This window comes from Protopterus annectens, chromosome 9.part0 (genome assembly GCF_019279795.1).
Source record: "Protopterus annectens isolate FY-2018-M chromosome 9.part0, PAN1.0, whole genome shotgun sequence".
NCBI lineage: Eukaryota > Metazoa > Chordata > Ceratodontiformes > Protopteridae > Protopterus > Protopterus annectens.
Window position 1 is genome coordinate 221,078,644 of NC_056743.1, and position 72,089 is coordinate 221,150,732.

The window sequence follows — 72,089 nt, forward strand, 5'->3', positions numbered from 1 at the left end:
TTACAGCCTCTATGTAAGTGAAATTAAGCCCAAAGTTATTAATAAGTAATAAAACTCAATATTTTTGTCTCAACTCAATTTTTATGCAAATCTTATTATTTACTGTGTCTATATGATCAAAATCATTTCTATATATTAATATGAAAAAAAAATAAAGAGAAAGAATAAAGAAAAGAAAAAGAGAGTAGAAAATAAAGAGTGTAAAGCAGAAATAAAAAATGTAAGAGAAAGCTATAAGAAGTATATACAATGGAATATTACTTACTGTTTATATTAATAGAGTTAAAAATAAAACATATTATTTACTATTATTTAGTTCTAATTATTATTAGTTAAAGCATGACAGATTATTTACAAACAAGCATAAGCAGTATAATCAACAAAGTATAATTAGGAATAGCATTTGAAGAACATATAAACTTTTTACAAGGAATAAATGTGTTATTATTCCATTTATCATATTTTCATTACTCTTCTCTCCTGCCCTCCCCACCCTTTACCCACTACATAATCTAAATAGAATGTCATTGTTTAAACAAAGAAAAGAAAAGGAGAAGAAAAGGAGAAAAAATGTATCAAATTACTGACCTTACTTCTCTTTTTCAGAAAGAGAAACAAATTGAATAATAGCTTGTTATTAGTTCCTCAGATATTTTGACTGGTTATGAAACAAAACATTTCTTTGCACACAGAGAATAACTTTGATTAAATCTTTTTCAGAATATTTGTGGTTTTCTGGAAATGCAGGAACTATATTTAAAAAGATTAATAATGAAGTAAAATGATGAGAGAAAAAAAAAGAAAAAAAAACATAGAACAAATCATTTGTTTTTTAGTCTCTTCTTCTTCTCTGAAGTCTTCCACGAAGTTTCAGTTGCCAGTCTCTTTAATGAAGGACTAGCCCATTCCATTTCCTCTATTTTATCCAAAATCTTATTTTTTTTGATAAACAGTAAAGCAGAGTCTAAGTCATCAAAAATTTTAGGACCATCAGGAAGGAAGATTTTTAGCTTGGCAGGAAACAGAAGGTATGTTTTAAACTGTGCTTTTTAAGCTCCCTTATTAGTGGCAGAAAAACTTTCTTTTAGCTATTACCAAGGAAGAATAGTCATTGTCAAAGCACAGTTGTCTCATTAATCTTAACAGGAGCTTTAGCCCAAACAGATTTAAGAACCATCTCTTTATCAAAAGATGATAGAAATCTAACTATAACCGATCTAGGATAGTTTTTGTTAGAGTTAGTATTAGCTATAGATCTATGTGCTCTTTCGATACCAAAAGAGAATGCTTCTGGTAAGTCTAAAGTTTTAGGGAGCCATGCTGTTAAAAAAGAAGTAATATTTTTACCTTCAATATTTTCTGGCAGTCCAAAAATCCTAATGTTATTGCGCCTAGATCTATTTTCCAGGTCATCCAGCTTTGTTTGTAAATGTTTTTTGTTTCAGCAGAAACTCAGTGTTGATTTCCTCTTCTTGGATTCTATTTTCCATGTCATTCACAGCTTCTTCTATGCCTGTCATCTGGATCTTCTGTTGTTGCAGGTCTATATGTAACAAGTCTATTTGTTTTGTAGTTTTTTCTATGAAGGTATCTATTTTAGTATCCATTTTATCCATCTTAGCAGTAAGTTGCTGGATTATAGTTATCAGAGACTGAAGTTCTTTCTTGATGCTGGAGTCTTGAGAATTTGTCTTACTGGAACTCATTTCAGACTGATAAACTGACAGGAAAATTTCCAAAGTGATTTCTGACAGGAATATAGTTAAAATTTCCTTTCTTTTTTAGATATAGTTCAAGAACTATATAAAACAAACATATTTAGAAAGAAAATTACTTCAAAAATTAATTTTTTAAGTAATTAATTCCTGTCAGTGTAATGAAATTGGTGGAGCTGAAGAAATCTGCTGCTATCCTGTGTTCATCCTTGGCCACGCCCCCTCTGCAAAATGTTCTGACTTCATAGCTTTCAGCCGTTAATTTGTAGGAGTACATTGAACAGAAACTATGAGCTATAGCAACCCTGGCAATCCAGATGTTATGATTACTTTTATAGTCATTAGCTTCAATTCATCTTTTTTTTTTGTGTTTGTTTTATTATTATATCTGTGTTCACTGTTTTGTGTTTAAACTTGTTTTTACATTTTTTCTAATCTGTTTTGCAGGTCCAATCATCCAGGGTTGAATCGGTCGGGGGCAAATCAGTGGGGTCAAAATGTCCTGTACCCACCAGGACTTCTACATGCAAGCTAGAGCCTTTACTGACCCCATAGCTCCTTTTTTATGGGCAGAGTCTCCCTACTGGACATTCCAAAACAGCAAAGTCAAATTCAAATTCAGATGACATCAAGGTCACCCTACTCAATGCTAGTAGTCTAAACTGAAATTTGACCGAATATCAGACCCTCCTCCAACTCAAACACATTCATATTGTTCAGTTAGTGATACACTGTTTAAATGAAATGACAGCATTCACTCTCTACCAGAGTTTGGAAGCAAGTGCTTGAATAACTTCTGTTGAGTATCTGTATTAGTCAGAAAAAATCATTAGCTCACAGCAAATGTCTCAACTGGTTTACTATCAATATTGTGAAAGGCAAAATGATTTCTGTTCGCAATATCGAAGTAAACCAGTTAATCCGGAATCCCAACCGTTTCACAATGTCGACCCAAATGATTGAGACATTTCAATCGACATTTTCACCGAAAACATCACATGACAGCCATATAGGAGATGATGTAAATGAAACTCCTATATGACATATCACATTTTTGCAGGGGTGCAAGCCCCTCTGCACCCCCCACACCCCCTGCTACTAATATATTCTAACTCCAAGATCGCACTACAGTGGGATATGGATGAATTTCCAATCCCCACTGTACCGCAATCTCCGTACATATAGTTGATTATGCGAATGCACTACTGCATTTGCATAAGTGTGTTCGACTATCCTATACACTTTTCCTTTTGTGCAGGACATTCTGATTTTAAGCAACATACGTGCTGACAGAATGTAGTTCACAGAAATTATACTAAACCATTTCAAGTACCTAACCTGGAAATCCAGGAGATCCAAATCACCCTTAACTTCATTGCTAGCTGGACATCCTCATCAATGACCGCAAATATCATGGAAATTACCTTACCACAACTGAGATATTAAATATCTAATCAAATGCCTTCTATCTAGGTGACTTCAAGTGCCCAAACATTAACCATCAGACTCACACCTCTGATAAGGGTATGCTCAGTCTTTCCTATAATGTGTTAATTCCAGTGCTACAGGGCAGATTTTGAGACTGGCAGCTAGAGACCCTAATATCCTTGATGTGGTCCTTAGCAACCTAGTATTTACCTTTATCCTGCCCATCATCACTTAATTTCTGGTTAAATCTTAAATAAGTCATCCCCTTTTTTCACACCTATTGTTTCTACTTGTACACAAAATGAGACATTTGTATAGACTTTTCCAAGGGCAAACCAACTTCTGCTTGTAGAATACCTATGCAAAATGTCCAATATTCCCCTGCAAATGCACCCAAATGAGAGGGCTTCAACATTTACCACTGACTTGCTACCTATATATAATGGCAAATTCAGGAATAGATCATTTTGGTGGAAGACTTGTATTAATAAACTGTACAAAAAAAGTAAAATAATGAATTTTTTTAAAAACATCTCCATTATCCACTTAGGACCACACTAAAACTTGCCAGCAAAGGACTCATTTGCATTATTAGGAAATGTAATGCAGAGTTCTGGCTGAAGCATGTTACAGATTCCAAAGTAAAATACAAATCTTTGTATAAGTTATGTCAAGAATTTAATGAATATTATACAATAAATGTTTAAATGCATTAAAAATGTGCATGCTGATTGGACAGCCCACTAAGTGTGTCTGCTGTAAACTGCACATAAACCACATAAGGTTTAGCAGCCAGTACTTATTACTGAAATATATTCCATTATGGAATCTGTACCATTTTTTTTTAAAAAACACAACAAAATACAAGAAAAATTGGAGAGGATCTGCAAAACTGGGGATGATATCTTGACTAGCAGTATGACTGATTAAACTTCCAGTTGCCATTCCTGTCAACATTTTTGCAGGAAGTCCCTATCTCTCCTCATATTTAGTGGTGATTTCTGTTACTCAATAATGCCAACACAATGCACACTCCTCAAAAGAAGAAGCGCAGACTTCACTTTCTTGATCAAACCTTTCCAATCATGAGTATATTCTGTGATTACTACACCCAGTAATGGATTATGTCTGAACTATTCAACAATGCACTGAGTTCATCCATAACACCAGCATAAAGTCTGATCCTAAGGATATAACCAATATATTAGAAGAGAAATTGAATGTTAACTTTACCCCATCTACTGATAATGATGCAGCCACTATCCCCAAAATTTGGTTTGCACATAAATCACCTTGTAACATGTTTTGGAGTCCCTGTCCAGTGCAAAAAATATTTCCTCTGGATGGGACAACATACTAGACTGCATTCTTATCAGAGCCAAGTATGCACTATCTGGGCCTCAACTGTTCAACCTCAGCCTACATAAAGGGTCTGTGCTTAATGCCAGGAAAAGAGCCACTGTGACTTTCCTAGATAGGGGTGACCCGTCTACTGACCACAGACTTTTTGGCCATCACCATCACCAGATTTGTATGCAAAATAATGGGAAGTATCATAGCAGAACTCATTTATGCAAATGTCTGTAACTTAACTGGTCATGAACCAAATCAGTTTTGTTTTGTGAAGTACAGCTCCTGCAAATATAATATCTTTCTTTTTTTTTTTTTTAAGGATAGAGAGTCTTTAGATAGTGGTGACTCCATGTACACTGCTTATCTTGAGCTCGTCACGATGATGATGCTATCTCCTATACTGGTTTTATTTAAAGAAATAGTGTAATCTCCTAAATTGTTGACTGGGTTGTAAATTTGATATCTAGCAAAGCCCATGCTCAAGCATTTGGCATTTATTATGCAGATATCCAAGCCAATATCCCAAAATTGCGGTTAACCTGTTCTGTTAATGACAGCAAGATGGGCACTCTAATCCACTCATTCACTGATACGCCAACAAATGATGGAACAATGCACATATTTAATATACAGAAAATGTTCTCAAGTTAAATGTAAAAATATGTAGACTATTAATATTTGTCACAAAAAATCTGCTCCCACCTTATACGCTATAAATGGTATCTCTTTTCAGACAGACATGGCTATAACAGACCTGGTGACTTATGGAGATAATTATGTCTCATTCAATTATCATGTTGTGACCAGAGTCACTAAACCTTCTATCTAGCCTGGTTAATTTCCAAGGTAATATTTTCCACCTCCAAATAGGTCACTCAGCCACGCCTTTCTTCTCTCGACAGAACCATCAGTAAATACAATACACCCTTTAGTAAGTATAAATCCAAGCACATCACCCAGCAAGAATGACCTCAGTGATTTCTAACCAAGCAAGTTAAACCCTTTAAATCATTCAACTATCCTGACAGACTAGCAAAACTCTCTTTATACTCAAAAGCTTACCGACTGCTCAGAGATGACCCACGTCTCACTTTTCAAGCCATAAAATATTCAGTCTTATTTGACCTGTTATTTCTTTTGAAAGCCAGTGATTGCACAAAAACACATACCAAGGACATAAATCTACACTACAAAATTAATCAGAGTCACTGGAAGCAGCATTATATATTTCCTTCCTACTTGAGGCAAGAAGAATTAGTTTCCTTTAAATAACAGGACCTAGTTTCTGATCAGAGATCATTTGTTCATAAGTAAAAAAAAGTTTCTGGCTAGTGACAAGGCCTCAGCTTCTTCTGTCAATCAGCTAGAGGTGCAACCAATACAAAGACATCTCTTTTTATCTACCATTGACTGTTTGTCATATTATACACCAGACTGTTGATTTAGGTCCTAAATAGATAAATGCTACCACCCATTTTTAAACTTTCAAACAATTACATTTTTATGCTACTTGTTTACTAGTCAGCCAGCGTGTTTTATTCCTTGTTTAATATTTTGTAGCTAGTTGATTTAATGAGGAATGTCTTTTGAATGTGTCCCTGACTGCTTTTTTCAATAATTGCTCCTTTTTACCACTAATTAGTTGTCTGTTACTGATTTTTTTCCCTTCTTTGGAACTAGCAAAACAATAGGGCAGTTGTTTACTCTTTCCACAGCAGTACCTTCTCGACTTCCTTCAATCTGATTAAAATATCTCATTTAGGATGAGAGCACAAAGACTGTATCCAGTTTCTGCACCATATTCCCCAGTAGGCTGCCTACACAGATGCTGATAAAGGTAAATGGATGCATAATATTGATTTATTGTACAACTAACTCCTCTTTGGTATCACAGATGGATTAGCCAACAGAATATAATATGCAATTCCCACAGATAGTACCTCATTCTTTATTAGCAATTATTTGTTTCATCGGACTGAAGCATCCATGTTATGATTGGTCCTTAGAATGTCAGGTGTGCACTAACGTGGTGCATTAACCAGTTACTGCTTATAGATCACAAACTCACATCTTTTTCTTAAAAACATTTAGTACAGCACTCTTTTGAAATCATTCTATGGTGATCTCTATTATTTTTCAAAACTGTCTGATGAAGTTATGCTCACAGATTTTTAGAATGCATCTAAACTTTGGGTTTGTTTCCCCTCCTAAAAGCATATTACTTTTTTTTTTTTTATAGTCTGTTACTTTAACCAAGGGCATATCAGTAGGAAGTTTGGGTTCTTTTTTCCACTTTGGTACTTATCAAAAAAAAAAAGGTTACTGCCCCTTAATGTATGACTCTCAGCTCATCAAAACTCAATAATAGCCTTAGACATGGATGTTCTGCTGTGCAGCTATGTCGAGTTTTCCATTTTTACATATTACAGTGAAACAGAATTCAGTATGTACATATCAGTGAAATGATATTGAGAAATGTGAAAGTCAACATCCATGAAGTGGTCTGTGTGTGTGTTTGTATATATTCTTGGTCTTTCCATTTATTTGCTGAAGACATATTACATTAATGACAATATTCCATGTTACAAAAGAAATGTGTGCATTAATCCTAAATGGAAAAACACACCATCCCACAAATCATATAGTATCTGCTAGCAGCAGTAAACCTACATTTGCATATTCTGGAACATTGTTACACTTTGTAATTTAGTGGGTGGGGTTTGTGGGCGACTGCTGCCCCCAGTTGCAACACTTGCGCATACATGCTGTGTAATGCAGTTTCCTTACACATTTTGCAGATACATCACATTCTGCTTTTCTGGCATATTTTCACCTAAAACAAGGGCTGTCTTACACCATCACAAATACCTTGCTACTACAGGGCCATTGTAATGTCCTTGGGACTGTAACATGCTACTCACAAACATATTACAAAAGGTTTTGGCGTTTAGTACAGACTGTTACTGCTAGGAACTGTTAATATGTTCCATACTGTGTTCAACAGCTTTATTCCCTCAGCCTGCCTTTGCATTCAGTTTGTCCCTTTGAAAGGCACTTAACTAGATAGTGCTTCTGGGTGACCCCCAAAAAGAAGTGTTTGTCTACATGGTTTACCATTTAGCAAATAAATGAATTAATACAAATATATTGATACTAAAGAGGATTGGCTGGTACCCTGCAGAGTGGAGAAGTAAAGAATACTAGGGACATAGAACATGGTACTAGGAGAGGTAAAGGTTTGCACATTAAGTACTCCAGAATCTATGAGGAACAGGGGTTATATTGTTAAATCTCATATTTATTGCTGGCATATTCAAAGGCAAACATTCAGACACCAAACACACATCACAAACTAAGGGGAAAAGTGTTGCCACTCAAGAAAGTAAAGCACTTTTATTCTTAAGAAGTTCTTGTGACTAAAAACAATGAAATCACCTCACTTTAAAAGTTTATAGAGTGTTTAGCATGTTTCCTTTGATACTTAACTCTTACATTTTTTTAATTAACAAAGGTATGAGAAACTTGTACAGTGTAGGCACTAGCACATACATGCTGAATGCATGAGCTATGCATACTTTACAATCTCCTACAAAGAAGAGATCACGGAAGAACATTAAAGTCCATTTATAAAATGGCAATAGCATTATTTTAAATAATATCATTGCTTAACAATAATTCAGTCTTCTATGTGTGGGTATCACATGATTTATGCATGGCTGGCTTTGTTTATTTACTCAGACTTCACCCATGGGATAAACCATGCCAGACATGGATAAATCCTATGATACCCATCATGTATTTGTGGTTGCTAAAGTATATACTGCAAATGTGTAATGGGAGCATGCTCTCTCATGTTAGAACATGGAGTATGTATGACATATACATGCAAGGTGAAGTGGAAACACAACTCATTATCTGATATTGCAGAAAATATATTTAAATATTTACACAACTTCTTCATAGGGCACAAAGTATTGTTTATGGTTACTTCACAAGTTGAAATAATACTTTTTCTCATTCTGAATACTATAAGGTTAAGTGCTAAGAAAGTACAATTTTTCAGCTCAAGTAGCAGCACAGTTTTCACAAATCTCTTCCTAGATTCACTGCCAAAAAGGCATATCAACATTACAAAATGTAATAGAAGCACACATTAAATACGTTTATGCCAAACCCGACAGTTATTTTTTTTCAATCGCAGATGAAAGATTAATGATAGAAATTCAATCACAAAGACAGAATCATATATACATTCTTTCTGAAACTGGCATCACTTCCTTGTGCTGTCAGAAACTACTTTATATTATTTTTTTTTTTAACATCTCACATCTATTTCAACTACTTAAATATCTGGGGATGACCCATATCAGTAAAATATTTTTGGAGACTCTAGAGAATCTTAAATAATGTGAGGACATTGGAATGGTGACAAGATATGTAGGGACAGGAGATCTATTAAATATCCATCATGTCACTCCACATCAGGCAGAATGCAATCAGAAACACACGGCTGCACCATGTTCTCTCTCATAATCCAAAGTGATTAAGTAAGTCTTTAATTCAGAAGACAAATGAAAAATGCACAATCACTTTATTATGAATGTAAATGACCTGTCTTTATAACTGACATTTCTAAAACAAAACTAACAACGCAGGACCTTTTTTATACTTCAAAGAACAGCTGTTTTAACAAGATTTCAATTTTAATGAAATATAATGTTTTTCTATGCATGTCATCATTTCTTTTCACACTGTTCATGTTGTCAAGCAAAATTCATGTGTCAGCTTGATGATATTTCATTATACCATTGTTATCATTATGACTTAGGCAATTAGTAATTTATAAGAATAAATTTACAGCAGTCTGTAATTGAAGCACATTTTACTAGTCTTGATATAAAAAAGCCCAATCAATTTCTTTCATTTAATATGTAGGCTGTGACCCTATGTTTGATGAGAACTTTGAGCTATTTCATCTTGAAATAAAGAAAGAATGTCTGCAAATAATTATAAGGGGGTACTAATTGGATATTCACTTTTATATTTTAAATCAATACATCCTTTAAAAAATAGGCTTCAGTGGAACTTGATATATAGAGAATATGATGTTTAAAGCTTCTGTTCACTGTTTATTTTATGCATTTCAAATAAATGTCATTCTAGAAGTTGTAGAGTTCTCTAAAGTATTATACTTACAACTACAGAATTTCTTTTTACACATTTGAAGACATATTCAGCCCAGATAGTCCTATCCTTTTCTGCTTTTAAGTACCCTTATTAATATTCAGTAATTAGGTTGCTTACATATTCATGTTTGACCTCCAGTGTTTCTAACCCTCTGTGCCCCATCACATCTACATGCAATCATTCTGTCCATTTCTAAATCAGAGATTAATTAGTATGATTTCTGAAGGGGAACACACCACTGCTTTATATTCTATTTTTGTATGCCTGATAACACCATCCAGTGAAAAATGCTTCCTTGTAAGTTCTTACATAGCCTTCCATTCCATTTAAAATATATTTATTTATTTACATTTGTTAATCGGGTAGTGTCCGACTGGGTTGGAAGTCCGTTTTCAGCAGAGACCCGGGGAGAAAAGCTCCAGTGCAGTAACAATTAATTAAAAGTACAAGTAGTGCTGAACAATTTTAACAAAAGATGCATTTAACAATATTTATATAATGATGCTAGTGGGCATGAGATACAATGTATTAGCCAGCATGTACAATGTGTGCAGGTAAACAAGGTTACCTACTAAAAATCATAAAGAGGTACACAATATTCAACAAGTAAAACCTCACAGAGAAATCAGCAGTTCATTTGGAGGAAACAAGAAGGTTATAAGCATCTGCAGCAATATATTTATAAAGGGAGCTGTGCAGTAATGGTAAAGGAAACTAGCCAGGAGCAATGCAGGGGCACTGCCAGTTATTATTGAGATCATCTTTCAGGGTCGTTTTAAATGAGGAGAGGCTAGGATTTTTTTTGGATGTGCTGAGGAAGATTATTTTAGGCCTTGGCTATTATACAGGAGTAGAGGAAGTTGACATAATAGTTGTGAATCTGGGTCACTTTTAGTATTAGTTTGTTGGATGACCTAAGGGGCCTACTATTAATGTTAGGTTGGACTAGGTTTGATAGTGCAGGATAGTCAGTGGGTTGGCTCAGAGGTATTACTAGTGAGAGGAGCAAGGGTGGAGGTTTTTCCTGGGTTAAGAAACTGGTTGATATTTTGCCAGAACTTTTGTGGGTCGTGCTGGTATTTTTGTTGGCAGGTTAGGAAGTAGTATTTTTTTTCATCACCCCTTTTGTCTTTGGACGTATGGTAGAGTGATCAGGCTCTATCCCATTATTTCATGAGAAGCGTAGTCTCATTAGATAGCCATGGTAATTGTTTGAATTTGTGGCATATTTTCCTGGAGGGGGCGAGGTTATTTAATATGGCCAGGAACTGGTTATTGAAGTATTCTACTGCAAGGTCTAGCTGTAGGTTTTTTAATGGGAACTAGTCAAAGTGCTGTAGTAGTATATTGAACATATCAAGTGAAAAATTAGTTTTGCTGTGGCTATATTTGAAAGGGATACTGGTTTGGATTTTAATTCCTTTTCTGATTAGAAATGTAGGGGTGTAGTCACTGGTAGGCAGCTTGCTTGGTACCCAATGTTTGGCTTATTGGTCAATATCCAGTATAGTAATGATTTTTCAACTGGAATGTTTGTCAGTGTGGGTGGATAGCTTATAGTTTGGGTGAAGTTGTATAAGTTAATAAAGTTGGCAGGGGAGTTGGAGGAGCAGGAGAGCCAGTCAAGGTTGAAATCACCTAGGATGGTTTCTTTGTTTACCGAAAAAGATGACCAGGACAGGATGGATTCTATACTAGGAAGGTTGTTACAAGGCGGGAGGTAGATGGCAGTAATATTAATGGCTGTGTGAGGATTAATATGTAGGCATGTAATTAGAATTTCAGCAGTTGGAATATCAGGTGGAGAACAATTTAGTATTTCAAGTTTAAGAGTCTTTAAACATAACAGCTATACCCCACCATGTTTGTTTAGCCTACTTTCCCTTATAACATTGTATCCATCTGTTGTAATTTCAGAGTCGCTGATGTGGGGCTTTAACCAGGTTTCAGTTATGACTGGTGAGTAGGTGGCTAAGGTATCATGGAATTTTGTTATTTTATTTACAAAACTTCTGAGACTAAACTTGGTTATTAGAAGATCCGAGTTACTGGTGGCAGGTAATGAGCTATATGTAGTAGTATCAGTGAGGTTTGGGACTGATGTAGAAGAACAGCAGTCTGGAGGGGATTGTTCATTAGAACAATCTCATCATATCTCACATTATTTGTTTAATGCCAATAAATTAACTATTTATACCAGTTTGCATATATGTATATATAACTGCATTTGTTTCTGTTGCTGGGTTGTCTAATGGGGTAAAAGCATATTTTTAAGTGGGACAAGGAAGAAATGTTCCATACTGTTACAGCAGTACAATCACACTAGAAAAATTCTTTCTGTCCTTCTATAAAATCCTAAATCAGATGAACAGAAACACAACAGTCAAAACTACATTCAGTAGTCACATGTAACATAAAGGTCAAAGGCTTGGACAACATTCAAGGAAAACTGGTCTAGAAATGTAAGTTCTTTCCAAACAAAGTACAACTGAAGTTTGTTTTTGGATTCTTAGTTGATACTAGTGCCTCAGAGATCCATTGATAAAACTTACTAGATTCCACCTCCATTACTGCAAAACAAAACATCAGCAAAAAGATTTCAGCTTCCAGCTTGTTCTAGCCAATAATCATCAATCTAAGGCTTCTAGAAGGTGTATACGGGTCCAAAAATAAACACTGCAGTACTGTTTATTAAAAACAGATGTAGTTAAAAAACAGAAAAAAGTCAACTTTACATTTAAATGATATCCGGTTCAGACTCTTAATCATGAACCAGTGTTGGATCCTTTCTGGAAGAGTATTATAGAATCTAGAAGATTTATATTAAACATACTCACGTTCACTAATATTTCTTGTTGAGAGGTTAACACAGAGTACACAGGCAATGACGTTTAATAAGAAGTAATGTTGTTATAGACATACACCTGTAAATGGTGTTTTTTGACAATATACAGGAGGTCAACATTTAGGTGCCCTTCATTACATGTGAGGTAATAAGACTGTTTAGTGTTGAAAAGTTATCACACATTGAGCATGTGTTGTAACAAGTAATTATCATGTATGGTGAACAGGCAGGAAATACTGGAATCTACAAAACAACATGGTTTTATTCATGTTACCACTGACAAGCAGATTGAATTTACTGAATGAGGTTTTAAGCTTCTTACAATTTTCCATACAGAATGGTTTGTGACATACTCATGCATAACAATGTAATATCTTATTTATAATGAAGTACTAGGTCACTGCAATGCATAAACAGACAGAACATTAAAATAACTTGTCCAAATATTTATGTGGAAAATCTCATAGATGCTTAAAAATCAATTTCTGTCTTTTAAATAGCTGGTAAATGAATAGAGGGTGTTATACCACAGACCAAGGTCAGCTAACCTGATGATAATATCTTTATGACTGATAAGGAATGACTTGTATGAATCAAGCAATAATACAGCTATAATTTCCACATTCTTAATTCCTTTGCAAATGCAAGCAGATAAAAACACAAATAAATAGGGTGTGATGTGGATATCCTACCATTGCCAACCAATATGTGATGTGGATATTCCACTACTGCCAAACAATATGTGATGACCCACCACTAGTCCAGTAATCAAGGAGCCTCAATCCTCACTGCTGGCACCTGTGAGGGACGTTCACAGGGAAGATAAAAGGAACACACACAGTATTTCTAGATGCAGCTCTCTGCATCAGGTGCAATTTCCTTTAAGGGCACACAGAGACCACAGTCAGTCCAGGACTGGTTTCTCCCTTTTTCTCCAGATTCCCAATAAGACTCCTTACTGCCACAGCTATAGAGTTCAGATCTCAGCTGAGTGTTCCAGCCAAGGCCACCAGCACCCTCTCTGTCAAACCAGTGCTCCATGTCCTTGCCGAAGTAGCTGTCACACACCCACTTTGATTTATACACACAAACACACACACATACACACACACACACACACACATACACACACACACACACACACACACACACACACACACACACACACACACACAAACACACACACATACACACCTGGGAAAGGCTGGCACAGGTTTACTAGCTATGCCCTCTTCTTTCCAGACTATAAAGTAGTTATGACTGCCACCAGACACTCTTGCCAGCTACCTTAAGGCTCTTCCAAGGGTACCCAATGTACTGAGTGAAATCAACATTAATACAAATGGTAGTCTGACCAAGAGCAAGGCTATTAGGAGTGATCCACACAGTCCCACAAAATAAATATGCAAGTACTCTCAAAACTTAAATATCTCTACAAAGATCAGCCACAGTGGATGGTTTAAATATATTTAATAATAAATAATAAAAGATTAATAATAAATAATAAAAGAACAAGAAAATACTAAGTATATATTCACAGTGACATCAGAGTTCAAATCACTGGAAATATTTAAAACAACATTGAAGAACAGGCTCAGACAAATAAAGAAAAAATTAGGCTTTACTATATTCCTGACTGTATCTAAGAGAGTTAATAGTCCCTACTTACTTAGTAGAGCAAGGCAGATGATGTGGTGAATGATCCTTCTTGTTGTGAGGCCCATGACAGAATACAGAATGCTCAGTCTCACTAAGAGACTTCTCAAAATAATATCTAAAATATTACTTCTGAGACAGCTTGCAGAATGACAACACTTCTTGTAATGTGATTTCTAATTCCCAGGCAAACCCCCATTGCTTGAAGTTGGCAGGACTTAGCACCTACCAGTAAAAATACACACACAAAGGAATTTGCTCAGATCTTTGGCAAGTACTGAAGTCATAAAACAATTACATACTTCAACACTTCCATAGTGATTAGTTCACCCCAAAGACAATACATACAGCTTCCTAGTACAGCCATTGCATCTCTGGCTGCATTGAAACCTGTGAGATAACATCTTTATGGCTTAGCCTATAAAGTGATTTAATTGCAGATATTTTTAAAGTTTGCTGGACTGAAGTTAACCTCCTATCTGCCAGCTTCTTCTGTTAAAACATATACATTTGAACAGTTACAATAGTGCATGTACATGTCTGATTTCTATCCAGCAGGGCACACTGTGGATACATTTCAAACACAAGCACTTTACAAATACCTTTTCAGCACAAATGTCTGTACAAATCAGTTTGATATACACATGACATACAATTCTAATACACTTGTAACACCAGCACCTTGTATAAATCAGCTAGATATTCACAAATGACACATAATTATTTACAAAATTCCAACCAGCTGTACTGGCTGTACCTCTTTTAGTCACATAGGGCTGTAATAATGGAGGGACCCTTTATGAATATGTACTTTGACTGGAAATGTTGTTGTTCATTCCCTGAAAATAAGTCAGCTACTGATGGACTATGTGTTGGAATGCTTTGGCAATGTATTATGTATAGTTAGGGGAATATAACTGTTAGTTTCAAATTAAATACCATCATTTTGAAAAGGAAGCAAAAAGGTTCCTTAATTAGTATCCTCCCTATTGTCTGTGTTGCCCAAGTACTTGACTTGGATCTCTTACATGTATGCTGAGAAATTGAAGAATTTTAGTGAGATAAAGTGTGATCCTGTGAACCTCAAAACTCTGGTTACAGACAGAAGTATTCTAGCACAGCATACACAAACTTCTTTCAGACAGAATTATTTAATGTTATATTACATCTCCCATCAACCACTACACTATCAGAGTTAAGTGCCACTTTCTCTAAGTAGGTTGTAGACAATTAAGCAATACTGTTATCTGATTTAAGAGATGGAGAAGGTGTAGAGCATTTTTGCAGCAACTTTTTAATTGTCTGCATTAACATAATTAAGGAGCTTTCTCATCCAAGTGGTGTTGGGTACATGTCTTATCCAATGAGATTATGCTTAATGTTAGCAAATCTGACATGTATGGAAGAGTGACATGTTTTATTCTAATTAATCTGAGTCAGGCAGGTCAGTCTAAAGCACACAGGATTATCCCAGAAATTAAATGACTGCATCACCAAGAGTACAGCATAACCTAGTGTCCACAAATTAATCTTCTGTGTAATCTGATTAACACTGGACACTTTTTAAACACGTAATTCAAACATTTGTGATTAGAAGTCACTTGGTTTTGAACTGGAAAAGCAGCATGGTGGTCACTTATGGTATTAGAGGGATGGCATTAGGATAGAATGTCATAATTCAATCAATATCATCTTCCCTATCTGTCATTCTGCTAGAATAAGTAGTGATGTACATTAAACAAAGTTATGTATTTATCATAATGCTAGATCCATGTTGTCGTCTGGTTCAACTTTTAGAATTATTGTATCTGACTGGTTCCAACTTCAATGCTTTTTCAATAACTTGGCTCCAGGGCTGTGATTAATTCCCCCTACCCAAAAGCAAAATTGTTTCAATTAGCACCCTGGGCTGGTGCTATGACCCAGCAGCCCACCACCTCAGCTTTTCAAGTGAAAAGCAAAAAACTTCTCTGTTGTTGTTTGTCTTTCGACTTTTTCCCGGTAAGGGGTTGCCACACTGGAACTCCGGTCCGCTAATGATTGGCAGTAGATTTTTTACAAAACGCCGAGGTGCCACCTCGATGCCCAACCTTCAACGAAGGCATTCCAATTTACATGAGACATAATTGATTGGATTATTGCAGTTAGATCTACACTTCCCCAAAAAGGGATGTTCCATCTACTGGTACACCAACCAGGTGGCCAGACGTATGGCATTTCCCCCTTTCTCAAGCTCCAGTCATTCAGGTTCCATTTCTGTGCCCTGCCCCCAAACCTCCTTTAACATATTTTATTAAAAAAATCTTCCTTTTAAACTGTAGAAATCTGCTTGCTACAAATGTAGCAAACAGTGTTACAGTTTATACCCTGCCTCCACAGAACACTACAGTGCTTAAGTTTTAATTTAAAAAAAAAAAAAAAAAACATTTCTTTTTAAACTATAGCAAACTGCTACCTAAAATGTAGCAAACAGTTGCTACAGTTTACATCCTTTCTGCATGGATGGCTACAGCAATCAAGTTTTAGCTAAAAAGATTGCATTTGTTCCTTTCAAACTGTTTGCTATTATGTAACAAGAATTTGATACAGTTTAGGCAACACATTGAGTGCTACAAAGCTCAGGTTTGACCACAAATGCAATAACACCTTTTAAAAGCTAGTATTACATTAAAGAGTAATTGGGATCAGCTGATCATGGCCCCCTCAACACTTTGAGGCTGCTGCCCCTCTTGCCCTGCCCCCATTCATAATTCTGTCTTGTCCCCAGTTTACCTTAGATTGCGTTTGCCTGTTTATAATTAGAAATTCTCTACTAGGAAACATTTAACAGTCTTATTTGATGACACTAACAAACAAGACATAAGTATACACAGTGAAAACAAGGTTGGCAAAGAGACAAGGCCCCTGGTCAGTTCCAACCATTCAGCCAGGACTCCAAAATGTCATTTTAGGGTGGGGGACATAGGAAAGAATATTGAACCAGATGAAACAAAGCAACATGGAGTTAGTGTTATATAAGTACATATCTTTTGCACCTGATGTTTTCTTTTTTGTCCATTTTGTCCATTTCAACGATTCCCAAGCTACCCAAAATCCAGGTGGTTTCAAGTAAGAATATTCCTGAAAAAAGACGAGAAAAAGGATGTATGGGATATGGATTGTACACCCAACTTGTAGTACGTCAAAATGTATGAACAGTACAGACCAAGTAGCTGCAGCAAAAATTTCATCAATGGCAACCCTACACATAAAATCAATAGAGATACACACCACTTTGGTAGAATGAGCCTTTGGTTTGCCATGTAAAGCCTGTCCCATCTTTTCATAAATGATAATAACACAGCCAGAAAGCCACATGTTACTTTAAAAACTCCTTGACCTAATTTACATTAACAGAAGGCAAGGAAGAGTTAATCAGACTTTGATATCTTTTCTCCTAGGTGAATAAAAACTGATGTAAGACGCAAATGTAAGGTATATTCCCTTTTGTTTGAGAACTTTGGGAAAACACTGATATATTCATAGTTTGATTAATATTTGCAATAGTGGCCACTTTCAGAAGGAAGTGGGCATTTGTTCTCAAAGAAACTTTATCTTTACAAAAAAAAACAGATAGAGAGGTTTGCATGATAAGGCTTGCAACTCTGAGATACTCCTTACTTATGTGATGGCCACCAAAAAGAAAGGTTTCCAAGAAAAAAAATTTGGTCCATTAAAGAAGCAGGCTCAAAGAGAGCTTTTTGTCAAAGCCTGTAGCATGATAGTAATATCCCAGTGGGGAACAGGTTCCCTGATTGGATGTCTTAAAAAGAAAGTTGCTTTCAAAAAAGGAGAAGCAATGGAAGTCTGATTCTGTCCAACATGAAAATTGGAAATAGCTGCTAAATGTCCTCTAATAGTTGAAAAACTGGATGCTTTGTGAAACAATTTTGCCAAGAAGTCCACAATCAATGGAAGAGGAGCTGACAAATGGTCTAAACCTCTGGAGCAAGCTCATATAGTAAATATTTTCCCTTTGCTAAGGTAAAGCTTTCTGGTATTTGTCTTTTTCTTTTAGTGAGCATGATAAAATTTGAATAACTGGGACAGAAATCTTATTATCCCTGGCCACCATGAAAGCTGGAGAAAGCATGTGCTCACTTTCATTTTTTTTAGATCTCAATGAAGCTGACCAGATAGGTGATACAGAAGTTAACACCCAAGGCAGATGTAGGCCAGAAGAAGGGAAAACAAACCTGCCAGGACAAAAAAGGGAGCAGTGAGAAAATCTTTAGTCTTACACCTCCTGGTATTCTGAAGAAAAAAAAAAAAACTTTATCATCACAAGAAATGATAGGAAAGAATAAAGGAGACCCATGAGCCAATTGTGGACCAGAGCATCCCATGGTATGTGTGTCTGTGGAGGGATCAGGGTAAAGTTACTGCTCCACTACTCATTTCGGTACAATCAAAAAGACTGCAGTAAGGTTATCCTGAGTGACTGAAAATCTGCATCACCTTTCTGATTGAGAGCCCACTCATGGGACAGGAGAAAAGACCTGCTCAGTTTCTCTGCCAGAAAACTGGAAGTCTCTGGGATGTAAATTGTGACTAGAAAGAGATGGGAAGACATTGTCCACTGCCACAATCTCATGGCTTCCTGGCACTGTGAACATGAGTTGGTTCCCCTTGCTTGTTGATATAGTGGACTACTACTATATTGTCTGCATCTAGATAGACATACTCTCAGGAAGGAAGATCTGAAAGGCGTGTAATGCTAGTAGAACTGTCCTCATCTCCAAGACTTTGATGTGAAGACTAGCATCTATCACTGACCAAGAACCTTGAACAGTCTTTCCTTTGAAATACCCCCACCCCACCCCAGAAGGAAAGCATCTATGCTCACACAGTGGTGCCCAGAGGCAACTGGGAGAATGGTTGATCCTATGACACTATGGGGGTGGGGAATCACCCACTAACTGATGTTTTTCCTCTATATCTCAGAGACATATCGATGCACATAAGTGATGCAACATTAACAATCATTTAACAGAAAGTGTCCACTGCAGGACTTTCATGTAATGTAACATGATGCTTGAGAAACTACTTTTGAGTGAAGCAGCCATCAAGTTCCAAAGCCAGAGAATAAGTCTTGCTAGGGGACAAGGGTGGTGAAGGACCACTTTACTACCTGATGCAGGGATAATATTCTAGATTGCAGTTTTTTTTTTTTTTTTTAGTATTTGTGCTCAAGTGGCATCAAATAACCTTAATTGATTGAGTCTGTATTAGCTAAATCTTGGTAAGACTGAAAGTAATCCACAATCCCCAAGAAGTCTCTGCACTGAACTAATAGACCCTTGGTTGGTGTGGTAAGGGGTCAGTCATCTAAACAGGAGAAAACCTGGAACCTTTGCAGCCTGAGCTACCCTGCTTCCACTGCCATCCATTTGGTGAACACCTTTGGTGCTATGGTGCTGCCAAACGGCAGTGCTCTGAATTGAAATTGTACCCCCTGTATTGTCATCCCCTTTGGTAAAAACTCTGTACCCATGAACTACCACATAAGTGGTATTCTACTTAATGTCGAAAATGTGATGAGATCTTGGGACACAGGTGGACAGTAGTCTCTCCTTTGATAATCACATTGCCACAGTGGTCAGGAAATCCTTCTACATGGCTCACCTCATCACAAAAGGTTTCTCATCCAGAAAAAAAGAGGTCATTGTTCCCCTCTACTCATCACTCATTAGACCCATTATAGAGTACAATGCCCCTTTTGGTATGTACCCCACAAGACATCTACAACAACTGGAAAGGCCACAAAAATACCTCACAAAGAGGATTACTGGCCTCAAACAGATGACCTACGCAGACCGTCTCAAAAAACTCCAGCTTTACTCCGTTGCATATCACCTACTCAGAGGCGATTTCTGCCTAACATACAAAGCTATGTCAAACCCAGAGCTATTGGACATGCTCCACTTAAAGAAATCCCAATCCCTCCGAGCTACATGCTCTAGGGACCTAAACCTTGTCACTACAACAAACAGAACATGCTGGAGGGATAGATTTCTGTCCCAGAGACTTCCCATACTCTGGAACAAACTACCTATCTATATCAAACAAAGCTCCTCATTAGCACTCTTCAAGAAAAATCTTGATGATTGAATGGGAAATAGGAAATTCACCCCGGGGATCACCTCTGCTGCTCTGCTTGACAGGTGCACAGGAAAAGAATTTTCTTGGGTGGCAAAAGCCAGGGTACCTTTTTGGCTAGGCTTATATAAGCCCTAGGGTCAACAGCCTAGTACTTACTTATGAACCAAACAGGAGCAGTCTGAGTAATAATCCCTGGGGGATACAGATACCAAACAAGAGCTGTCTGAGTACTGACCCTGGAGGATACCAATACCAAATGGAGGCAGTCTGAGTACTAATTCCTGAGGGGATATCACTACCAAACAGAAGCAGTCTGAGTAATAATCCCTGGGGGATACCAATACCAAACAAGAGCAGTCTGAGTACTAATCCCTGGGGGATACCGATATCAAACAGGAGCAGTCTGAGTACTGATCCCTGGGGATACCAATACCAAACAGAAGCAGTCTGAGTACTAATCCCTGGGGGATACCGATATCAAACAGGAGCAGTCTAAGTACTGATCCCTGGGGATACCAATACCAAACAGAAGCAGTCTGAGTACTAATCCCTGGGGGATACCGATATCAAACAGGAGCAGTCTGAGTACTGATCCCTAGGCATACCAATACCAAACAGAAGCAGTCTGAGTACTAATCCTTGAGGGATATCACTCATCACACCCTTTTTGGCAGGCAATGTGCCCTCAAACTTAATTTGCCGGTTTCTGCCAGGTCGGCCAATTTACAATCCAGTGAGTAATATAAAGATTTTTATTTAATTTGGTAAGCTTTTCTTTGGTGCCCAAATGAAGAATGGTGTTCATGTCTTTGGCTTGGTCATGGTAAGGTGTGTTTACTAGCTTGCCCTCATCCAAGAATTCAATGGCTTTTTTTTTAATCCAAGCTGATTTGGATCAAGTAACTTTAGGATATCAATGTCTGTGTTTGTGAGGTCTATAATAATGCATTATGTTGTCTTACAGATTATGAAAAAGGTAACTGACTGACTATCCTCTAATTATTCAGCACAGTTAGAACCAAGGAGTCCCCAGAATTCTACCTTCTTTATTCTCAGCTCAGAATCTTTCCATGTTAACCTATCAACAGAAACTGAACCTTGGCTTGTCCTGTTTTACACGCACACACACAGACACACAAAGATTTCCAGGATGGGCTAATACATTTTCAGCTACCACCCCTTATTGCTTCAATGGCCCATGCTGTAATCAATGAGTGTGGCATTCCAAGGTCACAGTATATTGTACTATTTGTAAAAATTAGAATTTATATTTGAATAGTTCAGATATTTTGTTGCAAAGAGAAGAATGGTACATTTTCAGATGCACTGTTTTTATAATGGTCTTACTAGTGAATTACTAATTAAATATTCGTTGTAATGAGTAGTAAGTTTAAGTTCTGTCTTTTCAAATATTTATGGTACCATAAAATTGGCAGATTAGATTATAAAAGTATAAAATCAATTGTAATGGATAGACCCATTGAAGGCAGATGCTGAAGACGTTTTTTTTTTGTTTCATCAGAGTCTGTATGATAAAAGTGATTTATTGCTATGTTATTATTGTTACAATTGATGAGCACTTAAATAAGTTATCTTTGTTGTATTAGATATGTTTGGTGCACTTTAATTTCAAAGCATGCATACTAGCATGTATTTCACTAGTCCTAAATAATTACCCTTATATACTTCAATAGTCAGCTAGATACAAACCTGTTATGGCTGAATCATAAAATACTTTTTTTAAAATCATATGCCAATCACATTGGTAATTAGATATATAGAAAACAAACAGTTGTGCAAGAAAACTTTCAATAGTTGGTAGAGGACAGACTAACTATACCCTAGCTTATTATTGTGTAAATGATAATTGAAACTATTATCTTATAAATTCAATTAACAGTTAAAGAGCACAGAAGAATATGAACTCACTGTTTCTCTATTTTTCATGTAATGTCCATGAAGGTTTTGTTTCCAAATTCAGTGTTCATAAGCTCAAAAGACTGTATGATTAATTGAAGCACAATTCTTAAGAGAAGGATCACAGTACTTGCTGAATCGTTTAACAAGTTCCACTTTTTCATTTGGTATGAGTCCCGTTTACTTTGTGTTTGGTCAAAATTCAAATATGTGCTGTAAGGTTGCTTTTACTAAGATAACTCCAACCTTTTTACTGCAATACTCTTCTCTCAGTGAAAGGCACAGTTTCTGGTGTGTGTGTGTGTGTGTGTGTGTGTGTGTGTGTGTGTGTGTGCGCGTCACAAAGCATTTTCTTTTCAACATTTTGATGCATCATATGCTATAGATGAAGAAAACAGATTCAATGTTCTGAGACTGATAACACATGACTTAAACTGAATAATTGATATAAATCGCTTCCAAATAAATCACCTAGCTATACAGACATACAGGTAAGTAAAACACATTAACATTCTAGTCATACTAATCTGCAGTAAACTATTGTGTTGTAAATTCTGCAGAAATCCAGTCAGGGAAAGAGCAACTATTAATGCTGTTTACCAGTCACTAAAATGGCATTTGATGACTGCAGACGTGACAGTGGTATCTAGTCTTGAAGACTGGGATTATAGACTACATTACAAAGAAACTGTCCATTTCTCTACTAGTATGCAAACTACACAGATTACCAGTGGACTCAAGCAGCTTTTTCAAGATGAGATTCTGCAATGTAAGTTGTGTTCAATGGCTCCAAACATCATAACATTTTTAAAAAGAGCTTCTGCCAATTCTAACAGCTTTAATGAACAGGAATAATGAGGTTATTTGTGATGGCCCATATCGTCTCTCTTCTGTTTGTATGTTCTTCATATCCACACCATCAAAATGAAGTAATGAAGATAACCAGGCTAAATTTCACATATAGTAATGATCACAGAAGTGAAACTATAAGGTTAGCTCTCATCTGGGACTTGAACCCAACACCTCTGTGTTAAAGTTTGGATTATCACTTCAATTATTATAAATGTACCTACGCAGAGTACTTTCTCTGTATTTGCATGCGTATGTGTAGTTTGCCATACAGTAATAAATCATTCCTTCTAAATAATATAGAACTTTCTTTAGAGGTAGATTCATCTATTTTGATTGTAGCTTTAGTACTATTTCTCATATAAAACATATCAGACTGCACTGCCACTGAATATTTAGCTGACAAATTATCTTTACAAGGAGGTTTGATCTCCTGATCATTGAGGTTGAAAAGCTTATGCACTTCTACAGATAATTAAAGAGGCTGAGTAGGACAGATATGACCCCCTTCTAACGCCATTTTTAAAAGAGATGCAATTACGATTACAGAATAGTGTGAATATGTATATGGTAATCAATTAAGTCCCAGTGTCATAAAGATTTTTCACTACAAAAAGCATATATGTAGTATTTTAAAACAAATACTCCCTAAATAGCATATGCTAACTTGCATTTCAGCTTTTTTCTGTAAATTAGTAAAAACAGATAAAGACATAACATACTAAATATCAATTACAGTGCACTGTAAGGGTAGGCTTAGTAAATTACCATTCTGAAAAAATTACTCATGTCAGCACAATGAGACTCATTTCATTGAAGAATGAATATATTCAGGACCTTCTTTTCTCCGCCTTGTAGAAGACTAATATATCTCAGGCAAAGGGTAAACTTAGACTGAAGTAAACTTATTTCATCAAAACTCAGTTTGTGCAAATGCTGTTACGTGGACAATTGTGCATAATATAGTTTCACATACAATATTGTGTTAAGAGTGTCTGGAAAATGCCATATGCATTTTAAATTTTTTTTTATAAGTGAAACTTTGCTATTATGGAAACCGTGACACATCTTAAAATCCTATAATAATGTCAGTAATCATTCTTAATATTTGGTAACGTATTTCACTTATTGGTTAAATGAATACAGGCATGATTAATTATATAATGTTATATTAAATGATCAGTTCAATAACTGGTAATGAATTAACTGGATAATCAAGCACTCAAATAATTGTATTAAAGATTAAATGCAGAGTTAATTATTGGCAGAATGATAAATATGATGACTGAGTTTTTTTTTATTAAATGGATAACTAATTATGTAGAGCATCAGACATTTTTATAACTGGTTGAAAGAATAATGAAGGTAGTAAAGAACACTTAATTCTCAGAATGGGGATTAGCTAAGAACGCAACGTTTGTGCTATTGTTAAATTATTTTATTCCACTTATCCTCATCTGTAATCAGATGTTTAAATTATGTGAATATTACTTACTTCAAATGCCTTATTATATCCCTTTATATTTTATAAAAAGCAAGGATTTCCTTTTTGTATCGGTCATTCTGGTTAATGCCCGTAATATTTTATTTTACTGAAAACCTTTCTTCCTGTTGCCACCTCTCTCCCTCATGTTAGTACTTACTCTATCTCTCTGAACATCAGAGCTTCACTTAAAAGGGTAATTAATTTGTTCAGTTTACAGCATGATTTTTGTACTCGTATTCTGCACATGCATTGCTTGAGAAGATGGTGCTTCTCATATACACATTATTTCCATATCTTTAACCATTAGAATCACAGAATTATTGCTGCACGTTTCACTAGCTTTACTTAAAAATATTTGAATATCTGACTTGCACTTAGTTTTACCAATAATGATTGCTTTTTTGCTGTTGTTGTTACACTGCAACTCTACATGCATTCATATTGTTGCTCCTTTAGGAGTTCTGTGTTCTGGCCAGATATCCACCAGAAATTACCAAAGTCACTCATGGATATTCTCAGAAAGGGCATTAGGCAAAGCATGATCCATTCATTCAACAATATGAAATTATTTTTATATATGCTAGAGCAAGAGGGGAGAGGCAATGCAATATGCATAATTTCAGAAACACAATTTAGTGGCAAATACGGAAGCCCTAACTCATGATTATGTGCTAAAAATGAATGTTACAAAGTATCTCCTTTCTACTGAAACAAAACCATATCCTGGTTTGTTAATATCAAAGTAGGAAAGTGCAACTTTCAGACTATAACTAGACTGTGTGTTTTAACTCAGACACTAATTAGAAAAAAACACACAGTTTCTTTACTTCTGAAGCACACACAAACTGAAAGCTGGTTTGAATGCCTCATGAACAGCTTAGGAGTATAACTATAATGTAAATACTTAATATATTGCATTCATTTCTTAAATGGATATTCTTTTTTGGTAGAGATGGTGAACTCAAAGATTTGCATACTGCACTTTTGAGAAAAAACGAAAAACATACAATATACAAAGCCTCAGTACAATGTGTAAGATATTAGGTGCAGTACAGGGCAGAATATTTTGAAGAAAAAACATACACATCTAGAAAGGTATACAAGTAAAAAGGTAAACATAAAAATTAGATAATTCTGCAGTCTTTATTAAATAAAGTGGTTAATTAATAACTGTTTATCAAATTAATTGGATATCTGAAATTATTAAAATAATGTATCACTGTACAGAATGTGTTACTTGGTAAATATAGGATAAAATGATTTGTTTTCTGGATAATTTAAATACTAATTTATATAAATGATTAAATAAAAAGGCATTAATTTTAAAAAAGACTAATGGAGAGAATGAATAATAAAATAACTTGATATGAAAAGAAAAGGCTTAGAATACAGGATTTTCCATTACTTTTGAGTGTGTGTATGAGAACCTCTTCATCAGCTTTATTAATGTGGAAAAGATTTATACTTATAACACCACATCTCTCCTTTCTGCCTACATCTCTGATGAGAAATTTTAATCTCTTATATATTTGACATCCTAGTTAATGCACTTATGTGCCCATTCTGAGATATTATACATACATATACACACACATACATTCTTATATATGTGTGTATATGAAAGCCCTCTGGTACTGACCTGTTCCTATCCTGGCTTATGGCACTTCTTCAGGCTCTGGCTGCAACACTATCATACAGTTTGGCATTTGCATCACATTAATGTACATGGTAGCATTTAATAAAAGGTCTCCTCCTTTGCTCTAGATGAGGTGTGCTTTGCCATAGTTTTATAACCAAATCTGTACATTTTCAGAAGTGTTAGTTCCCTTAAGCACCTCATTCTCATACTGCATCTTTTGCTTTAGATACCAATTCAACATGCGCCCCTCTTAATGGTCAAAACTATGAAAAGTCACATTAAGGTCTGCAAAGTTTTATTTCAACTCCAGTTATTCCTTTAGGATGACACTGTGCTCATATTTACTTGCATTCATACCTTCTGTGACCTGTTAGCATCAATCTAAACTTTGCAAATATTTTACTCCTGGATTTTAAAATCATATGAAGAAATTACCTCTAGTAAGAATATATGTCATACAACGATTTTCTGAAGAGGACTCTACTAGTACAATCAGACCTACAAAATGAAATAAATGTATGTGCTTCTGGCTAAAATGGCAAAAAAAAAATAAATAAATAGTAATTGTGCAAAGGGCAACAAATACTAAAAATTATTCTTGTTAATTTACAATAAAGCAAAGTTGATGCCCCTCAAGAGGTAAAGCATCCAGAGTACTGTAATCTGACAATAATCAAGATGCAATTTTTAGAGCAGGTGTCACAACCACAATATAAATACATTGTTTCTGAACAAAAGTTAATTCTCTTTACCGAAAATGTTTCAAAACTAGATACAAAATCCAGGCTGATCCCATGACTTTGTTCAAATAATGTAACCCTACAGACAGAAGGTGCATATGAGTGAATACCAACTGTCAGAAATCAAAAATAAGGCTCTTATTTTACAGGACAAAATTGTAGCATTATCATTTATAATATATTTGCCACTAAAATACCATGTTTATTAAGATGGTCTAGAACAGGGGTGGGCAAACTTTTTGATTCGTGGGCCACATTGAGTTCTAACATTTGACAAAGGGGCCGGAACAGGAGCAGATAGATGGCATGCTTTGAAAACATTACCTCATTGGGGGAAAAATACACATCTTGGGATATGCAGAAAATATGTGCTTTAATTTCCAATGAAAATGAAAAAAAGCATTACAATAAAATCTCTGACTTCGAAATGAGTCTTTAAACACTGAAAATCAAATAAATGACCATTTTATTTTAAAGCACTGAAAGTTCTGTTATCCTTCAGGATATCACCATCACTCTCCTCCTGACTGTCTTTTTTTCAAAAACAGTAGGAGATGCAGATGTACTTGTCCTGTTCCTTTTATTCAATTTGTTTCCCCGGTGCCAAAAGTCAAAAACGACCAGTGCAAGGATGAAACAGTTGCAGCAAGTCAGTCTGTGAAGTGTTATATTTGATCTGCGCGCACTGTTTATTTTAACAACGTGTGTATCACGGAGACACACACATTTTAATGGGAGCAGTGTTGTTGGTCTCCTTTTTTAGCCAGCGCATCAAAGTCTGGAGTTAGTTTTGTTGTGGCGATTCTCAGGATGGATCTGAGGTGTAGGTCTGTTAACTTGGATCTGTGGCTGGCTTTGTTGATGTTCATGATGCTGAAGGTCTGTTCACACACGAAGGTAGAGCCGAACAAAGCCAACACTCCTTATTGAACACTCGACATTCTCTGTCCACTTTCCTTTTCTTGGGTCCGCTCATCTTCATAGAGGGGCAGTGGGTCAAAGGGTAAAGTGCAAACGTGGAGTAATAGGCCTACGCTTCACCTCAACAAAGCCAGTATATCTAGAGTGTGCCATCTAGTGAGGAAACATCAGAATTGCAGGGGAAATAAAACATTAACAAGGTTAATGTATTAAATTTTTTCAAGTTTGGCGGGCCGAATCAAAACATTTAACGGGCCGCATGTGGCCCCCGGGCCGTAGTTTGCCCATGCCTGGTCTAGAAAGATGTCATCTGCCCCATAAGACTATTTTGCAGAGCAATATTGTTTTACTTGAAAATCACCAAGATTCATAAATGTTTGTACATCATTAGAAGCAAATACTTTAAGGACACTTTAAATTTTCAGTAGTTGTGCATTTCTGTAAACTGTGGTCAGTTTTTTAAACAGTGTATCAAATACTGCATTAAATCTTTTTTTCCATTAATTAATTCACTTATGCTTTAGTTCTAACACAAAAATACTAACAGTGTATCAAATATTGCATTAAATCTTTTTTTTCCATTAATTCATTCATTCATACTTTAGTTCTAAAACAGAAATACTTTCAGAGGTATAAACTTCTTGCTAAAGTATTGAGAAAACAATTCTGGAGAATAAAATGTGTATTATTTAGTTTTACAAGTGTACTTTGTATATAAATGGCACTATACACAGTGCGTACATATTATGAACATTTGCAAAGTCTAGAGAGTTTAAAAATGGCATTAGGGGCTACAGCACTTAAAATTAAATGACCGCAGTAAAACTTGACTGTGTGTGAAGAGGTATTAGACTTCTGAATAACCCTACATGAACAAAATAATTATAGTAACACAGCAGGCAGACTTGCAATACTTTGAGTAATAATGACAGCATACTCCATCTGCGTCCTCCTTTTTGTAGTTGGCGTTTACAACACAGCCTAGCATCGTCTTGTTACCATACTGTACTACGGCACAGCAGTATGTGTTTAGATGGGCAGCAGATGGGTTTTAAGGCATGTTGGCCACTCCAAATCCATTATGGGAGTATGCACCCATCTTTCACTTAGTCTGTCCTCAAACAGCACTAAAATTATTCTCAAATTTATGCTTGAAGAGGACAGTTAACATATTCTGCAGCAATATGACGCAAGGGTGCCAATGCTATCATTTTGTTACTCATACTGTAATGCTTCTTGGTTTCCATTGAGTAGAATAGTTCTCATATAACATTTAGCAACTTTTGCCACAATAACTTCTTGTAGTACAAGATGCATCCTGTATATCTTTTCAGCTATTACCCTCACCTCAATAGCTATGCCACAGTTATCACTAGAATTGCAGACTTTGACCATCTGATTATATTGCCTTGTAGGAGCACTGGAAATGACTATTGTAGTCAGCAATATAAATATATGAGAGACACATACACATAGGCATTTCTCCCTGATGCAGCTACAAAACACTTCAAAAAGTGTGCTGTTCATTTAGACAATCAATCAATAAATGTTGAGTTATGAAAATCACTGTTGTACCTCTAAAAATTTGCAGACCCCCTGAAATGTGGGGCTGCCCCCTCCTCACCCCTGCCATTTGTTAACTCTGAAATCTTTGAAATCAATATACCTCAGTAACGGGTGATGATAAATTTCAGGATTAATATACACTTCCCCTGCTCACACATTTTCAGTGTCTTGAATATCACAGTCACAGACATTACGCTTTTACTTTGCACCTCGCAGGCACATATTACTTTATTTTTAGCTGCTTCATTTTTTGGCCTTAGCTCTCATGACAGATACAGGAGTGTCTAATGACTAATCTCATTTGCTTCAGTTTCTCATGTGGGCATTTTTCTTTTTCAAATTATTAGAAATAATAAAACAGTAGACACACTGCCTTTCTTCCAGTATATTGCCTCTGTCACCCCATTTTTTTTGAAGCAGCAGAATGGATTATGCCAAATGTCCTTCACTCCCTCTCCGATATTTGTAAAAAAAAATCTTTCACAGATGACAGTAACAAATTAGGACCACACACTGCTTCATCTAGCTATGTTTTTGTATTCACAAACTGACACTGAAAACCGGTTTGGTGGAGGAACCAGACTCTGTCTCTCTCTCTCTGCAGTCTTTAGGCGAGATTCATTTTTTCATACTGCTTTCAGATGTTGGCAATCTAACCAATGCTATCTACTCTGTCTGCTCCATGACAACTTTTTTCACCCACTGCAATTAATGCTGATGCTACTGGAAGAAGGTAAAGGATCTCTTGGCTAGTCTTCAACTATGTTCAGTCACTAATGAGATTTCACATTTTTGATAACTGTTGATCTTCCCTGCAACTGACTCACATGCATAGACATTTACCCCATTGATGATTGCCTATTTAAGGAATCTACTACTCTCATGGCTGGCACCTTGTTCTGTCACAGAGTACATAAAGTATGTTAGCCAGGAAAGTGCGCATCCACACATGCATGGACACATGCACACACACACATCCACCCACCAGTCACCAATTTGCTAAGCCCCTGACTTAAAAAGATTACATTATTTCATTTCTACCTTATTTGTATCCTTTCTGCACACAAAGTTCTCTGAATGGGCAGAAATCTACATAGTACCCGCTCACTGCCAACCACAATTAATCCCATTTAAATGCAAGATTTTTTGCTCCTGTCCTTTGTGATGCCAGTCTCTAAAGTTTTTTCTCCCTCAGGAAATGTGGCCCTATTACTCTGCACCAACAATTCCCAGATCTCCAATTTTCTTGGTAATTTGTTATTCTTCAAACCGAAAAAGGACAGGTTGCACCTGAAACCAGGCAGCAAATGTCTAACAGATATGTTCATGTTAATCATAATAATGGTGCTAGTGCAGTATGATTACAAGCACTTGTGTCCAGTTTCATAAAGTGAGTGTTATCATCACTAAACATATGTAGTTTTACTTTGTGCAAGTTTGTATGTGATAACATTGACCCCCCCCCCCAAATAATCAGTCCATTCTATACTGTTAAATTCTTCCTATTTTACAAACTAAGACAGTTGCTGACTGTAATTTTGACTTTTGTTATCACTACATTTGAACACATTTCATCACCATATGTACATGTCTCATCACTCTATGTATTAACATAATAAACTCTATTCAGTTAATAGGCTAATGCACTAACTACAACCCAGGCAATCAGAGTTCATTCAGTGTCTCAGGTACCCACTATAAATGATCATCCAGGAACCAAGAAACAGGAAAGCATTCCCATCAACTATTTAGTTTATTGCTTGTCTGTAGAAAAGATTAGGTTATATGATACTATATTATAATCATCAAAGCATAATTAGCCTGGGTGGATTTATAACAGTAAAAAGATTGTGCGTCATGGTGTAAAAGATGCAACCAGACAATATCAGATCAAATGAGAGAATTATCACTCCAAACACCAGTAGGATCAGGAAACATCCCAACTTAAAGGCTAGTAGGGGAGTTCCAGTTACACAAGCACTGGTGTCATACCAACAACTGTCACATATCTAAGGTAGTTAAAACAAACAACAAAATTAAGGTACTCTACAATAGTCAATTTTGTTTTTTGAAAAAGAAGGTGATCCGTCCCTACATATTTGATATGACAGTGCATAGCTAGGCAACAAAATAATGGCTCTTGTAGTCATCAAGTGAAAATTTACAGGATGGAGGCCATTAAGGGTCAAATTTCATAACTTCAAAAACCTAAGCCAGATTTACCACATTTATTCATCTTTCCAGTTATTTCCAATAACTGAATGTACACACTCCGAGTGCAAATATTGTACATTATAAGAATGTACAACTATAGAATAAATAAGAAATTGGGAAGCATATTGCTTTTGAATATCACTCAGCCATGAAGGACTGGTTTATCACTTGGTGAGGTGGAAATTTTCAGACATTATAAAAATAGCTAGCTGAAGTTCTACTTACTATATCATTAAGGCAAAAAAACTAAACCTAATGAAGATATTTGGTTAGAGATCCATTTAGTTGATACACTGCGATGCTGCTGTTGTCAGGCCTCATTCTTTATAAAATTGTGTTTAACAGATACTGATGGGATTTTTGTGTTCTCGTTAAGACTTGCAAATCATTAAGACTTGCAAATCATTTTTCTATTCCTGTGACAGTATGTACTATTCTTTCATATTTTAGAGTATGCTGAAATCATTACTCTGAACAATGAAAGAAAACAGCTTCATATATGGTACTACATTTTTTTTAAGACTCCTGGGGAGTTTTTGTTTTCTCTTGTTATACAAGTGAATTTATAATATTCTTTTCTTTCAGATATTTTATTAAGGAACTGCATTGTTTCCTTTGAGTCATGACATTACTGAGAAAGCAATTTTCTAATCTTATGCTGTGTACTTTGTAGAGAATTGAGAGAATATAAGAGTCCAGAGTAACCATTTAACAGTTGGAGGTCTTTTGCATTATACGTCAGATTAACGACTCATCCAAAGGACAGCACACTCAAGTGCAGCATCACTCTTAATATTATACTGCAGTATCAGCAATCCATCTCCCTTGTGTGGGAATAACATCAGTAACCTTGTAAACCAAAGGTGAGTGTGGTGCTTGTTGCACCTCTGAGACTGCAATATGATAAATGGTAATTACAACATGACAGAATGGCAGACATAGACCATAAAACAGACAGCATACAAAAAACTGCCACACAAACTCAAAAAGACTTCTTGTAACGTTGATGTGTGCCCATCGTAGTCACCACTGTTTGGTATTATCTGTAACTATGGACAGCAGGATTGTCTTCTGTATGAGTTACATCCAGAGATATATCAATTTGTGAAATTAATTTAAGAAATGGATTATAAAGTTTCTAACACCCCTTATGAACCCAGGTGCTAGGCTCATCACATCTTCACTGATATGGTGGGATTCTAGATGGGCACACCACACTGCACAGACTTGCTAGTCCATTTAATATTTACACTACTGTTGTGGAGTCAGGAATAGGGCCTATACCACACCAGAAATGGAGTTCTGTTTGTCATTTGCATCCTTCAACTGATGAATCACATTACACTATACCTCTTTTCGAAATAACTAAGGTTATGGTAACTTTGCCCCCTCTGGCTACTGGTATAACATTTCTCTGACATGGTACAATGTACCCAGTTAATGGTGAGTGGCATTTCATGCATACTAAGGACATCCTGTGCTTTACATAATACTTCACTGGCTGTTGATTCTGACAGTCTGGGACTACTTTTATGTCTCAGTCTTAACAAAATTAAAAATTAAATAGTTTGCAGAGCAGTATTTGAACAAAGCCTTTCTTGAATATGGCACTTTTGAGTACAATTAAAATGAACATGCATAGTCATCAGTAATCTCCTTCTTCTGAATAAATATGTTTCTGGAAAAGGATGCAGTTCTACTATACTAAGACTAGAAGAAGAGCAGAAGTTCAATGAAACACAATCACATCTTATACACTTACTTATTTGCTTATTTCTTTATATATTTATCTTTTTTTTTTTGCTGACTGGGGATGTATGACTGGGCAAAACCTATTTTCAATAAAGGTCCAGAAAGAAAAGTTCAAGTAGCGTAGTTTTCCAAACAGATAAAAGATTTGCTTTTATATACAGTATATTACAAAAAACAATATACAAAAGTATATTACAGTAGAAGGTATGTTTACATCTGAGAATAAAAGACTGCATATTTTTCACAGATGATTATTCATATAGCAAGCAAAACTGTTTACTTTTCTTACATGGCAAAAGTTCTTCAGATTCTTGCAAATGTCAGTGTGGCATTGGATGTTATTAGATTTGGATTATGTTGTGTTGTGTCTTTCGGCTTTTCCCGGTTAGGGGTAGCCACAGTGGAACTCCAGTCTGCTTATGATTGTCAGTAGATTTTTACGTGCCGAGTTGCCAGCTCTGATGCACAACCTTCAACGAAAGTACACCCATTCACGCATGTCTCCACGCAGAAGACGCTTTAGCTGAGAATCGACAACGTCTTGCTGTGAGGCGACAATGCTACCACAGCACCAGCACCGCAGTATTAGATTTGGAGTATAAACAGGAAAAAAGTGCTAGAGAGGGGGAGAGCAAAATGTTAGTTTACTTGGGTGAGAAAAATAACAACAGGGAAAAATCTGATTTGCTTTGGTGTGATATGAACTACATGAACAGACTACACAAGGGTAGTACAAAGAGAGAGAGAAAGGTTAGTAGCTTCAGTTACACTGATAAAATGACCAAACCTTGAGGGGTAGCCAAGAAAAGAGGGCTAGGAAACAGTTTCAACCGGGTACGGGACAAGCAAATGACCATCACTGGTTTACATCCAATAAAAAATGTTCTCAGTGAGATAGAACGTTCTAACTTTTATTAAATTGAAGGGCATATATGTCAGATTGTAGCAGCAAAATGAACAAATAAATACACATGAAATACTAGCAACTTTTTAGGCATATAAAAAAAACTTTCTTAGATCAAGAAATTCTTCTATCTATTAGAACTTGCTCATTTGACTAAAAATGAGAGAGAGAATTTTCCCTAAAATCATATACAACTGTTTTGTTCATTACCATTTTGTTGCATTTATATTCTCACTATGTAAAATAGGAATTCTGATTCAAATTTGCCAAGTACTTAAGCAGAACCATACTTAGGTTCACAGGTTTACAGGTAAGTACTAGACTAGCTGCCCTTGTGGGCCATTTTAAACCTAGCCCATTTCCCTTCCAAAAGTGAGACACAGACCCTGTTCCTTGTGTATATAAGCACCTTAACCATTATACCAACCACAAATGTGTTTTTTTTTAATCTATACTGAGCAGATGTCCACTTCATTTCTCATTCTGGGGTTTTTGGCTCACTTTTTAAAGATCCAATAGTGAGGTGTAAGGTTGTAGAAGGTATGTGTGTTTTATGTATCATGCAGCAGATTTTAGTGTAGTGAAGTGCAATTTTGGAGTTGATATATTTAAGTAGTAGGGGGTGTGGGGAGCACATCCCCCACATGGGGGGTGCAGAGCGGACTTGCTCCCCTGCCTATACTTGCAGAAGAGTAATATGTTTCTGTATGTAGTTGTGTTGCAATATAGTGGTGTTGCTGTACTGTTTTTTTTTCGATATTTTGAGTTTCAGTATTTTGAGCTTTAGAGATTTTGGTCACAGTATTTTCAGTTTAGGGATTTTGAAAGTCAGTATTTTGAAGTGGACCCATTATATATATATATATATATATATATATATATATATATATATATATGGGTCTATATCACGAAATCAAACTTACAAAATGTCGAACACCATAAGTTTGAACTTGGAAGATCGAATTCGGACAACATTGAACCTTCAAAACAGCAAATTTTTTCCCAGGGAAAAAATTTGCTGTTCCGAAAAACACACACATAACACAATCACATCAAACACCTTCAAAACCTACACTAAACCTAACATACACCACTATCTATGCATGATCCTTAACCCAGCCCTAACCCTAAAGTCCGTCAATACCACACTTACCTGACCCGTGCCCTAACCCTAAAGTCTGTCACTATCGCACACTTACCTGACCCTCACCCTAACTCTAAAGTCCGTCACTATCGCACACTTACCTGACCTGCGCCCTAACCCTAAAGTCCGTCACTACCAAGTTCGGCCTTCCGGAATTCGGCATTCTCAACATTCGATTTTGTGATAGGAACCCATATATAAGTGATCAGGCAATAAATCAGTAAATAACTGAACAAGTTAAATGCAACAAAAATAAAAAGGAAGATTACTTTTGTAGTAAAGCGTACAGCACATTCTCATAGTGTAATGAAATGAATGTGCCGCTGTAATAAAATGGGTACCTGTTGATAGGATGAACATCTTTATTGAGAGAATGAGAACGATGTGAACCACCTCAGTAATAACCTTACATTAAAGTTTGATTGTATGCATTGTACATTAAACAGGTCAGTGCGAGAATGAAAACTTTGGGAATAATACATGCATCTGTGAGGCTGGGGAATCAAGGAATAGGGTTATGATGATGAAGAGGCAATGAAGATGATGGTGATGTGACAAAAATGAAGATGTTAATGGCATGAAAAGATTGATGAAAATGAAGATGACAAAGATATAAGGACAATGTAATAATGAGCTGAAGATCACAACAATTCTGAAGATGATGATGTAATTAAGATGACAGTGATGTTGACTGTGAAGATGTAGTACAGATGAAAATAAAGATAAGCTAATATGACAAAGATGCATTGTAGATAAAGATGAAATGAAGATGAAAAAGTTACGATGATAGCGATTATATGGATGAAGATGTGATGAAGATAACTGTTGCAATCATGGTGAAGATGACTATAAAAATGCAATGAAAATGAAGATATGATGAAGATAAAAGCTGAAGTGATGAAATCCAATGAAGATGCTGAAGATGTGCTGAAGCTGTGGTGAACATAAAAATGTATTGCGAATGAACATGTGATGACATCATGAGCTCTAGCATAATACTTGTAAGATACATGGAAGGAGTTAACAACCTTCATAATCATTTCTATATCACCTTCCTCTTCATTTTCAGATACACCTGTATTGCATATTCACCATCAGACCTGCATCTTCATCACCTTTGTCATAATCACATTACCTTCATTTTTATCTTCATTTCTCATCCTCATCATGACCTCTTCACCATTGCATCATCTTCAAATCATCTTAATTGTCTTCTTCAAACATTCCTCAAAATAGTGTATTCAAGTCATACACATCATCTTCATCACCATCCTATGCTTCATTGCACCTTCAAGTATCAGCACTTTTATCATCGTCATGACATCATCAGCTTCATGTTTATTGCAAATTCTTAATAGGACACTGATCTTAACTGGAGAATTTCAGACCCAGCCAAAGTTGCTGTGATATCAATTTGACGTTGTCTTCTTCAAGGGTGACACAACAAAGAAATAAAAAAAAAGCTCCCATAACCCTAATGAGAATATCATCTAGTACAAAAGCATGCTAGAGCTTAATATACAATAAAAAATGAAACTGAGATGTAATGATGCACTAAGAAATTACTCAGGCACTTCATTCCTATCACCTCTAGCTTCCTCATCTGCTCTGCTTTTACTGCCTTGGTTTCTATACCATAACTTAGTACTGGTCGCACCAGTGTCCTGTACACCTTCCTTTGCAGCTTGTTTGGCATTCTTCTGTCATTCACTACATCTGAGACTCTATGCCAGTTGGCTGCAGCCCCTTTAATTATAGATTTGACCTCTTCATTCAGACTTCTCTTCTTAGCAATCACTCTTCCCAGACACTTAAAGCTATTAACCTGTTCCACTATCTTCACTTCTATCTCAATTTTTAGCTTCTTCTGATTTATCCAATTTTCTGCCATTACAACTGTCTTGTCTGTACTTAGTTTCATCCCACGTGCATTCAGTTTTGCATTCCATTCCCCTATTCTTTGCTGAAGTTCTTGCCCATAGTCTGCCTGTAATTCCACACCATGTGTATACAGCAACTTTGTTGATCTGTCCCCCGTGAACTGTTTTTGCAAATGTAGTCCATCATAAGTATGAATATGAGTGGGCTCAGATCTGAACCCTGATGTGTCTCACTCTCACTGGGAACCCCTCTGTGAGGCCAAACTCCTGCTTGGTAGTCTTGCATCGTGTGTTTTTAAGGATAAAATCTTTTTGATGCTCTTCCCTTCCACAAAACAAATGACCAAACAATCACTCAAATGTAAATCTTCAATTTCCATCAATAAGATGCTGGGTACAGCTTTAATAGTGCACTGTCACTGCACCTGGTGATTAGTTATGGGTCAGCTGGCTAGGCTGCATTGCCTGGAAAAGAAACAGGGAGGCCAGACATAAAGATGGGAGAATACGTAAGTAGTACATATTTTAATATAAAGATATAGACATGACTATCATAAATGGCAATATAATAATTGGCTCTTACCATCTAGATGACAGTGAAGAAGGATCTGCCATATGTGGGAGTCATGGGAGAAGGATCTGCCATATGTGGGAGTCATGGGAGAAGGATCTGCCATATGTGGGAGTCATGGGAGAAGGATCTGCCATATGTGGGAGTCATGGGTACTGCCAGGATGCTGAGCATCACACACAACCTTGCAGCTCAAGGAAAGATAACTCTTTCTATTCAGGTACATCTCACCCCATGGTTGGGATGATGTGCCCTTACAACTACGAGTGCAATACATCACACCTCAAGAAAGAGTGCTATCGTATAGAAGTCATGCATGATACTAGCTTGGTCCTGTGGTGACTTAGGGAAACAGAAATGCTCATCCACATGTGCCAATAGTATATTGTAGAATTGCTACAGTATTCTCAGAGTTGAAGCCTTAAGATGGCCAGCATGTTCTCCCTTTGCAGGAGCAAGAATACAACAAATTCCTCCAGTTCCCAATTTGAGATATATGACTTCACAAGAGCCATTATTATCTCTCTGCCCATTTTTAAGTCTGTTCAGTAATTCTTGTACAGCAAAGTTCAAGTGGATTATTATCTGCCTATATCTTCTTTTGATTTATATAACAGCTGACATGCTAAAAAAAATTAAAAAAAAAAAGCAATGTCTTTTGGCTTTTCCTGGTTAGGGGTTGCCACAGCGCATCACTGGTCCACAGATTGATCATTAGTGGAGTTAGCCAAAATGCTAAATAATTGACAAAAGCACATCAAGTGTTCATTATATCAGTGCCACTAAAGAGTGAATCTCAGTAATTAAAGAAATAAGCGCATTTCTTTTTCTTATGTACTACCATAACCCTACCACACATTCAGCTGAAATGTATCTGACTTGTGACAGTAATATGGAAATGGATTGTTTAAAAGTAAAAGCATGGTAGGGTTAGGGTGAGCAAGTATAACTAATGTGGTCAGTATAATTTGAATACTATTGTTCCTACAGAAGAAATAAAGATTTCCTATATGAGAGAGAAATGTTCTCTTGTTTACTGAAGATGTATGTTAGCATCCTTTACAATAGGATGGAAATAACGTTGAAGTGTAACCACACTAACTTGGAATCAGAGCAGTATTATATGCCAAAAGAATGGGTCTCCATTACATTCCAAAATGACTAGAAAATTATAGAACTCTACATTCAACTCTCTAATGAACTTAAAATGTTCTAGTAGGGCCAAGATATCGGTCTTCAGTAAAACTTGCAAATTTGCATCAAAATACAGTAATGTAGGCAGCATAAACATGAACAAGAATGGCTTTTATCACGGTGGCAACTTCTCTTGCTAGCATCTCAAATGAAAATGGTTCAAGCTCGTTGCACATCTTGAAATGCATGTCAAGTGTGTGTGTGTGTGTGTGTGTGTGTGTGTGTGTGTGTGTGTGTGTGTGTGTGTGTGTGTGTGTGTGTGTGTGTGTGTGTGTGTGTGTGTGTGTGTGTGTGTATCTGTGTGTGCGCATGTGCATGCATGTGCTTGCAAACAATGGACTAAATTAATGAGAATCAAATGAGTATCAGTTTGACTTAAAGCAGCAGAAGTAATTTTCTGGGAGAGGAACTCCACTATATGACATACAGTGGGCTGAGCAACTCCTGAATTATTTATAAATCTCTACAATAGCTTGACAGTTTGTCTCAGTAGAATAAGGCTAGGAGATTCTCAAGGTCTCATCTTACTTTACTGTATTTGGTTTCTTCGGCCTCTATTTGCCTAGTTAGTAACATTGACACTTAATCAGTCAGATCACCTGGAATATCTCCATAACTGGTACCTGTGTTTAGATTTTTTTTCCAGGAAATAAAATAAATAAATGAAGAGACAAACAAATATGAAATCAGTGAAAATCCTAATTTACTGGTGCGGACACTAAATTTTCAGAATTTATTAAACTACTGTGTGTGCGTCTGTGTGTGTGTGTGTGCGTGTGTGTGTGTGTGTGTGTGTGTGTGTGTGTGTGTGTGTGTGTGTGTGCACGCGTACACGCATGCACCTGCTTGTCTGTCCATCAGCACATGTTAATGTGGAAATGTGATAGTACAACAGTTAGGGCCTCTGTTGTTGTATAGAATATGGACCACCAGTTCTTTGATTTTTGGATAGGATCCATTTGTTGTGGAGTTTTCACATTTTCAACATGTTTATGTTTTCTCTAGAGTCTTCTGTCTCATCCCATTTATCAAGGTATGCCGGCTGCTAGACTGGAAATTTTTTGTTTTGCCTTTGTGTGTGTGTCTGTATGAGCCTGGAGATGAAGTGTATTCCAATTTTTGGTCTAAGTACCTTCTGCCACATAGCTATTACTTGCAGGAACAGGACCTATTTCTCTTCAACTATGACAAAGATAAAGTGGGTGTATAAAATAGATGAATAAGTATAATTTTTGTTATTAGTGTGGCTAGATGGTGATATCCATGCAAAAATAATATAATTCAAGATGTAGGGCCTCTTTTGTTAATTTATTTCTTTAGTTCTATAACAGTAATATAGTACATAAGTGGTATCACATAACATGACAGTACCACTAAACATTGAATATAGGGGATAATGATTTTTCCAATTCCATTAACAGAGGTAAATGGTGGTGTTCATACCCTGTTTATCTTGAAGTCGAATTTCATGTTCTCTGAACATTGCTACTTGTTCAAAATGATAAATACTCCACTTACCTTTTAACCATGACACAAATTGTGAAGGTATAGATGAAGAGGGCCTTAGAAAGTTAAGGGGATCCATAAATAACAGGAGGAGTAGAAGGACAAGAGAGACGGTTCCATCAGAGAACTGTGTAAAAGGTTAACGCTATGAGAAAGGTGTAAAGAAGTGAGGAATGCATTATGAAGGGCATTGTCAGCAGAAATGATAAATCTGTATCTAGACAGCAAAGCTATTTACATCTTGTGTGCAGTTCTAGAAATGTCATCTTTCATTGGATCAAGGAGGACAATGATGCATCTGATGAAAGCAACAGAAAAATCGAGAATGCCTATAGCCTAAGCTATATAAAGAGAAAAGAAGAAAACAAATAATATGCTTAGTCAGAGATTGATAGGAGAAGTGAAATATAACAGAAACTACAAGATAACATGATGTAATGACAAAGCATAATGGAGACATAGTCAGCATTACCTATGTAATCCGATCATTTTTACACAACTAGAAACCTCTATACATTTATGCCAAGTCTTCTTCAGAAAATGTATAGATTCTCTTTTTTCACATTACATGTTATAAATATCTTTTTTCACATTACATGTAAATATCTATCAAGTTTTTTCACTTTAAAATGCTTTCTAATATCTTAATTTAAGTGTACACATAACTTAAAAGCTATGCACACTTCATGCATTTCATTTTTTTCCAGAACACTTCTCAATCAAAAGTTTAAGTCTCAGGGAGAGTGGCCAAGATGATGAACTGGTAGCAACACTCTTCAAGAGCTTTCTAACCTGGATTATATTTCTGACAGAAATTTTTATCACAGATTACTTTTATTGGATTTATTCATCAACACTCTACTTCTAAACAACTGGTTAATTCATTCAACAACTTTAAAAAAAAAATTCTAACAACAATTCCTGTCATATTCATCTTGACAAGTGTGCTTCACTGACCTTACCAGCATGAGCCATAATAAAACTTCACCTCAAGATTCTTCTCTCAAAAAGGAATTACAGTCACTTTTAACAAATCTACACGATATTTTCTTGAAAATAGATGAAATGGACATCAAATTAGACTTCTTCAAAGCCAAATGTTCTCAACAGCTTGAGCAATTGCAAGAAATTGTTTTGCAACATAAATCTCAAATCTCACAGATGAACAATCTTTAAATGAAATGGAAAAAAGATGAACTGAAGAAGAACACATCTCAGAAATATTACTAAAACAAAACTACCTATTAGATAAAATGGATGACTTGGAAAATAGGTCCAGAAGGAATAATCATATATATATATATATATATATATATATATATATATATATATACATATATATATATATATATATATATATATCTATATATATATATATATATATATATATATATATATATATATATATATATATATATATATGCACCCAGAAAAAAAAAAGGTGATAACATCATTAATTTCTTTACAACTTGGATACCAACCATACTTAAATTACCACAATCTCTCTCCTGTGGCATAGAATGAGCCCACAGAAACTTAACAAACACTGAAACATCTATTTCAGCAAAATCTAAACCAAGATCAATCTTCATGAAAATGTTTTCCAGTCAAGATAAAGAATTAGTCCTAAAAACAGTATGGTCTAATTCTCTGATAAAATATCAAAGATCACTTATCAGATTTGACAATGACTACTCTTCAAATGTGGTAACAAAAAGAAGAGAATTTTATCCAGTCATAAAAGCCCTGAAGAAAAAGACAACTGAAGACATTTATTATTTCCAGCTAGACTGAAAATCTTCCTTCCCGAGGGTACAAAAATCTTTGACTCACTCGACACAGCAACAAAATATTTACTTAACAACAACATAATTGATCAAGTTGAAGTTGTGGACTGGACTAATAGCACACCCAAGAGGAATGCTGAGAGAAATGAATGGAAAATGATTGAACAGAAGAAGAAAAAGCTAAAAGACAAATAAACAAATAATTTATTTTTTTTCTACTACAATACAACTATAAAGTTCACATATCTATATTCCAATAAAAGGGAAGAAAAAGGGAAAAGAGAAAGAAAGGAAGTAATAAAATTAAAAGAATGTTTTCATCACAAAGTCATCAATTAATACAGGTACACCTACTTTATTGTTTTATTTTATTTACATTTTTATATCTGTTATCAATAATTATACAATTCATACTACCTTAAATAATACATTAAAATTCATCTTAACAATATTTATCATTATAAATAAGGCATAATTACTCCATTCAATACTAGCTATTAATATTGGAATGCAATAAAAGTTTAACTATATATCTAGAATTGAACTATTAATCTACTCATAAACACTATTATATCAATTGAATTTACATTTAACCACTACAGTTATCTAAATACACCAGTTTAACATTATTTTAAATAAGGACATAATCTTTAAACTCCTTCAACATCATAAATTAATAAAACAGTATTTCATAGTCCTCTGTTGCATACTCAATGTAAAAGAAAATCATAATATGTAAGCGCATAATTGAATGGGTTTGAAACTGGGGCATAATGTTCGATACCTGGATATTCCCTGCAGTAGATATGTAAAAATTTATAATGACATGTTTCTCATTACGTAAATAATTGTCTTTGATTAATGGCCATCAGTAGAAAAGTCCTAATGTATTTATTTAGATATCTTTCAGTCATATTGGATATATATGTAGTGTTTTTACTTTTTAATAACTAAACTGACTGGTCCGAGTAATGTTGTAGCAAAACTACATATGCTTTGATTAAATTTGGTTACAAATGTGATTTGTATTAGGATCTTTACCAGGCATTGAATTAATATTGTTTTGCTGTGTTTTTGATTTCCTGCTATTAACAAACAGGAGACATACCTAGATTGTCTCTGTTTTGAGCTTTCTTTTTGTTTTTTGTTCCCACCAGCTCTGCAAGATGATTACATCTCATTAGATGCTTTTATTCACATGAACTCCTCCTTGCGAGCTTGCTGGCCATATCGGATGCAAAAGGAATGGTTATTTAATTGATGACATCATATCAGACGTCGTAAAGAGGTCTAGACCCTTTATGTGCACCACAAGCACTTTTTAGTGTATAAAGTTTCAAACTGAAGTCTAAACATTAACAACAAAGAAATAATAATATTTACTGAGTGGCCATTGACAGCAGTGGGGCACAAATGATTCCTGAAAAGATGCTATTGTATTAGGTTATCAGATACTACATGATTTAAGGTCAGAGCTTCATTCAAAAGTTTATATTGCATTTTTAGCAGCGAAGACAGTTGAATATAATATCTAATAGTTACTTATCCAAGCATTTTAATGTAAAAATTCATTAAAGGAATAATGTTAATATGTATACTTTATTCAAATATAACAGAAAGCTCACTCTAAGTGCAATTGAGAAATTGAAATTAATCTTTAACACTATTAATATGAAGATGTTTATGATGCTATGTCTTTGAAGGCACTTATGCAAAACATTTTAGTTTGTGAATGTTTTTCTACAAAGAGTCTAGAGCTTACACTGCCCTTAATATTAGTACTAAGCTTGATCTTTTTCTGTCAAAGTTTTCTGATGGAATGAATATTACTGGAAATATGTTCTGTTAAAAAAAAATGACACAGTATATGTTTATATGACTCTAAGACCCATAACACTGTACATTATAAAGATGTTGGTAACAGGAATGTGCCTAAAATGTCCAGTAAGAGTATGTTGAAAGACATTTTAATTTCTTTTAAGGTTTTACTTTTTCTTGTTGAACTGAAGCAGTACAAATAGAGAATGCATGCAGTGCAGCAACTTCAGTTAAGCTTTATTATTGATATTTAGCATGATTAACCCAAATTAAATACTGAACAGTGTATATTAACTACATTCTAAAGTCTCAGGTTGCCAAAACTAACGTCAGATAAAGAATGATCAGAACTTAAATATTAGAGTATATGTTCATGATATATACCATTTCAATGAATGTATAGATCATAGGAGAGGAAAGAAAATGGTTTGTAAAACAGAGTGAAAACCAGTGGCGGCTGGTGACTTCAAATCAAAGGGGGGCTGCAGGAGACAGCTGAATGGGTGGGGTCAAGGAGAAGGGTGTGGCCAACTAGAAAGGGGAGGAACTATGCTCAAAACCACAAAAACTAACTTTAATTAAATACGCTGCCCTGGGTGGCAAACCATCATAATCAAGACAAAAATAAGTGTAGAAAAATAAAAATATTTCAATGCATTGGCTGCATGACAGCTTACTTAATATCTAGATGGAAACAAAAGGTTGTGAGGCATGAAAAAATAAATTACTTTTTAAATACATTACTGGAATGCCAGTCAAAATCAAGTATAAAAAAAACCAGAAGCACTCAACTCAAACCACTTCTCCTTGCACTGCACTGCAGTTCTAATTATAATTTATATTCAGCTTTATTAAAGTACCAAGTAACATGCTGAAAGTAGAAATCTCGGTGATGCCCCCATTTGTAAAAATGTTTCTTATCCAAAAAAGACCTGCTGCCTGACAACTATCTATTTGTTTCATGGGGAAAACATGATCAAAGTAAATAATGAAAAACAAACAAGAAACAAGTTCAAGATACATTGCTTAAAGGATTACTGTACAGGTTATGGACCACACATGATTGGCATTCTGTTTAGTTTACGGGTAAAGTCTGTAGAGATGACTGGAAGTCTCCAACAAGTGTAATGAGCTTTTTAAAATAATGGAATCCTGTCCTTTAATACCCAATGCTTATACATTATCTAGTCAAGTATTCTCTGCATGGCAACAACAGAAAGGCTTTCAATGTTGGCAATTCTTTGGTCATTAAAGCATTGCTACTTAAACACAGAGCAACAGGTACTTTCTGAGTAATAAGCATAAATCTGAGTAATAAGCTTAAATCAACAGTACAAAAATATGACAGAAACCAGACCGTTCTGCAAAATCAAGGACAGATGAAAAGCCACTGTAGTACTTGTGTCTACCTTGGATGGCACATTTACACTGCATAACTACTCCTTGCCTTGCTTGGACACATCCAGAGTCACTACATGGGGGAGTGGAGTGCAACAAGTATGTCACAATTTGAAATGTCTCTGGCTGACTGTGATGGCCCTGACACATTTGTCATACCTCTCAACCTCAGAGCAAGAAATCTGGACAAAGTCATACACATAAGTGGGACAAAGGCCCAAAAATAAAGACAATTTTTAGATATTGCTCTAATAAACTTAGAAAGATAGTAGAATAGGTCTTGCATTAGTATGAATTTTCTGAAGGGTATAAAATCTGAAACTCAAATGTCTGTCATTATTTTCTAACTTCAGTCTTTAGTGATTTGTCACTAATTTGCCAAAAAACACAATTTTATGAAAAATGGACCAAAAATGTGATGCAAAAATATAAAGTAGCCACACAATACAGCTGGGAACTTGTCAAAGAAGGGACACTTTAATATTAGTACTGCTAACTTGAGCAGCTGACAAAATAAAAGAATCTACATGCATTTCAAGTAATCTATAACTTTGATTATTAACAGTTATTTCTTAATTGTAAACCCTCCATGTTTTCTTCCAAAATTGCTATTTGGGAAGAGCAACATTTTGAGCCAAAACAGTTGAGAGGTTGGCTATGCCTAATTCTATAAAGCAATTTATTTGCATGTACCTCTCAACCTGTTAATGCAGTAAATCTGAACAAGGCCAAATATATTGGGGGAACATATAAACAATACTAAAAATTGCTCTTGTATAAATTGAGAGAGTTGATAGAATAACAGTTCTTACTTTAGCATGCATTTTTCTGAAGGTTATGAAGTCTGAAACTCAGTGTATCATTATTTAATGACTTAATTCCTAAATGATTTGCCAGAAAACTACAAATTTTATGAAGAACAAACCAAAAATATGAAGCAAAAATATATTCATTCTTTGAAAATCTGGACAGTTGGGAGGTATAGTTCAGCTGGGCCTGTCTGAGTTTGCTGCCCTTCCCCCCTGACAAAATCATGGTTGAATGGAGCCTCTGCAGCCATTCCAATGAACCATTACTTGGCTATTTCACTCCATTTACCATAAACACTAATGTGCATACTGTTTTACTTCTATGATGAGTTGGACTTCATTTGAAAGTTTTATTTTGTATTTTACAGCACAAACACCAAGTCATCTGCTAAACAAAGCAATACAGTCTCACAATGAAAACTTAGCATTAAAACTTCTCTGCCCTTGAAACTCACATTCATTGAAACAGCATTGAAACCCATATTCAAAGAAAATACATTTTGCTAGTGGCAGATAAAGATAAACTTTGGTCTGTTTTCAAATCATAGGCCCCTTGCATAGGAAACATACATGTGCTCTTTGATACACCTTCCTCATTGTACTAAATTATATTCCTTGTACAATACAGTACAGTTGTTAGAGGGCGTTTTAAATTTGTTTTGAATATTTTTCCAGTAAACAATGAAACAAAACGCATGCACCCATAATGGCAAAACTGCCCAGTTCAGAACATTAATCATAAAAGTCTACTCAGACTTCCACAGTCCACCATTATTAGTAAATATGCACAATTCTACAGTCCACCATTATCAGTAAATATGCACAATTCTACAGTCCATTATCAGTAAATATGCACAATTCTACAGTCCATTATCAGTAAATATGCACAATCTATGAAGAAGTAAAAGTCATCTAAATAATTCCACATTAAAGAAATCTGTAACTAATGAAGAGGTTGCTGCTAGCAAACACCTTTATATTTCATGGTTTCATCAAAAAATAAAGTGTCTGTTGCCCTCAGGAATAAATTGCCTATATTACATTAAAAAATGATAAGCTAGTAATATTGCAAGAGGAAATGGATGGCAAACTGATAACAGACTCATAGTTAGTATCTTCACCAAGGAGAACATTCTCAGTATGGCAGCATCCAACCCTTGTGGGAGTAGAACCCACAGCCTTCTGCATCAAAAGCAAGTACACAACTTGTTGTGCTATTAACAAGGCAAACCAACTTCACTTAAGCAACACTAAACTTCTGTTCCCCTGCAGCTCTCAGCTCCTTGTAAAATCTAGTCAATACTCAACTGCATCTCAACTTCGCAACACAAGAAAACTGGAAAAAGCCAAAATGTATTGGGGGGGGGATCAAAAGCCCAAAAAACAGGGACACATTAAACATTGCTTGTATAATCTTGGAAAGTTGCTAGAATAAAATGCTGTGTTACCACCATACATTTTACTGCCAAGGTCCCTGTGCAAAACAGTCAGAGCAACATACCACTACACCAAATCAGCTGCTTTGCAACTGAAACTTAAATGGCTATCATTTAGTGAATTCAGTTCTCACCATAGCTGTCAACCACTTAGTACAAAACACCTGGAAAAAGCCAGTAATGAGGGAATACAGCCCTCAAACATATTCAGTGAATTCAGTTCTTGCCATAGCTGTCAACCTTAGCACAAAAAACCTGGACAAAGCCAATAATGGGGGAATACAGTCCCAAAAATAGGGACAAATTTCAAATATTCATCTTATAAACTTAGAAAATTACTAGAATAAAATGTTGTGTTACTATGTATTTTCTGAAGAACATGAAGTCTGAAATTCAAATGCCTGTCAATTTTACTGCTGACAGAACAAAAACAATTTTCAGCCGAGACCCAGGGAGAAATACTGCAGACACGTCTTTGTAAAATGACAGGGCACCAGAGCAAATCCACACAAACACAGGGAGGAGATGTAGACTCCACACAGAAGGCACCCCAGCCAAGAATCAAACCAGAAAACCTATAGCTGTGAGGCAACAATACTACCACTGCACCATCAAATATGCAAGGAATTAAACATACAGAAACCTGAAGTCTGAAATTCAAATGCCTGTCAATTTTATTTAACATTTGTTAATCAGGACAGTCTGACTTGGAACAAAAAATTTCAGCAGAGGCCCAGGAAGAAATAATGCAGACATGTCTTTGTAACATGGGAGGACACAAAAGCAAACCCACACAAACACAGGAGAAGATACAATGCACCATCAAATATCAAGCATTAATAAGTATGAATCCAAGACATTTAATACGTATAGACAAGCATACTTTCACCTTAGCCAGTCTCTTGTAGACAAGTATCAGTTGGATCAGAGGAGAGCTTTCTTCCAGTGGTGATTCAGGGTAATAAATGGACCAAACTTACATGCATCAAGGGGAAGGTGACATCTTAGGCAGGGAAACAACCTTCCTAATAAGCCAAAGGACATTTGTGATGAGATTGTCAAATTTTATACAGCACTTAATGATGAAAAGCAGGAACACAGAACTTCACAGGATAAGCACGTGAATACCTTTCTGCACTGGGTAGATCTTCCCAAAGTTTCAGATGAACATATAATGAGCCTATAACTATGCTAAGGAGAACCACTAGCTATATGTAAGTTCATAATGTGATTTCCAAAATGCCATCTGATATATTACTAATGCATTATGCCCTGAATGCTGAGATTTATAAAGTGTTACATACCTCCAAGAAGAAAACTCTCTGTACTGTACTCTACTCTGTTCTTCTATCTTCTTCTTCTAATGTAGTATTATTCTACTTCTTTCTTCACTTTTCTTCTTCAGCACAGCTGCCAAAAATTAATATAGTTAGGCCGCCCAAAAAATATATAAAAATAGGTAAATCCTTAGAGTTTGACCCTCCCTGTATGATTGACTCACTCAGTCACGATCACAAATCATTTCAGTCCACAACTGAAACTGTTTGAATTGATTCTCGCTCTTTTCCCAGCACATAAAGCCCGGGAAGAGAGTGACAACCAATCAGCAGCATTTAGCCCCAGCATGTCATGTACATGCCTGTGGATGTCGCAGTCCGAGCCCTTTCCAATTCTATGTGGTTTGGAACCGCATAGACTGCTAGGCATCACACTGATGTTCACGGGCTGCAACAAAAACAAAAAAAGTCTTTATTTAAAACTGCACCCCAGCGGTTAAAAAAGTGCGATGCGTACTTGCTGAGGCAGGAAGTAACTTGCCGAGTCACGGACTCGGAGACAAAGTAAACAGAAAAAAGAATACTGTGACTGTCTACTACACAAAACAAAGAGGTACTTTTTCTTTCTTTTCGCTGAGTGGGCTGCAGTCTGGCAGTCCGATGCCACGAGCCGCCCCTGGTGAAAATCAAGGTCTGGTGGATCATTCATAAACAGTTGAATAGCCTTACATATCAACCCTTTCAGTATGCATTTCATTAATCAAAACCTATACTTAATGCATTGTTGTCCTCAAAGTTGAAATGTTTGCTGCTTCGTAAGTTCTTTGTTGAAATCAATCTATGAAATACAAATTTATTTAATATTGATCCTTAGGGTCTCATCTGTTGTTCAAAATTATGCAAATTATATTTATTATTTAACATGTTAAAAGAATATAACAATTAACATGATTATGTGTCTATTAACCTGTTTCATGCAAAATCTTTATCTTAACCCTGTAATGAAAATGTATTGAAAGAATGGTGTTCACATTATAACTTGTACATATATGTTACACAGTTAATAAGGGACTCATCACTACCTTTTCTTATAATTTTATCCAGTAACCTTGGACTGAATTTCCTATAAGCAGTCTTAGTTTATATAGTTAACATGACCTGTTCTTAAAATCATCTCTTATTTAATTACTATTATAAGCTGAAACTATAATTTCCTACCACATATTCTATAAACATAAAATTATACTGGGTTTAGAGACTCACTCTGTATAGGATAGTTATGATTAGAGGGACTGTCTGTGTGTCTTTTTTACTCAGACAGGAGGATTTAGTCCTCACAGAGATAGGTGTAGATTGTATTATTCATAGTTTAAGTTTTCATAAACATGTTAGATTTGATTTTAAGGTGTCTTACAAAAAAGAAAGCATATTGCACACTTATCTAAACCCTTTTCTCCACAATACACAAGTCATTAAATATATTGACTACATATCTTACTATAAACTGTTACATCTAGATATAATATGAAATGTGTATCTATTAATGTGAAGGGTCTCAATAATAACAAAAGGAGAAGCTTATTGAAATACCTAAACTTACATAAACCCTTATTGGTATTTCTTCAAGAAACACATCTAATTAACGATATAAATAAATTAAATTTTAATAATTATACAGTATTAACAGCCTCACAATTTAAACAAAATAAAAGAGGAGTGTCTATATTAATTAGAAATTCTATTATTTCTCCCAGGATAATAACAACATATCAAGATTCCTCAGGAAAGTTTTGCTTAGTAACTCTTGAAATTAATAAAAAAATGTATGCTTTGGTTAATATATATTAAATACCTGGGGTTGGCATTAACACCCACTTAGAAGACATCATACACTATACAAAAGGCAGTTTAGGAGACTTCAATTGTATTATGGATGACAAAGATTCTGATTCCCATTGTAACAAAAAGTAATTTCCTGCCTCTAGAGCTCTAATGAAATTTATTGATACAGTAATAATTAAAGATATTAACCAATTTGCTGATCATAATTCATTATTCTTTACTTTTTATTCGTGCCAACATAAATCTCACTCACATATTGACAGAGTTTGTGTATCAAATGATTTAATAACAAAATTAAATGCAGTTAAAGTTATAGCCTGTCCTCTATCAGATCATAACACATTACTATTTGAAATAGATACCGAGCCTTATTTCTGTCTGCCTTTTGCTAGAATACTCTCATATTTAACAAATCTAAAAGATTTTAAAGAATTTTATACAAAGGTGGTGCCTCAACAGATCCTGGAAACTATCGCCCCATAAGCCTGACTAGCTTGGTCTGCAAAGCTATGGATAGGTTCATCATGGACCTCATAAATAAAGATATTGGGGACCTACAGACACTGGATCCTACCCAGTTTGGCTTTGTTAAGGGCAGATCCTGCCTCTTAAACCTGGTCGATTTCTTTGAAACAGTCACTAGGGCCATTAACGAGGGGAAGGTGGTCCACACAGCCTACCTGGACCTCGCAAAAGCCTTTGATACAATACCCCACTTGGGCATTATAGATAAGCTCACCAGCTTAAATATAAAGCCCTATGTCACTAGATGGGTTGCAAACTAGCTAAAGGACAGAACCCACATGGTTAGAATTGCTGGAGTCATGTCAGACTCCAAACCAGTTACAAGTGGCATCCCACAAGGCTCAGTACTGGGACCTCTCTTGTTCGGTATATAATTCTCGGAGGTACAGGCAAACACAGAAGGACTGTGGCTGACCAAGTTTGCAGATGACTGCAAACTGGGTGCCATAATCGACTCTCCAGCTGACACAAGCATCCTCCAAAAGGGCCTCATAGAAACAGACAACTGGTGCCAGAACCATGGCCTCAAGCTAAACACCAAAAAGTGTATAGTCATCCCCTTTGGCAAAAACAAAGTGCCCACAAATTACCACATAGGTGGTAATCCATTAAGTACAGAAGAAGTAATTATCTGGGGACCCAAGTTGAAAGCAATCTCTCATTTGACAACCATGTGGCCAAAGTGGTTAGAAAAACATTTTATATAGCCCACCTAATCATGAAGGGATTCACATCTAGATCAAGGGAGGTCATTGTGCCTCTTTACTCATCCCTCATCAGGCCCATAATTGAGTACAGCGCCTCTTTTGGGATGTACCTTACCAGACACCTGCAGCAACTGGAAAGACCCCAAAAGTACCTCACCAAGAGGATCAAAGGGCTCAAACAGATGCCATATGCTGCCCAGTTAAAGAAACTCCAGCTCTACTTAGTGGCATACTGCCTGCTCAGAGGCGATCTGTGCCTGACATATAAAGCCATGTCCAACCCGGAAATAATGGATATGCTGCACCTCAGAAAATCCAAATCCCATCGAGCTACGTGCTCGAGAGACTTGAACCTCAGCACTGAAATAAATAGGACATGCTGAAGGGACAGATTCATAACCCAGAGGCTCCCTTCACTCTGGAATAAAATCCCAGTCCAGGTTAGGCAGAGTCCCTCTTTGACTCTCTTCAAGAGGAATCTTGATGAGTGGATGGGAGATCCTAGGTTTACCCCAGGTATCACTTCTGTGTCACTGTTAGACAGAGGCACAGTATACTAACCTCGAAAAAGGGCATAGCAAAATTAATTTAAAATGGGTGGCGAAAGCCAAACACACTCTGGCTAGGCTTATAAATGCCCTAGGGCAGATAGCCTAGTATGAACCTATGAACCTATATAAATTAAATAATGGCTTTTTTGGAAATAAATAATACTGAAGATATTTCAGAAATATACATATGGGACTCATATGTATGGTAAAACACTATGCACGTGGTATATTAACAAGAAAAAGACATGGAATAAAGAAATGATAGATCTGCAAACTAAAATAGATAACCTTAAACTAGAAATACAAAAAGGCAACTATAACCTAATCCCAGAATTAACACAAGCCAATAACAAATATTCTGAAATATTGCATCATAAAACTATTTTAAATCTTAAGAAAATTAAACTCTCAGTCGATGAATTCCCTCAACCAAAAACAACTAGCAAATAGGACAAAAACAATTATTAAATCTGGACAAAGGAGTATACAACCCACACACAAATAAGGTAGTAATGGTTCTTAATAACATATTAGAAACATTTAGACTTCATTATAATATTCTTAATACATTGAATCTTGATCTTATTTCAATAAATATTAAAGCTTTTCTTAGCAAGAACATTTCTATTAAATTATCCCAACACCAAATTGACATAAGTAATAAACCAATAACAATGACTAAGTCACATATCTCCAAACTTAATATGAATAAGGCTCCTGGACCAGATAACATATTACCAGAAATATTCAGACTACTGCCAGGACAGTCCTTATCTTTTTTCTTTAAAAGTGTATAATATATCTATAGAAGAACTATTAACACCCCCTTTATGGAAATATTCACTAATATCTCCAATAGAAAAACCTGATAAAAATGAAAAGTACTGTTCTTTATATAGATCTATATCATTACTTAACAGATTATAAAATGTTTATGTCAATTTTTGCAAACAGAAGCATACAGTTTCTCTCCATATTAATACACAAAGATCAGACAGGCTTTATAAAAGGAAGAAATACTTATGATAACATTAAAAGAATCAAAACACTAATAGATTATGCTAAACATAGAGACAGACTTAACCTTAATTTCCTTAGACATCAACAGTGCTTTCAGAACAGTAAACTGGAGATATTTAAACTTAGTTTTAGAAGAATATTCATTTTTCAAAGCTTTTATAGACTTAATTATGACCCTATATGAAAATTCTGTAGCATATGTTAAATTAGGATCTTATAGATCAGGTCCTATTTCAATCAAAAAAGGGACCAAACAAGACTGTCCATTGTCACCTTTATTATTTGCTTTATTGATTGAGTCTTTTACAAACAATATTAGATCACAGAATAAAATACAAGGTATAGAAATAACCAAAAATCTAAACTTAAAACTCCAACTGTTTGCAGATGATATCCTCTTAACTCTGTCCAGTGCAAACTATTCTATACAAACACTATTTAAAACCATAGCTAATTTCCAAACAGTTTCAGGACTATGGTTTAATGATGAAAAAACAAACATAATTATGTTTGAGTCCTAAAATAAATATCAACATAGATAAAAAAACTCTCAAAATATTTTGTTGCTGAGGGTAAACTTCAATACTTAGGAGTTAATTTAATGCATTACTTATATGACATTTTTATTTAGCTATACCACTGCAATAAATAATATAGAGACATTGATTACAAACTGGAATAGATATTTACTTACAGTGGAGGACATGCTGTATTTTATTAAATCAATTATTTTCCCCAAATTACTATATCTCATTCAAGTTTTTTCACCAACACCACCTAAAGATATAACACAAAAATATAATAAAATAATTTTATAATTCCTATGGCACCCACTTAAACCTCAAATAGCTTTAAACAATCACTTACCAAACTAAGAGGACGGAGGAATTCATCTTCCATATATAGAAGTATATGCTCTCTGCTGTTTTTAAAAATATTGCTTTATGGCTTAATCCATCATACTCTTCTATATGAAAATTACTACATGAACAAATTTGCTTAGACATTATGTAATGTCATATCCAAGAACATATATTTATTGTATCAAATATCTTCTATTGGACTTTAAAATCATACATTCTGGAAAACAAAAATAATAAAATAAAATAACTTTATATAAACTATACATTAACTACATTTAACAAAATTGTAAACAAATCCCAGTGTCAAATACTGCATGTTTTTAATCTTCCCATTAGCTTACCCTTCTAATAATTTTAAAACACTTCAATTTAATAGAGTGGAAGCACTGAAGAAAGCAGAATTAATTTACTGTCATCAGTTATTAGAAAAAGGCAAGATATCACCCATCACTTATCTTATGGATAAATATAATTTAACCAAAGATATATGGTTAACCTTACAATCATTGAGACAATCTCTACTAAATAAAAGAGATGCAATGCAAATTTCTGTTACACATGAACTACCCAAGTTTATTGACTATATTACATTCATCACTAACCAACTTTCCAAGGAAATGGATACCTAACATTTACAAATTAATAAAATAAATTAAAATATATCACAAAGACTCTTATTGGAACTATTCCACACTGGTTAATAAACATCCTCCACAAGACTATGAGAAAAAAAAAATCTAAGGTCCTCAAAACACACTACATTGTTACTTCATTGGCATTTGTTCTCATGGAGATTCTTACATAGAAGTTTTTTTTACACTCCACATAAACTAGCTTTAATGTTGGACAATTAAGAAAGTTGTTGAAGTGAAATGAAATTAAAAGCAAATTTTTTAACATGTATTTGATGACTGTATAAAATTAGAAAATTACTGGAATAATATAATCTCTTTCTTTCAGACTATATTTAATGATAACTTTAAATTAACTAAAACATTGTTTTTGTTTAACTCACCCATACCTAACTGTGTTACAAGAAACAGACTATCAATTCTATTGTCTATAGCCAGAAAGATAATTACCATTAATTGGGGAAAAAAACTTCTCCTTTATTTAAGAAATTTAAAAATCTGACTTTGTCTGTTGGTCAAATGGACATGAAGACTGTAAAAAAAAAAAAAAAAAACTAACAAAATCACATCATACCTGAATACTTGGATAATAGTAATGGAAACCTTGGAGAAAATGGAAATCATCTCTAATTGATTAGAAATTATTTATATTAAATGCAGTTATTTCTTTCAAGATGACTAGACACCTTTGTAAATAGTTATGTTTTATGGTTATTAAAATATCATTATTGTAAATATCTTCTATTTCTAACTTTCTCTAATTTTTATGTTTCAGGATTTATATATTGTAATACCTATATTATGTTAAAAATTGTAACTTAATTTGGAAAACAATAAAAAATATAACAGAAAAAAATCTTTATGTCCCTACTTCAGAATCATAACACTTTCACATTAGCTGTAGAATGAAATTGTTCAGGTCACTTTATTTTTACTTGCATTCCTCCTTGTCACTCTACTTTTCATCTACTTAACTGCATAAAATGCTATTTGTTATTTTGGTAAGAACTGTAGAACATTATACTCAGTACTTCAACTGCAACCTGGAAAGAGATCTTTAAAGTATTAAAATCACTTCTGTACTTGCACGCAAAATGTATTATCTTACATTCCTTGTTGACAACATTCTCAGTGTACACCGTGGCTCGTTTTACCACTTACTGTATAAGCACTCATGGACATCTTATGCCCTATATTAAAACTTCACAAGCACCTATTGCTGTATACTTGCTGTATTTTGTTTTGGAGTCTACGTGTCTTTCCTCATCTCATGCTTCCAACTTAGTATTTTACTGTAATAAAAATGGTGTACATTATTTTCAAATTTCCCAGGATAGCAAGTGATACAGGGAGTTTATATAATGCTGAAACTAGGAATTAACTAGCAGCACTTATTGACCATGTCTATCATGTTATGGTTAGACTATTTCCTTTCTTTTAACAATTCCACTAACCATTATACCAGTTTAGAACTATCATTTAGTTTTTTTAGCTTACTTGCTTTCCTCCTTTGTAGTTTTGAATCAAAGTCTTTAATAAAATACAAGACTAATACATCCACTACTGTTAACCAATCATAAAGTTATATTAAAAGAAAATAACTTTACTTGTTTAATTTTTTGGATTATTTTCTGCTGAGTATTAAATTTAAGGATTCCAGCTAACATTTCTTCAAACCATTCTTCACTTGCTCTTCCTGACACAGAGGTTAAAACTACAAATTTGTAATTTCTAGTAGCAGTTGCTATGACCCCCACCCCCTGCAGAGGCACCATAGCCAGTTCCTTCCAATCACATGTAACTTACTAATGTGTAATGGTGGAATGGGTAATTTTTTCAAAATAATTGACAAAATTAAAGTGAATCAACAAACTCTAAAGCAGCAATATTTTAAAAGTAAAAAAAAAGAGATGTGAGACATCCAACAAATGCATGGATACTGCCTAAAGCTGTGGTGTCAACAACCCGGGTTCAGTTAGCAACCGTGTGCTTCAGGTGAGCTGAAAAAGGTAAAATTACAAAACATTTGTCAGATCTCCTTACCCTAGAGGGGACAGTGCAGCACAGGTATGTAAATCCCAGAAATAATACTAGAAGCCAAGGTCCTTAAAGGGACCATCTACTTACAAAGAGTACGTGGTTGTGATGGGAGTTGTTTTAAATAGCATTCCTGCTAGATGGAAATGAGCAGTATTCCCAGAAAAAAAACTAATTGCAAACTGTCCTTTTTGAGACTGCCTAGGCACACATATGTGGTAAGTACAAAGCCGTAGACTACAGCTTGGTGAACATTATGATTTCTCTTAAAATACAGAACAAAAACTGAAACAGTAAAGGTATTCAGGCTAAAAAATTAAAAGGAGAGGGAAAAAGTGAGTGAAAAAGTGTTTTAAAGAATACAGTTGGACAACTCAACAAATAGAGTCTATCAACATTTTTGAAAACTGCTTTATTTATTTATTTATTTCTAATGTGTTTAAATGTGTTGGAGGGAGGAGGACCTGATTTACTTAGGCTTGGATAGGTCTGATAAGGTAGTATAATGAAACTAAACATAATTCAAGAGGGAGTGCTAGAGAGACACTATTTCCTTAGGTTGGTGGAAAAACTCAATATCTGTTGTAAGTTAAGACCAGCACTATAGCAATTAGTGTTATAACTGTACAAACTTAGTACATCTTCACATCCTAATTGGATATCAACATTTTTTTTTATTTTATAATTTTTCAGTTGTATTGGTAGTAAAACTGTGGCTAAGAATTCTTATTTCTTTTCCTTTACCCAGGTGTTTGGTAATTGAGGGCAAACTTCCTAACTGGAAGGAAAGCTATGTTTTCTGATGGTCAATTCACATAGAAGAACCACCCCATTGTTTTACCCTAGCTGGATCTAAGCATGAAGTTGTGCCAATTGTATGCTTAAATTTGCAGTTGACACTGAATGTTCATGTGGCAACAGAAAGGTTTTTGCATCTTTAGATTCCAATGCATTAAGCTGCTCCTGTGGACAAGACAGGAAGTATGAAATGAGTACGGAAGCTGATTTACAGAGAATATAACATCTTGTACATACAGAGTACCCTAACCACTGAAAGTTATTTTGAATTTTTAATCTACAGAAGATTATACCATACGTATTTTGAATATTCTTGGCACTTTTCTTTTCACAGTTTTAGCCACTAGATTGGTTTAAAACGTAAGAAAGTGTTGATATAAAATTGCTTATTTATTTTCTCTTCTGCATTTACTTCAATAGCAGGAATGATAATAAATGTATATGTATAAACTGTAGGCCAGTTTCAGACTTTGTCTGGACAGAAAATTAAATGTTTACAATAAAAATGTCAGGTTAAAGCTTGAACTGTAAATTTTGAAAATGTCTGTGTAGACAAATGAGGGATTATTTGGTCATTGTTTTCATATATTGTTATTTTGTAGGCCTGTCTACTATCCCTGTCATCCACACACGCGTGTACAGACACACACTGACAGTATAAAGTGAGAACAAGTGAGCTCACACACACACACACACACACACACACACACACACACACACACACACACACACTCAATGAAAAATGAGAGCAAGTGAGCAATCCCACACACAATCACACACACTGAGAGTGAAGAGTGAGAGTGATAGTGTGATCCCACACACACACACACACACACACACACACACACACACACACACACACACACACACACACACACACACAAACCACTCATCCACACTGAGAGGGAAGACTGAGAGCAAGTGAGTGAAAAGGGGCAGATGTACAAGATGGCAGTGGCATCCTGACGAGGATGGAAAGTGTTGGAAGATGTTACAGTGCTGGAAAGAAAGTTATAGTGCAATGAATAAAAGTAAGAGATGAAATTAAACAGGAATTGATACATAGTAAGAAATGCTTTTGGAAAAATTATATTTAGAACATTCATATATAGTATGATACCAGCTTTCTTCTCTATACTTTGGCAAGGTGATGTTTGTGGTAGGGTTAAACCATGGAGATTTTGTAAGGTAAAGTAGGGAGATGAAATGCTAAAAACAAAGGGTCATTGAGTGAAAGGAAAATATTGTATGGTCAACTATTTGTGGTAGAAGGCAATTGATGTATGCAGCACATTGAGGGGGCTGGGCCACATACAATTCCACTACTGTGACATACTATACATAATAGCACTATACAACAAACAGATTGTGGAGGGAAAGATCAGAAATGTAGAAGGTGTGGAGAAGACCATGCTGGTATGCTGCAGATGTTTGGCCAATGCAGACTGACCTAGGAGAAAAGGTTGCATGTCTGGGGGGGGATGGCAAAAGAAAATCAATAACAATTGATAAATGTGGTGGAGGTAGTTACAGGAGGTGGGTGACCTATGACAAATAAAAATGAATCTTAACTAAAGTAGTAGGCTAAAGAGTCTCCTCTCAAAAAAAAATGTGCAAGGCCGCCATGTGTGGTAGAAGTGAAACTTCTGTAAGGAATTGTGAAGGAGCTTATACTGTACTGTACCATTTGCTTTCCTTCACACTTCTTTACAGAAGTTTCACTTGTAACATGTGTGACGACCATGCACATATTTTATTTTCTTTCTTATAGATATGATGTGATCTATGCCACTCTCTTCCTTGTGAATAATGGTTTTGTTACAGGACCTGAAAATGTGCATTACATTTGGAAGGTGTCACACTCAGTATCCCCTGATTACAATGTTGATTAGGGTTACACTGATATTAAGCAAGTACTAGCATGGGGGCATAATGCTTACTTACTTCAATAAGAAGACCTATTAGATGCAGAGGAACCTCTTAATGCTGACCTAACAATGCTGTGGGACAAGGATTTAGACCTTAACTCTGAGGTTCCACCCTATGTTGTGCAAGTGTGATGAGGCCTAACTGCCTTTTTTATGAGGAATCCATATGAATGCCTACAGCAGTGTGGTGGGACATAATGGTGTCTGACCTACTGCCTACTCTTCCACCATGCATGGTGACACTGACTCATCCATGAGCAGAACTCTCTACAACATGCGGGTCTGGCAAGTCCTTAGTAGTGTGTGGATAATGGCATCAATGGCTGCTGCACGTGTAACCATACCCTACGTAAGGACCATCAGGGCATTGTTCCTGGTATACACTCTTCCCACGTAGTGGTGAATTTCTTCATTTATACTCAGCAGCACTCTATCTCTGTGCTGGTATATCATTTATTACTAATGCTGCTCGCTGAGCGAGTGCTGCCACGTTGATGGAGTAACTAATGATGAAGCGTTTCATGACTGTATGCACACACAGTTGCCATTCTAAATATTCATGCCATGATGTTGCTAATGCTAGCGAATGAATGACCTTCTGTGGCACCTGAATGTGGGTATTGTTATGTGCTGGTGTCCATAACACCTCAAATCGATCCTGTACTATCCTCTTCTGCATCAGTGACATTACTTCAATTTCTTGAACTACAAGGTTTGCTGCAGTGCCGGTAGTGCTGCTTGTGACTTGATCAATGCCATATTTTGTAGATGGCTTACTGATGAAATACCAATGAAATACCACATAAATATTTATAATGAAAAATGCACCTATTACAAAGGGAACATTAATGCAAACAGGTCAGATTACTGATAACACTAGAAACATGTAACCACAGCAGCAAAATTGGCAAGACTCTGGCCTTCCTGAATTTGACTTCCTTCAAAATTACCTCAGCAGCAACGTTTTCCCCAATAATTAGAGTAATTTCTCATTTACCCTTCACAACCAAAGGTATTTGGTGAATATCACTGTATCCACTATACAAGTTTAGAAGCACCAGTAACATAATATGTTCCTTCTTTTTTTTCAAAAGGCATGCATATTTATTTTTACAGGATGAATACCTTAGCTGCTGATTAGAAGACAATAGACAGAACTAATTTCAAATATCCTAATTGCAGTCTTTAAGCAACTGGCTGAGATTTACAAAAGTACATGATTAGGTTCATAGATTCATAGCTGTCTAACTACCACAAGGGCCTTTTTAAGCCTAGCCATACATCCCAAATCTCTAGCAAGTTTTGGTCCTCATGAAAAATGTAAGTAGGGGCTTCGGAGATGAAACATTTACAAACAGGAGCCTGGGAGATGAACCATTTATAGGCTGCCTGTGGCCATTAGAGACATAAGTGCCAAGCTAGGGATGAATTTCCTGTTCCCCATCCAATTGTCCAAGTTACACTTGAATTGGGTTAGGGAGGAACTGTGCTTCACAAGGAAGGGGAGCCTGTTCCAGAGACAGGGTAGTCTCTGGGATACATACCCCTCTCTCCTACAGGTCCTATTTATATCACAGGCAAGGTTTACATCTTTAAATTGAGTTACACTGGTGCTGTTTGTTTTGCAGAAATGCAGGAGGTCCATCAGAGTGGGATCTGACAATGCCTTGTATGCCAGGCATAGATTTCCCTTCAACAGCCTGTAGGAGACAGAACACAGGGATAGGGCCTTGAGGCAGTTTGCACAGGATATGTTACTTATGCCCTGTATTCTTTTAATGAAGAACCTCTGTGGACATTCCAGTTGCTGGATATGCCTGGTTAGGTACATATCAAAGGGGGCATTGTACTCAATGATAGGTCTGATGAATGCTAAATACAGTGGAAGAATGACTTCCTTCCTTGGACCTAGATGCCAGGCCTTTGCTTATTGCACAACACAGAATTATTTTCTCACTATTGTAGACAAGTGATGGTCAAAGTCTATATTAATGTTTGTGTGTGTCACCAAATGTCTGACTACTGGGTCACCTCTTAGGGGTCTGCTCTCAATATATTTACCAGAGGTGGATGACTTCCCAAAGGATACTATTATGCATTTCTTGGCATGTAGTTTTAGTCTGTGGCTGTGACACCAGCTGTTTGTCTGCGTCAGCTCCTCCTAGAAAATATTTCTGTCAGTAGGCAATTCAATGACAGTGCATAATTTGCAATCATCTGCAGAGTTAGTCAGCCATAGGCCATTGACATTGGTCTTGACTTCAGAGAAGTAAATGCCAAAAATAAATCATCCCAGGATCAATCCCTGAGGGACTCTGCTTGTGACTGGCCTCTTTGAAGAAATGGACATCCCAAGTCTAACTTCCTGGGTCCAGTCTGTGAGTCAGCTGGCTATCAGCTGGGTGACATAAGGGTCTGTACCTAACTTCTTAAGTTTGTCAACAATAACCTAGTTGGGTATTGAATCAAATGTCATGGCCAAGTTAAAGTAGGCAGCATGAACCATTTTTCCCTAATCTATTTCTTTGGTGACCTTCCCAAAGAAGTACACCGGGTTCATTAGGCATTGCCTGACCTTGATAAAACCAAATTGGGTTGTGTTCAGTGTCTGGAGGTTTCCTATGTCATTATTTAAATTTTCCATGATAACCTTTTCCATGACGTTTCATATGAGACTAGTGAGACTTATGGGTCAGTAGTTTTCAGGGTCTGTAGAAGGCTCACCTTTGTGCAAAGAGATGACTGTTGCTATTCTCTGTTCATTAGCCATGAAACTTGTTTGGAGGCTACAGTTAAACAGCAATTCTAGAAGGCCTGATAGGTTATGCTTCATGCTGTTTAAGAAGGCATCTTGGGATATTGTGTAGGCCCATTGTTTCATTTGCAAACAAGTATTATGGAGGCAAGGGGGGTGGAATTAGCAATCAGGTCTACCAAGATGTATGTGGTGAAAGACTATATAAATGGTAGTTCAGAGCATAATAGTTATCTGAAGTACATTTCACAGACAATAATCCTTTTTATTAACATCTTGTCCTTTTTCATCTTATTTACACAGAACAAGGTTGTATATTTATGAACCACACCATGTAACTGAGAAGACAGGCTACGCTGCTTCCCATGAGCCTGTAAGCACAGTTTGGTACCAACAGGAACTGAAAAATAAAAATAGACATTTAAACATAAAAAGGGACCCATACATTGTTAAGGGTTCATAGCATAATTATAGCAACAAAATGTAGTAAAGAAATACAGATTTCTTCTATAATGAGAGTTATGACAGTAGCACATTACAAATGCATGAAAATACAGCACTACCACATTTTATATGAGAAAATATAGTTTTATATGCATGATTTTGGAATAATTTATTTTTTGGCTCAATAAATTTGTATGGACCAAGCATCATTGTTTCGTCTTTGTAACAAATGATAATTCCCAGTGAACACCAACCACAATGTACCTACCTGGTTCTGAAATACATATAAGGATAACAGCGATACATTCAAGAAATGCATATAGTCATTCAGCCATAGGCTCACAGCTATTTTTTAGACTACAGACCCATGAGGATTTTAACAAGCCTAACCTTAGATCCTCACATTGGTTTTTATCGCTTATATTTTACACCAACCCAGAGATGGGCTAAACATAGATATGTTGGGAGATGTACATGTTTCCCTTATCCAAGGGAGACAGACTGCTTATCCAGTGGTGAATTTGCAGTTACACATCCATTCATCCAAATTATATTTGAATTCAGTAAGAGAAGTAATTTGTTTATGTGGGGTGGAAGATGGTTCCACAGAAGCGGTATTCTCTAGGATACAAACCTGTCCCTCCAACATGCGTTATTTCTTTTACAAATGAGACTGAGAACCTTGAGTGATTGTTTAGGTTACCAGTGATCTTACAAATGAACAAAAAGTCTGATAGAATAGGGGTCTGTTGAAGCTCAATTCAGCAGAAGACAGACGTCACATCTCAGTAGCTTGTGCTGCACTGAGAACAGGGCCAGGCTTTGTGATGGTCTGCATAGTTTTTATGATGTGGCTCTTGATTTCTAATAGAACCTTTATGTTTGTCCAGCTGTGAGAAGCATTTAAACAGCTACATATCAAATATCATGATTACAGAAATGGAGTATTAAAAAGATCTAAAATTTTGCAGTATAAAGAGACCACTATCTGAGCATGTACTTAATAGTATTTACGGTTATAATTAATTTGTCATACATATTAAATTACTGCCACCTTAAAAATGAAAAAAAAACATAATTGATTTCATTTTTCTATGAAAAAAGGCATTTGTTCAAACACTTAGCCTAAAATTTACCTATGAAGCTAATGACCCCAAGGGCCTTGTTTAAGCCTAGCCATGAATTCCCAAATGTATCCAAGAAAGTTTAGTGTCCTAGAGATTATTTTTAGGAGCATGTGTAAGCCAGGGCATGCTTGGTCAAACATTTACAGGTTGCCTGCTGACAGATCCAATTTCTCATCTCATGGTCCAGGCTATGCTTGAATGGAATCAGTACAAGTAGACAAAGGCCAGGAAAAAGATAAATCAAACAAAAGGTAACCATGTTCATCATCTCTGGCACTTGATCAGACATCACAAAAACAATTCACGCATCACACACACACACACACACACACACACACACACACATATATATATATATATATATATATATATATATATACATACACACACACTACACAAAAGCAGTCACATGGCGCATGGTTAACCAATTAATCAACATTTCAAAAAACAGCAAATAAAAAGTCCTGCAATTAATCTCGTAAGCCATGTTTCAAAAACAGGCTTTAAACAGACAGTTCCACTAAGAACAGGAAAAACAGCTGCATGTAATTTGGTAATCCTGTTGAATTCTATTGTTTCCATATCATTCATTATATTACCGCCTCTAATGAATGGCTCATATACCTTTAGCACCAAAAATGTAAAGTTATGGACAGAACTCATATTACTGACATCTTTTGTCAAAGCATTAGTGAGTTTCTGTTGCCTAACACCATATATATTTTCTGTAATTATCTCTCTGTATGTTATATTCATCTTGACAACAAAGAAACATTTACATATCTACCAAATTGCTGCATATACTACATCAGCAGTATTACAATCAGAGATATTATTGGGGCCCTTCAATGCAGAGTACTTGGCCTTGAGAGACAATGTTTAGCACCTCTTCCCTAGTGATGGTTGGGGCGTTATTTTCAATGATTTTTCATGAGAGTTGAGTGGGGGAGAGGAGGTTAAAATTGGCGTGGAATTTGTCAGCCAGTAGATTTGCTACAAATTCCAACTTTATATAAGTGGCGGCATTCATAATTAGCTTTGTATATCGCTGTGCACAGCCTATGAGGATATGGAGACAGCAAAAAAAAAAAAAAGCCTTGTGGTGTCCTTGGCTTGGGAGACTACTTTTACCTTAAAATTGTCTTTGTTAGATATGATTTGCCTTCTGAGATGTTTTTGATTTATGGCAGAGTTTTTATCCTGGTGAGCATTGTATTTCCTGAATTTTGCTATGACTTTCTTCCTTATATTATGCAGCCTGTTGATATTTGGATTCCACCAGGGTGACACTTCTTTTCTGAGTTTGCCTTAAGCTTATTTCTGGAAGTTAGAGCTATCTGTAATCATTTATTGCATGATTGCATAGAGTATCTGTGAAATAATTCTTCACAGACAGGTGTGTTTCTGGGGTTTGGGAGGGCGGCATGATTTTGATTTTTGTCAGATTGTCATTTAACAATAGGAAGTTTGCCTTAGAATAGTTTCTAAATGCTGTGCAGTTTGCTGGGGTCACAGGTTTTATTATCATTTCAAAGGAGACAGCCTTTTGGTTGACTTTATAAAACGGCAGATTACAATGGGGAGTACAGCATTCTCCCATGTTTCTGAGAACCAGGTCCAGTATGTTTGCTCCCCTTGTGGGCATGTGGACTATCTGGTCCAGAATGTTTGTGTTTAAAAAAATCCAGGAATCTCTACACCTGCAGGCTTGGGGTGTTTAGGACTCCCAGTTTATAATGAGGTAGTTAAAGTCGCTCATGAATGTGATATTGGTTCATATGGGGAGTGTCTTCAGCAAGTTTATGTATGAGTTATGAGTTTACTGGGTCATAGAAAGGGAAATATAGCTATCAAGATAAGATAATGTGGATATGGAGAAGTTCAAGCTGACCGTCCTGTTTGACAAGCCTTAAGGTGACTTTGTTAATGATGTGAACTGAGACACCTCCCCCTTTAGTCCCTGCTTGTGCAATAACTGACCTAAATGTGTGGAAGGCACTTAATCATTGTGCTGCCAGGGTGTCTTGTGCCTTTAAAGCATGTCTCCGTAACTACACGTGTATGCATTCCACAAGGAGGGGAGTGCTTGGAGAGAGTCGAACTTCGTATTTAGACTCCTGGCAGTGAACAATATTACCTTTAGATTCCAGTGGGCACTGGCTTAAAAAAGGACTATAGGGAAGGTAAATATTTTAGCTAATATTGAAAAGCCCAGAAGAGACAGGTAAAGAACATCCTGGACAAAGCAATGATGTCTGTTAGCTAAGTCATTCTAAGCAGACAGATATTGCAACCCTATGGAATAACACCAGAAGCAAAGTCAATCATTAAGGTCAGTCATCTTCTGCTCATATTGTGGCATTATTCTTGGTGAAGGTAGAATGCTGTTCAGTACTAGGTTTATATCAGCCTAGGACATATAGTACAAGAAATATATAATCTCTCTTTGTATATAGTCCAGAGAGGTATGCCTCAGATAATTTTCACCCTCATGGTCTATGACAGATTCATACTGGTACCTGTGGTCCAATGACCTGAGTGTGTGAGTGGTCTAAATAAATAGTAGAAAAATCAGTCTGCAAATTATTACATGCCATTACCAATAGCCAGACAGTGAGAATCAAACCCTGTAATTCATGCATGCCAGGTAAACACCTTAACTATTATGCCAACCCCCAACTTAAGAGTCCTTTCATTGTCTCTCTTTCTTTTCCTCTGCAAATCCAAGTCAATCTGGAGCAACTTGACTCTAGTCTACACAGATGTGGAAATGATCAATACATCCCGGCCCATCCAAACACTACTCCACAGGGTGAGAGTTATTGCTTCCCTCTCTGGGCACTAAACAGCAAGGAAGCCAATAACCTAAGCATCAGAACTAGGTGGAGGCTGCAGTGGAAAGAGCATTGGACAGACACTGACTTCTTCTTAACTGCCTTTTTTACAAAGTTGAAAACTTGCTTTTCTGGTCAGCTCCATCCACCAAGCCCCCAACTCTGGATATCCATACCATGCACTAATAATGGGCAATTTCAACTACCCCACCATTAACTGGGAAAATTACTCATGTACCAACTTTTTTCTCACCATTTTCTGGAATTCATAAGTTCCAATGCCTTGGATCAACTTATCCACACCCCACCAGGGGCAGCAATATCCTAGACCTGGTCATTACCAACATGGGCGACTAGTATTCCACACCAGAGGTCAATTCCTCATTGGTCAGATCTGACCACAAGCTAATCACCCTAGACATCCATATCTCGTCCCCACCCCTCATTAGTGAAACCACCATAAAATATTTCTCCAAAGTCAACTTCATGCTTCTTAAGACAGAAGTGGCAAACTTCACAACACCAGTGCAATGGACAATAGAGGTACAACTGCTGAATCCTACACAAATGGACTTTATAAGCACTTACATGAGTGCATGGATCATGCTATCCCCAACAGAACCAAGATGCTATCCTCCAAAAAAGGAAGCCAATCTGGTGGTCCCCTGCCATAAACAAATTTTACAACAGAAGAAAGAAACTGTTGCAAAAAAGAGTATAATCTCATGATTGTAGGAACTCCCTGGTCAGCCTCAGTAAGAAGCTGAGATCCCTCATAAAATCATCCACAGCTAGTTACAAAAACAAAATTGCCACTGATTCTAAAGACAACTATAAAGCATTCTGTAGCTATGTCAAGAATCTCAATGGAAACACTCAGATCTGCTCTGAATTACAGCACACGAGCACTAAATATACAGAACCAACTGATATTGCCAACATCCTGGCAGATAGTTTCAGTGCTAACTTTACTCCTCTCTCACCACCTAAAGGGCCCATCTCTATACTGGATGAATGCAAAGTTCCTATAATCATGGCTGCACAGGTAAAAACCACACTCTCCAAAGCCAAGAACACAGCATCCATGGGACCTGACAACATCCCAGGCTGCATTCTACATGAACTGCAGAATGAACTAGCACCCTACCTAAGCACCATGTTCAATCATAGCCTCACCTCAGGCTTTGTGCCCACTGAATGGCACACAACAACAGTTATCCCACTCCAAAAAGGGGGAGCAACCACGGACCCCAAGAACTAATGCCCTATTAGCCTAGTGAGCCTGGTCTGCAAGGCCATGGAACGTATCATTGTATCATCGTGGATCTTATACACAAAGACATTGGTAATCTCAAAACTCTGGACCCCATCCAGTTTGGGTTTGTAAAAGGCAGATCATGTCTCCTAAACCTGATAGACTTCTTTGAACCAGTCACCAAAACGGTAGACGAGGGTAAGGTGATTCACACAGCCTATCTAAATCTTGCCAAGGCTTTTGACACCATCACCCACTCTGAAATTATAGATAAACTCACTAAACTAGGTATAAATCCCTATGTCACAAGATTGGTTGCCAACTGGCTCATTGATAGAACCCAAACTGTGAAAGTAGCAGACTCCAAATCCGACTTCATACCGGTTGACAAGTGGAGTACCACAGGTTTCAGTCCTGGGTCCTCTCCTGTTTGGTATCTACTTTTCTGAAGTACAGGCTGACACAGAAGGTCTTTGGCTAATAAAGTTAGCACATGACTGCAAACTATGACCCATAACTGAAACTCCTAATGATGTGGACATCCTACAAAAAGTATTCACTGAGACAGATGCCTGGTGTTAAAGCCATGGCGTCAAGCTCAGTGCCAAAAAGTGCATTGTCATCCCCTTTGGTAAAAACTCTGTACCCATGAGCTACCACATAGGTGGTAGTTTACTTAACACTGAAAGTGTGATGAGACCTTGGGACACAGGTTGACAGTAGTCTCTCCTTTGATAATCACATTGCCACAGTAGTCAGGAAATCCTTCTACGTTGCACACCTCATCACAAAAGGTTTTTCATCCAGGAAAAAAGAGGTCATTGTTCCCCTCTACTCATCACTCATTAGACCCATTATTGAGTACAATGCCCCTTTAGGTATGTACCTCACAAGACATCTACAACAACTGGAAAGTCCACAGACATACCTCACAAAGAGGATTACCGGCCTCAAACACATGCCTAGCAGACCGTCTCAAAAAATTCCAGCTTCACTCCGTCACATATCGCCTACTCAGAGGCGATCTCTGCCTAACATACAAAGCTATGTCAAACCCTGAGCTGTTGGGCATGTTCCATTTAAAGAAATCCCAATCTCTCTGAGCTACATGCTCTAGGGACCTAAAACTTGTCACTTCAATAACCAGAACATACTGGAGGGATAGATTCCTGTCACAGAGACTTCCCATACTCAGGAAAAATCTAACTATCTATATCAAACAAAGCTCCTCATTAGAACTCTTCAAGAAAAATCTTGATGATTGGATGGAAAATAGGAAATTCACCCCGGGATCACCTCTGTGGCTCTGCTCGACAGGAGCACAGGAAAATATTTTTTTTGGGTGACGAAACCCAGGGTACCTTTTTGGCTATGCTTATATAGGCCCTAGGGCCAGTAGCCTAGCACCTACTTATAAACATTGGAGCAGAGATGTTAGTGAGGTTCTCTAGACTGGGGTGGTATTGGCTGAGAGGGTGTCATCATGGTCCCCTTTGTGTCTTTCCACCATATATACATCTGTCTTCCCCTTCAACTTGTCCACCTAACATAGTGCTTCTGTCAGCCTTGCCTATGTTGTATATTACCATCAATACCCTTATGTCCTTCCTAGCTCTCTTTCCTACACACTTTTTCCAAATGTGGGTATACATGTGTGTATATATATATATATATATATATATATATATATATATATATATATATATATATATATATATATATATATATATATATATATATATATACATACATATACATATATATGTGATTTCAGTATAAAGATATTGAGCTTTTGGGTGTTGATGTTGGCTGCATTCCATGTATATGAACACATCCATATACATTTTATATATATATATATATATATATATATATATATATATATATATATAGAGAGAGAGAGAGAGAGAGACAGACACACACACACACACACACACACACACACACACACACACACACACTATCCATCCTCCTATCCTCAACCACATCTTCATTCAGTGGTGACAGCAAGATATGCTTTGGCTAATTGAGAGCCCTATGCCCTATATTTTCCTGCTTCAGAAGCCTTAACAGCTCATTCATTCCCCTCAGGTGACAGCTAGCTAGCAGGGAATGGGTCACTTTCAGGACTTGTGGAGTGGCTTACAAATCCTACCATCAGGTGGTCTGCAGATAATCAATTCCTACCTATTGAAGAGGAGACATGCATGCATGATTCCATACAGGCCACACACTTTACCTGGTTCCATGCTGATCTTCATTGGCAGTATATGCCAGCCTAGCCATTACAGTTACGCATCACAACCGACCATACCTAGGTGTCACCAGTACCACAAGCCTAGCACCTTTCTTCCCATTAAGGATGATCAAGTTGCCACTGACTACTCGTTCATTTACCGACTGGCCCTCTCAAACAACCATGCTGCTGATCAAATTTTGGTTATATGGCCTGTAATCAGGGCTTCAATCCTATTTGCATGGGGCCCTACAAAATTCATATTTTCTATAAAACCCATTTCATATTATTCTGATCTCGACGTTAAAACCCCTGAATGCAGAATCTTTAATATGTTGGCAGAGATCTGCAATAGAAAAATGAACTTGCCCATCAAATAAAATATTGAAATTAACATTTATTTCAACATTTACGTACTGTTATAGGTTGCATCATTATAAGTGCAGAATTCATTATATATTTTTTTCTGTAATTCCTTACACATATGTTTATAACCACATCTTGTAATTTTAATTAAAAGCAAATTTGGGCTTGACCATTATCTTGATGTGAAGCACCTCACAATGTTTGCAACATATTATTCCTTTCTGTAAAATCATTTGACTGGTGCTTCCTACCCTTAAACCTAACAATGCAAACATAAATTAAAAAAATGATAGCCAAGGTCTATGCCCAGAAATTTCATAATGCAGAGACTCAAGTGGAACTGTTATTGTCATTTTTTGGACAAGCTTTGGGGTGGTCATTTTTGAATACCTATGTAATTATTTTCTTATTGTAATATTGCACCTGTTTATTTATTGTTGCAGAATTTTATAATAAATTTAGTAACATGTTTTCAGATTCTTAATTGCTATTTTCTAGACATTTCCTATACATTTGCCCATTTGTATTGCTATACTTAGTACTGTTCCAGCAGTAAAACATGTTTAGTTGTATTTTCATCAAAATGATTCTAATCAAAATGTTTACAGAATCAAATCCTGTGTTCAGCAGCACAAGTGAGACTATCTGTCACTACAATAGAAACAACTGTCCCTCACAGTTTATTATGATCCACCATGCCTGACGTGTTCACTGAAAGAAGACAGTCAGCGTAACAAGAGCGAGCCGGGCGAGAGATAACAGAGATAAATCTGAATTCATTCTGCAGGCAGTCACACTCAATGACATATTCACTGACTTCTTCAACAGCTCATTTGATAATGTTCTTTCTCTGCTATTCATTTTTCTGAAGGATGAAAGTCGGATGAAGATCTCATCTGCTCAGTGAGGCAGGAAGACAATTTGATACCGGCACAAAATAAAAAGGGGGATGCAAGTACTTTCTGATTAATTAGCAGTTTCTTGGCCCTGACATAAGAGGCTAAATGTCCTACCTTTTCAGTGCACCTCTGATTAG